General features: G+C 42.9%; 2 protein-coding genes across 2 annotated transcripts; one reads left to right on the top strand and one right to left on the bottom strand.

Annotated features, from left to right (window-relative positions):
• Positions 1-4,861: 4,861 nt before the first annotated feature.
• Positions 4,862-11,641, bottom strand: LOC139600619 (arylacetamide deacetylase-like 4). Its single transcript, XM_071448923.1, has 4 exons — positions 11,474-11,641; positions 7,326-7,542; positions 6,545-6,608; positions 4,862-5,813 (listed from the first exon to the last, which is right to left on the bottom strand). The coding sequence occupies exons 1-4, from the start codon at positions 11,639-11,641 to the stop codon at positions 5,042-5,044; spliced, it is 1,221 nt and encodes a 406-aa protein (XP_071305024.1). The 3' UTR covers positions 4,862-5,041.
• An 8,291-nt stretch (positions 11,642-19,932) lies between these two features.
• On the top strand, positions 19,933-50,785 carry DHRS3 (dehydrogenase/reductase 3). Its single transcript, XM_071448824.1, has 6 exons — positions 19,933-20,934; positions 44,102-44,245; positions 45,738-45,857; positions 47,320-47,558; positions 48,546-48,671; positions 49,942-50,785. Exons 1-6 carry the CDS (start codon positions 20,662-20,664, stop codon positions 50,024-50,026), a joined length of 987 nt encoding a protein of 328 aa, XP_071304925.1. The 5' UTR covers positions 19,933-20,661; the 3' UTR covers positions 50,027-50,785.
• Positions 50,786-53,853: the final 3,068 nt, after the last annotated feature.

Raw genomic sequence — 53,853 nt, 5'->3', positions numbered from 1 at the left:
CTTCCGAGCTGCCCAGATCCTTGCTTTGTTGTGCCTCCGTGCCTTACTTTTTCAGACTTGTCTTGAAATCAAGGCTCAGTGCTACAAAAATGTTTCATCACCTGTGAAGGCAGATTTTGGATTCTGCTGACATTGCATCTTTGAGTCCACTGGAGCCAGAGGCAGCTGCAGCCTGGTCTGAGAGCTGTTCTTGCCTCATCCTCCTCAATGGCTCTGCTCCTGCAGCAGCAGATTTTTGTTTGGGTTATTTTCTGCCTCTTGGCAGTGCTGCAGTCTCTGTCTTCCAGGAAGATACTATGTAAAGATGTCATTCCAGGTAGAAATATGATTCCAACTGCTGAAAACTAGACTATGAACTTCATGGTGTCAGGGCTAGTAGCACTGACTGGACATCAGCAGCCCACTCTTTTCTGTGGTGAGCTCTAGGATCTTCCTCTGGAGCTAACATATTTTTCCATACACAAATAATTAGTGATAAGATTTTACCTAAAGCAAAAAAATATCTGTAAAGCACAGGTCATGAGATGTCACCTTTGGAAACAGTGTTTTTAGCAGTCTGCTTAACCTGTGAAGGCAGCACATTCTTATTCTGAAAAATCACAGTGTGGGTAAAATAAATCTGTAAATTTTTTTCTTAAATACTAATAAAATAATATAAGGGATGAGCTGACCTTGAATTGTAGAATAAAATAAAACTAAAGACAGAGAACCCCAGAGCTTTAGCATACATAGTCCATGACCTGCAAAGGAAATGGTTCAGGCTTGAGAAATGACTTCAGAAACTGTTTAGAATGAGCAGGTTGGAGTTCATTTTTGAGTCTGGTGTTACACTTTCTGAGAAGCAGCTGATTCCATGTCCTGCTCTTTCTTCCAAACTGTTTCTTCATTTTATCCAACAACTCTTTGTGGATCTTCATTTCCCAATGTCCCTGTGCCTCTCCCTCCCTTGCTGAAGGTTATTCATGTGCTAAGTGTAAAATCAGATCCCTTTTTGTTTATCCTTCTGGATAATGGCATTTGATGTCCATGTTGATAAGGGATTTAGGTAAAAGGCACATTGCCTGGCAACTGGGACAGTCTTGAGAAATGGCAGTGCACAAAGGGTTCAGCTTTCTTGCAACTCAGGAAAGAGCATTGGGAAATATTGTTGCACAAAACACAACTGCAGCTCCCTTCTTCAGCATCTGATAGTGCAAGTCATTAATTGGCCAAATCTAAACTCTGCTGTCCCAGTGGATGAGGTGTGGTCTAAATACACCCACCAGATTTGGCCCTTCTGGGGCTCTAAGAATGCTCTTGACACCTGTGACAGGTCCTTTGTACTGCAGTTCTTACCACCTATGGTTCTTCTGTGATCTAAATCCTTTTGGTGCCAATTCACCCTCAGCTGGTAGGTCTTGGACTCATTTGGGCACATTGGCAAGGTCTGGACTTCACAGCACCCCCAGGGGCTCCACACAAAGACTTGATGTACTGTCTCAAAGAAGAAAGTTGTTCAGGCATATTGAAAGGCAAATGATGATGAATGTGGCAGCTCTCTTCAGATGCCTCAGGAGGAGAATGACAGGGTTGCAGGAGAGAGAAAGAAACAAACTAGCTGGTTTCTGAAATAATAATGTGCTTTTTCCCTTTGGGCATTCCTGGTACAGAGCAGTACTTAATGCTGTGTAAGCTTGGGCTCAGCAATTCACAAGCTTGAGGCCCAGGATGGAGTAAAACCATTCCCTACATAATCTTTCAGATAAATGCTCTCTTTAGCTTCTGATAATGTTTTGACCTTGTCTCTGCTCCTGTGAGATAAAGCAGGGGATACACCAGGGCAAGCCCTATTTTCTCCTACCAGGGACTTCCTTTCTTATTAATTTCCAGTGAAAAGGTTAATGTCCAGGCCTGAAATCTTGTCATTCCCTGTTCTTTTTCTGTGATATGGCTGCACATACAAGGGTGCACATACAAGATTGAGCCAGGTGTAGCAGATGTAAAATATTCCCTGCCTCTGTTGCCTGTAGCTGGCAACAGAACTCACTGGAATACTGGGAAACATTCCAGAGAAATGCTGTGCGACCCAAGAAGCTCCTTTTGGGTTCTGCAGAGCATGAGAACCCTCTGGTGCTGGAAGCCTGAACTTGAACAGGAGCTGGGCTTGCCAGTCCTCACTCTCTGGCTGCATAATTCCTCGAGGAATGACTTTGGTGTCCAAAATTCTGTAGGTGGCATTGTACTTGATTTTTTTTTTTTTTTTTAATTTTTACATGAAAATATCATGCTTTGGGGATGTCCTGGATAGCCAAGCAAATTGTATTCTATTTGCCATCTGGATGGCAGTTCTCTTTTGTTAGTTGGGCAGTTTTCCTTATCTCTTCCACAACCACTCCTCCCTCCAGGGAGACATCTGCTGATAACAGCTATTGAATGTCACTGCATGGCTGATAAGACATCTGCTGATAACAGCTATGGAATGTCCCTGCATGGCTGATAAGAACTACAGCATCCCATTGGCAGATGTGAGCCCAGAGGGAGGAGCCAAGCATTCCTACCTGGATATAATCTGGAGATTCTGGAACACCAGCCAAGCATTCCTACCTGGATATAATCTGGAGATTCTGGAACACCAGCCAAGCATTCCTACCTGGATATAATCTGGAGATTCTGGAACACCAGCACAGCTTCTGCACTGGATTCCCCAGAGGAACAGCAGCTGCCTCTTGCCCTGGATCTTCAGAGGCAGAGACTGCACCTTTCTCCAGGATCCCTGCTCCAGCAGAACCAGCCCTGGCACTGCAGGAGGGCTGAGCCACAATTCCAATGGTTCTGCTGCCAACAGCCTGACCCACAGGGTGTCAGGCTGGGTTCTGACTCTGGCAGTGTAGTTTTGGTTTACTGCATTGTTCATTTTATCCTTTTATTTTCTTCCCTATTCAGGAACTGTTATTTCCTGCTCCCATATTTTTTGCCTAAGAGCCCCTAATTTAAAATTTATAGCAATTCAGAGGGAGAGGGTTTACATTTTCCATTTCAGGGGAGGGTCTTGCCTTCCTCAGCAGACACCTGTCTTTCCAAACCATGACAGGGGACTATAAGAATGTCTTCAAAAATTCTATCTTAGCAATGCAAGACACATAGCTGATCTGTAATTAATTAAAATGAAGTACAGGAAGTTCCATGGAGACAGATCATGTGATTTCTTAAGGTTTAGAAAATCTGGGAGTCATGATGAAAGAAAGAATACATTACTTCAGCATCTGCTGTACCCATCTGCACTCAATGGTTATAGCCCATAATTAAAGAGAACTGTGTGATCAAGAGAACTAATAATGCTGCTGACATATTATAAAGCTAAATTTGTTATTATTTATAGTAAATTAAAGACCAGTGCATAAAGGACCATGGAAAAATCTCAGGAGTAGATCAGTATCAAGTTTGGACATTGACCTATAAATGAGGCATAATTCCAGAGACTGATAAAGGAGAGAAAAGTATTGAGTAGCTGAACTGGCAAGGAGTATAATGCTGCCCTGAACTGTGTGTAAAATAGCATGAGATCATCTGTGACCATCTCATAACTTACAAAATACAAGGTGAAACTGTACAGACCTCCTTAGTTCTGGCACTTGCCAACCTTCTCCAACTTCTCCAATATCATTAAACTTCTTGCAACACTTTTACAGCAGATACAAACTGTTGGCCCAGCTTCAGCTACTAATGTGCGAGCTGGTGACCCAACCTTTGTCTTTGTAACCAAAGAAGATCCTGAAGTCCTGAAAGAGTAGAACATTTGGAACTATCACATTATTTACCCTTGGAAGCTTGAAGAACAAATTGCCTGCAACTGAAAAAATGAAAGAAATAAACTCTCTGTTGTGTCAACAGAGCATGAAGAAATATAAATTCATTTTGCTGAGAGGGACTGGAGAATGAGAACCTTCGAGCAGTGACTTGTTGCTTCAGAGATGTGAACCAGCTCACCTGTCACCAGCATTCATTAACAGGGTGACAACATGGAACATTAAGCCCACAGTCTTCTTCCTACTCACAGCTTGCCTGGCAGGGAGTAGACATGTACTAACCTCTTTCCACAGTCATGTGTGCATGGATTTTATAAAGGCAAGGTGGTTGCACAACAATTCAACATTTTACAATTCCTAGGCATTGTATGCCCAGCTCTTTTGATATGCATTGGCAATTATTTTTGGCATCTGTGTTTAGCAAGGGTGGATCTCTCCTAATAAGCAATATAACAATTACAGCAAGATAACAATTGACCTCAGGTTTTTCTTTGGCTTTGGATATCCACAGAAATTATTTGGCAGGTTCCATGCTACTTACATCCTTTCTCCCCAAAAGCCAGGTAAGCTGAATACAATCAAATACTGCTCTGAAAGGAACTTGATAGAATATAATTTAGAGGATATTCAATTATTTTTGAGCAGTTCTCCCTCACTTCATTCTGTTGCAGGTACCTCCTGGTACCCATCTCATGCACCATGTGGACTGTACCAACCTGCCTGACCCCTTTTCCCTTTAAAATCAGGTTTGTAAGTACACCCAATTCCTTCCTTCAGATTTTAAACATAAATGCAAAGCTTTTGTTTGTCTGTACACACACTCAGATGGTGATTACTACTCATCCCTGAGGTAGGGAAGGAATCTCCACTCTCCAGAGGTATTGCCACGCTGATTTTGGGTGTGCATGCATGTGCACATAGCTAATTACTCACACACTGCATGGGTTTTTAACTTACACATTTAGAATGTTTTTTGTTGTGATGAGTTTTTATTCTTTGACATATGAAGAGAACAAAAATTCTTACAATGCAAGAAGAGAGCATCAAGGCAAGCTTACAAAAAACCTCTAAACATCACGTTCCTAAGTAATAGCAAGTAAAAATCAGAATTCAGCAGACCATGCTAATGTCATTAGTTCTTGCCTTGATTCTAATGGGCAAATAGCTAGTAAATACTTAATTGAATCATTTAATTGAATCATTTAATTGAATCACACCCTTTCTAAGTACCAGTACACTGTATGGAAGAAAATGATTTAATAGCCTTTTATAAAGTCTACAGCATGGTTCATTATAATACTTGATGATGGGAAAGAGAAAATACCATATCCAAAAAATCCCACTGCAGCATGAAAGCCTTTTTGCACGTGGTGCCAGGTCACATGTACATTGTTGTCCTCTAAGCGTTTCTTGTACAACAGCCCATCATCCCTGAGCACATCATGCTCACAGGTGACAATACAGGTGTCAGGGAGAGCACAAACAACAGCATCCTCTGCCAGCAGAGGGGACACCTGGGCTTCAAACAGCTCTTGCACTTCTTCATGGACTTGAGGTAAAAACAAAGCGGGGAGTGGTGGTTTATAGCCCAGTTTAAACTCATCTGGAATAAGATCTGGATTTATCCATTTCCTATATTTCAAATTTATGCTCTCAGGAACATGAGAGCCAGCCAGAATTGGTTCCTTCAGGGAGCAATCCTTATTCAGGTATTTGAGAATAAAATGGACCGTGCGCTCCCGGGACAGGAAGGCAACGGCAGCGTTTTTCTGGTGAGATGGCAGATTGAAGTTCAGTGCTTGGAGAAATGGATAGATCAGCACCTGGGCACGAATCTTGGGGATATCTGTCCTGTGCCCAAGCTCTTGGCAAACACTGGTAGCAAATGTGCCCCCTACACTGTCCCCACAAACAATGATCCGAGCAGGGTCCACCCCGTAGGTGTCTGCAGTCTTCAGGAAGTGCACGGTGGCACTGAGACATTCCAGAGTCTGGGCTGGATACCTGTACTCAGGTGCTAAATGGTACCTGAGAGGTAGAAAAAGCAGCTGGTGTTACACATGCTGAGTGTCTCATCTGAAATACACCCCAAGCAAAAACTCCCCCAAACCAATCTTAATTACAGCATTAATTATATCTAGATTAAAGTTTTTACATGCTGAAGCAAACCAGAACAACTTTTCCTCCCTTTCCTTCTCAAAACCAATTCATCCCAATTTAATAAAATCCCTTTATAGTAAACTTTTTCATAGAAAATTTTGTTGGAAATTAAGGTTTGTTTATACCATCATGTATTTACCACAATCAAAACATCTTTATAAGAAACAGTAGTCCATGCTGGTTTAAAAAAATACTGATTTTTAAACTCATTATTTACTCTTTAAAATAATCCCAGATGATTTGAAATAAAAATATTAAATATTAAAATATGTATTATATTTTAATATATTAAATATACATAAAAATACTAAAATTTGATATTTGGCTTATAATTTCTTATTATCAAACAAAGGTAATGATTTCTGTGATGATGGTGATATACAATGACCAAACCTGTAACTCTAACCCTGGCTCAGGTATTTCCATTCCCATTCCACGCCATGTGCTTGCTCCCACATAACAGCAGTGTGGGGAAGCCAGCACTAGAGCTCAGTTTCTTATCTTATATTCAAAGAAATGTAAGTTGAGGGGTGTGTGGGAGGCAGGGGGAAAACAGCAGAGTTCTCTAATGGGATTAGCACTGTTTGAATTTCACTTACCCAACAGACACAACCACTGAATCAGATTTTCTGGCTATGTACCGGCAAATTCTTTCATAACTTCCTGAAGCAGAAATGTTGTTGATGTAATTAACATCTTAGATAACTTCAGTCAATATTGTCTCTTATATTTTTATGACATATTACCACAATATCTTGTCAGCCCCTTGCTTATTTGTGAGTACCCAGATTTTCTTTAAGATAAAAATAATCTAGACTTTTGGTCATCAGGACTTGCTGTAGAATTCATACATTTAGACAGATCATTGATTTGTGTGGAAAATAAGGAATTATTATGATTTTTACTATTAGAAAATGGGCAGGTTTAAACTGAGAAAGGATAGACTTTGTTTCCATGTAAGGAACACATTTTTATTATGAGGGTGGGGAGGCCCTGGCACAGGTTGCCTGGAGAAGATGTGGCTGTCCCACCCCTGAAAGTGTCCAAGGCCAGGTTGGACAGGGCTTGGAGCAACCTGGGATAGTGAAAGATGTCCCTGCCCATGGCAGGAGGTGGAAAAAGATTATAGTGAAGGTCACTTCCACCCAAGTCATTTTATGATCCCAATGGTTCTATGATAAAGAGTGCTATATCCCATTAAAAATAATTTAAATATTAAATACGTGCAGATTAGAGAGTCTAAACAATTTAAAATAAGCACTAAGTGCTTTCTATCTCCAGTCTCTCAAACTAAGCTTCAGTCACTTCTTAGGGTCAGGAGTTTTTAAAAACAGGCAGTTAAAAAAGCTAAATAGTCACATTTCTCTTTCAGTTCCTTACTGATGCTTCCAAAAATGCCACATCCTCCATGGATGAAGACGACTCCTCTCCGTTTGCTGGCAGATGGTTCTCTTGGGAGGTAAATCCTCATGGGTACCCCATCAAAATGCAGATCTTTAATGAAGAGCTGGGAATCCTGCCATGCTGGGAGTCCCTCTGTGATCAGCCTGATAAGTGTGTGCTCCTTGATGATACCCAAGTGGTTTAAATTCTTTGCCTAGATAGATAAAACAGGAAAAATGAGACATTACTAAAGGGAATACAAGTCTTCCCACTTTGTAAAGGCCACAAGCTCCTTTTTCCTACACTGTCTTTGGCATAATTGGGTTGGTTATTTTCTAGTTTTTAGAATTCCCACAAATAACTGTCTTTGGGATTTTGGTTAAGAGGATGAAAATTTACATCTTCGTTATTGTGGGAGGAATGTTGTAATACTTGTTCCATTAAATGTATCATATAAATACCCTCTAGTTCCTGTGATCTGGATTTACCACAAGTAAGAACAGGCATTTGCTCAGGTGTGGAAGCTGGGAGGCCTGAGGCTCCTTTCCTAATGAGAGAATAAAGGAGGCATTTCTTGGGGATGGTTCCAATTCTGGGTGTGTTAAATCATCCTCTGGAGGTGTCTGTTCATCTCCATGATAAACTGTCCTTCAGGTGGCTCAGTTAAAATATTTAAGGTTAGGTGAGATGAAAATGTCCCTCTCATGACAGGATTATCATATTGGGGGAAAAACCACAGGCCAGTCTGTGAGCAAGACTGGCTGATTTAACAGTGTTGGGTCACCTCCCTCCATGGGGTCAGAGAGAAGAGAATTCCCTCCATGGGGTCAGAGAGAACAGAATTCCCTCCATGGGTTCAGTGAGAACAGAATTCCCTCCATGGGGTCAGAGAGAACAAGCTGCAAGAGCACCATTGTGTCTGGGATCATTATTACTGAGGGGCTGCTGGCCCAAGGGAGGAATTGATGAAAATGGTTCTAACCCTCATCTCCTCCATTAGTGAAACCACTGCCTCTTTCAAGATCTCACAGCTATTCATAAATGACCTTGCAGTCAGTTTTTATATCTAATCAGCAAAAAACCCAAACATTCTGAAGACAAGGAAGGTTTGTTAAATGGCCTTATCTAAGGCCAGTCAACTGCTGATAATTAAGAAAGTCTAAAGATCACACTGAAATTCTCCTTTGACCACATGTTGTAATGGATCTATTTCCTGCTAGAACAACATTCCCTTTCCTATTACATAGTGACTTAAATGCCCTTCTGGACTACTGCAATTCATTTTTCTGTAATAATGATAGTCATCACAACCCATTTGCAATTTGTATTGTTCTTTTCTAAGCCACAGAAGTGTCTGTATCAATTCCTTATAAACTGAAGACCAGCTCTGCTTGTGTAAATTGTATTTTTCAACCTGTGTATGACAGATGTTTTCTTCCTAATAATCTAAACCAGTCTGCAATAAACAAATTGGGTGTGGAGTAATAAAAGAAATCACCATGAGGCATGGAAGAGGGAGAACATCAGTTAAAAAGACCCAGAGATTGTCTGGAGTTTTTTCATAACACTCTACCACCAATGCCAGGAGTGCTTAGGGTAGCTGAAGAGACAAATGGCTGGCCACAGTTCTTGCCTTGCATTTGAAAAAGTATTTTAAAGTATCATGGAAAGGGGAAAGCTACTGTAAGACCCAGTGCAATGGTGGCAGAAACCATCTAATCTTCTCCAAACAGCAATTTTCAAAACTCTCATCACTCTTAAGTCAGTCCTTCTGTCAGAGTTATGGTTTTGGAATGTTTGAAGTTGGCAGAATTGCCATTTAATCTCATTTGAATTTTCTAACATCCTTGAGGTTTTTTAGAGCTTTCAGATGCCAGTAATATACATTATAAACTTGTTATCAGAGCATCCTACCTACATGTCCTCTTTCCTTGCCTTGTCTTAGGAGTTCCTGACATCACAGAGGGATCTCCAGATTCAGGGGAAACACTGTCATGAAGGAGAAGGGGGAATTTGGAATGTACTCCGTCAAGAAACTTCTTAATCAAGAATTAGGAACACTTCAGAACCTATAGGAATGCATTCAAAACCTAAAAGGTTTGACTATTTCTAGACAGATGTGATCAGTGTTAGCAGGTGAAATGTATTACATAAACCAGGTCCTAAAATGTTAATATGTGTATGAAAAAGAGCTCATCAGCTTTTCTTGTGAAACATGGCCTTTGAAAAACTATTTGCTGGAACACCTAAATTCTGACACAAACTGTTTTTTTATGAGGAAGATATATGGGGACCAGATTTGTACTTTAAGATAATTACAAAATCACATACCAAAAGCAGCAAAACCCACTCAATTTGAGCTTCCTGGACTTTAGGACTGCATCAGACAGTCTTTCTGTCAGTCACTCTGAAGTGTGCTTTTCCAACCACAGTAATTACCACCAAAGCTTCATATCACAGGGCAATATGCACAGTTTGAACAGAGATCTGTCTGAGGAGTTTAAAACAAAAGCCAGGAGGCTTCCTCTCATCTCTTCCACTTCACATAGTCATTGATCTCTTCATGGCAGGGGATGTAGACAGATGAGGCAGGAGCATCATTTATGTACCTTCTGGTTGAGGGTACCCCCTTATCTGGTGCTGCAGCTTTTCTAGGACATTGCAAGTAGGGTGGAAGAAGAGAGGAAAAGCCTGTCTTGTATTGTGGAAAAAGAGGATTTTACAGGAGCATACAGCACAGGCACAGCTCCATGGCACAGGAAGAGCAGCACTGATCAGGATGGGCAGGAGAAGTTAATTGCACACCTGTCATGCACAAAGCATTATGCACTTAAACAGAAACCTGTGAAGTCCTTTCTGTGTGGGCTGCTCCTCTGAGCAAAAACATAAACCAGGAATGCACCCAAAGTACCAGTAGATGCCTAAAGGCTTTTGAAAGAAAAATAGGTGAGTGGATTGATTCAATGCAAGTGATGAAATGCATCTTAAAACCTATTCAGAAAAAGGATGTTGAAGTTAGGGAATGTATTATCAGTGAAGAGAGCAAATGCACTTATAGTATAACAGACACTTAAAAGCTGTATAAGGAGTTAAAAATATCACCTGAAAGAATCTTTTCACCCACTAATTAGAGAATTTAATAACATTGTCCTGTTATAGTATTACTGTCATATTATTGTATTAAGTTTATATATAACATAACACAAAGAGCAGGATGAGATATGCAAGGACAGCAGCCTCTTCTTTCATGGCAGACAAGGCAGAAAGTACCACTGGAGAATCAGGGACAACCACTGGATTTGGTGGATGTTGCTGTGTAAGTTCAAGCAACCCACTTCAGTCTTTAATAGATTGTAATGGCCCAAATCACCTCTCAGGATGTGGGGCCAAGTTCCTGTGTTCTTTCTGTAAAACTGGGGATTAGAGAATTGAGGTGAGCTTCATACAAACATCAAAGAAACCACTCTGATTTTCCTGCAGGCTTTCTTTTGACATGTTATGTGCCGGACATGACAGGGCTTAGGCTGCTCCTACATTCTCCTGTTGCCTACTTTGAAAGCTTTTTGGGTGAAAGCTGTTTCTTTCTGTGATGGCAAAGCCCACAGCACAGTGAGTCTGGCTTGCAGGTACTTAGATAATGGCTGATAACAGGCCTAAACCTGCTTTGGCAGGAGGTTCAATTAGATGACTTCTGGAGGTGTCTTCCAACCTACCTGATTCTATGGTATTTAACTAGTATTCTGTAATTCAGTCACTGCAGAATGAGAACAAAAACAAGGGTAAGAAAATTACTGCAAATAGCTCAGAATGTAGGAAATTGCCTTACAGATATCAGAGTGCATTTACACATAGCAATTTGGGTTATTATTCTTCATGTAAATTATGAACAGCCCTCCTGTCATCCACAGGACCAGTCATTTCATTATGGAAATACACAATTGCAGCATAAGAATGGATATCTCAGTATTGAAAGAACTCACCTCATCCTGGCTGCTTTATATATGGTAACAGAAAGCAAATCAACCTTTGGCCTTTAAACCTGTGTTACTGTGTGCTTCCCATGACATGTAGTTGCAGTATTTAGATTCATACTCAGGTCTTTCCTTTTCTGAAAATCCCAGTGTCCCAGAGCATGATAAACTCACCAGAATTTCCATCAGAGTGTACACACAGAGGTAAAGGCGGAGCTTTGCTGGCTGGTCAATACCAGAAGGAATTTCCTCCTTGAAGAAATGATCAGTTGCAATTAAAACCAGCAATACAAAAGCAACTAAAATTCCTGCTATTAAAACCAGAATATAATAGGATTCCATTGTTCTTTGGTGGGAATAATTAGACACTGGTTGATATGATTCTGTCAGTATTTATATCCTCCAGACCGATTCCATAGGAAAGTCATTTGCATATCATTTGCATACCTAATTCCCCCTGCCCTGCTCCTTTAGGCAGGGCTGGCAGGGGCTGGAAGCCTGCAAACATCCGGCTGTGACAAGTGCACTTGGCATGATTCAAGCTCACACAGAGCACAGTCACTTCCAGGAAGAACCTTTCTTTTGTATAAATGGCTTTATTTTTTATCTGCTTTATGTGCCTGAAAAGCTCTCTGGGATGTTTTGCAAGTGCACCAGTGAGTGTCTCACAGCCTGTGGAAGAGTGGCCATGCTGGACTCCAGTCTCCATGGTCAGGAATTGTAGAAGTTCTGCTCTTGGAAGGTCTGAAGGATGATTCCAAGGCTTTTTGCTTAGTGCTGCTCTTTTCCCCTGCTCACTGGCTGAGGCAGAGAGCTGGCCAGAACAGTTAGAACAGGCATCCTGAACTCAGTCTCAAGGAATTTTGCTTTTGGAGATCCACATGGAGCTCTCAGTTATTTGCCAGCCTGAGTGTGCAGCAAGAGGCTCTGGGCTCACCAATGGTGCTGTGCTAGCACAGGGAAACTTCTCCTTGACTTGGAGAATTTTGGCCCTAACCCTCTGTGCTGATTCTTTCTAAAGGAAAGGTTTTGATCTCTTTACAACTCCATATTTTGCTGTGTTTTCCAAGATGACTCTGTGTTATCCCTGGTTGTAATTCAGGTGTGATCAGAGCATATGGTATCCAACCAAAGGAGGTGATGACAGTGCAGGAAGGAGTCACCAAGTGTAACTTTGTGTATTTCTGTCCACCATGTGTCTGGACAAAACTTGTTTGGGTAACATTAAAAAGCAAACAAGCATTAGCTCAGCTTGACATGAGCAATACAACCTGTGCTTATTCTCTGAACACTGAAATATTTCTTTATCCCCACTAATCTCCCCAACACTTCATTTAAAAACCCTTATAAAAGCTTGTAATCATGGCCATTGAGAGAAGCACTCCTTTTTATGAGCCACAGGATTCTGCATTTGGCTAACCAACCTGTAGTGGATTCCCTCAGAGACATCTTCACTGAAAAAGGTGGGTCCTTTCTAGGTTTTCTTGCACACTTTAAAAAAGCAGACAAAAAAAAATCCCATTTATACAAAATATGTGTTACAGCAAAGAGCAAAAAACTTCAATGTGAACTAGTCAGTGGGTTAAAAAAATTTAGCTGTGTGGAATGAGTAAACAAGTGAGTCATAAGAGATAAAATACAGGATGCTGAGTGACCAGACTGGATTCTTAAGATAAAAGGTCTAATCCTTAACTTCAGTGGAGGTCAGCTAGTATAGATGATTGAATTATGTAGTTTAAAATTAAGAAATATAGATAAATAGGTACATAGATAGATAGACAGATAGATAGATAGATAGACAGATAGATAGATAGATAGATAGATAGATAGATAGATAAGGTGTTAAGGATAAGAAGATCATGAAATCCATTTAAGTAATCCCATGGAATTCAGCTTAACTTGGCAGACCTGCACCTTGTCATCCCAGTCATCTTTCCAATTCTGCTGCAAATGAACTGACTGAGCTGGGGAATAAATGATCTCTTCCATTGCTGAGCCCCTCCCAGCCCCACTCCATCCAGACCTGTGGGGGTACACTAACTTGAGTGGTTTTTAAGAAACAAAAGAACATAAACTAAAGCAAAAATTAACGCTACTTTTATATTCTGTGAGGAATAGCTGGGTTGGGCTTTATTGATTTTAGTGTGATCTTATTTCCCCACATCAGTTCATACACCTGACCTATCCCAGCCTCCCAGTCAAAACTGTTTGCCTTTGACAGCACCATTCTCTTCCTAACATTCCTCTTCTTTTTGATATCCTTTGTAAAACTGTCCAGTTTGAAGAAACTTCAGACAGTCAGAGGCCCTGAATTATTTCACCTCACTGTGTATTAGTGAACCTCTCCCTCTGAAAAGAAGTTACAGCTGCATGTAAGGAATTCTTTTAAAAAGACATTGTTAGAAGGAATTCAGGGAATATTTTATCCCAAGATTTCCTTTCTAAGCTAGTTTACAAGTTTCCAGTGCAGACTTGTTACAGGCATTAGCTTGCTGTTCAGTTTGTGTCAAAATTGACATCATGTTGGTTTAGTAGGATTTCAGGACTCTTCTCTAATTTTAAGAGCCTTAAAGACATAATTCTTCTGTTTCCCCAGTTCCTTGTATGTCTAGGAGTTTTGTCAGGACTGAGGAGCTGGTCAGAAGGAATGGGTAAATATTCACTGGCCTAAAAGTCAGTAAAGGCACCAAAGAGAAGGTAAGGTGAGTCAATCAGGTTAACAAACATGATCTTACCTTTCCAAACAAACTCCCTTCCTGTTTACATGGGGTATTTTTGCATTGTTCTCTCTTGAAACAGCCTAAGATGTTGAGAGATCTGGCTTCAAATCACAGACAGGTGAGGAAAACCAAGCCAAGTTACAATAAATGACAAATTCTAACATGTATGAAAACAACTCAGCAGGTGGAACAAGCACCACATAGGTGAGACTGCATCCCTTTGAATTCTAGAGAGCCCCTAGAGCACTGTGTGAACTTCTGCTCATAAAGACAATTATTTTTACACTTGAATCTAGAAAGGGATGCTACCTAGAATTTAGAATTACTGGCGAGACATTTTTATATCTTTACTCATGACACTGCTTTGTTGTAAGACCCTGGGAAAGCCCTAAGACATCAAAATTCAGCTTTTTGTAAAAGGCTTGATGCAGTCTTTGCTGTCAGGCTGGATGTTAACCAGAAACCCAGTTCCTTTGAGCTTAGTCCATGGCAGAACTTAGAAGGCAATAGTATCAGACTCTTAATAGCATATAGAAGGACAGTGTGAAATCACAGAACCACTGGGACACATTTCAAATGGAAAATGTGAGCACGAGGGAAGAATGAAATCAAGAAGCACAAAAATTTAGCTCTTGATTTATCCAAATCTGACAGCAGTACTTCCTCTAACAAAAACCAGATCAGCTTGGCAAAAGGTTTTCCTTTTTTAAGGGAGGTTTAGGTTTTATTCTGTGATCATGATAGATTGTCTATGATTAAAAATCCTGCACTGATGTAAAAAAAAATGGAATTACTTGACTCCTTAGTCACACAGCCTTTCTATTGTGGAACTGCTGCTCTGTGCTCCCCGGTTTGTACTGCATATATCTGAGTGGGGCTTTTGAAGTTGAAAACACAGAATTTTTACCCCATTTGGCTTTCACATGTGCCTCAAGCAGAGTTTTAATTTCCAGCTCATTTTCCTTTCTAAAGTTCCTGCCATTTAGCAGCCTCATTTGTACAAACAGCCCTGCAAGGCTGTAGAAACTTGGCTGCAAAGGCTCTATGAACACAGTTCTGCCCATAAATACAGGTGTAACATGAACTGTGACATTCAGACACTGCCTGAGCCTCTTCACAGATCCAGGTCACATCATTCTGCAAAAATGGAGCTTTGTCATGTAAGTGATGTGTGTAGAGACTGTATCAACTTGTTTTGGAGGTAAATGTGCTTTTCACTGCTGGTTTTTCCTTCAAGCCACCACAAGTCAGAAAAAATTGGTTTCTATGACTCTTATTGAGAACATGAGTAAATGTACACTAAGTACACTCCAAAAGCTACACAAGTACAAACCCAGAAATCTAAACCAACAAATGGAAGCCAAAACTGGCTTGAGTTTCCACTGAAATACGTTACAGAGAATCACAGAATATCCCAAGTTGGAACACATCCATAAGGATCATCAAAGTTCAACTCCTGGCCCTGCACAGGACCACCCAAAGAATCCCATTGTAAGCCTGACCACCTTCTTGCTCTCGTAAATTGGAATAAACATAGTAAAAGTGCCATGAAAAGGGCTTAAAAAAGTTGTTGTGTTGGTTGTTTGTTCAGTTTATACTTTGTTGTGAGTGTCTGTGTAGGAAACAACTGCTGAAAATGCAAAATTAATTCTGAAGATGATGCAGTTTCACAGAACTAACAGGCCTGCCTATGGAATGTTTCAGGGCACTGGTTTAGGACTTCTGAGTGGAAACATGGATGGGATTCACTTTGGAACAACTTAGGGCTGATAATTAAAGGGAAAGCTGTGATGGGACAGATCCTTGTTACCCTCACCAAGGTGTGTGCTGAGTGTCTGTTTGTACCAGCAGTACTGAAAACACCTTGGACAATCAGCCCCACATGGAAATGCACTTTAGGGAGTCTCACTAACAGAGATGGACTTAGTGAATAAAAGTTCATGTTGCTTTTGTAAAGGTGACAGTTTGGAAAAAGACCTCTTGCCAAGAAAGAGTGCAGTGGTTGCTGTACAAAAATCAGAGGAAATTCCAGAATATTCCTATTTTTTTCCTTGTCAGAGTAGAACTGCAATTAAAAGGGACAATACCTCTAAAGTTGTAATGCTCTCACGTATAGTATGTGTAGTATTTAAAGCTATTTGACTTTTTGGTTGAATTATGAGAATTTTAAAATAACTTGCACATAGTTTTTATTTCCTACATGCAAGATGCACTAACTTCAGTTTTACTATAAATCTGCTTTTGCTTCTTGTTTTTGTAGGTTTCTACAATGTAGCATCTACTAGTTTTCATTGCTTCAAGATAAAACTAAAGTAGTGAAGAAGGAAAATAGTTCATACTTCAATGACATTTGAAGCACAGGTCAGGAAAATGTTATATATCTAGAACCATTTTCTAACTCCCAAGCCATATTTGGTAGCAACTTTATACATAGGTCAAAATCATAATAAATAAAAAAAATCTCTTCAAACACATATTTAGGTTATTATTCAAGCTGGAAATAGACATAAAATAGACATGAAATAAACACAAGATTATTCCATTCCCTCTGGCTTTAAAGGACCTGCAAATGTTTTACATTAATAATTAATTTTCAATCTAAACAAGTTAACTCTGCAATATTGAGTTTTCTATTTTAAATGTGTCTGTGGTGCTTTAAGCACTAAGAGACTGAACTCAGGAATCAAAAAAACCAAATATACTTCGCTGCAGTTCATATCCTTTCATTTTCAACACTGCTCCTTATTTCCGGAGCAGAAAGTTGTTATATTTGTTCCCAGTCCAGACACTGAGTCATGCCTGTCTCAGCCACACACTGGCTTCTCTGGGTAATTTCTCTCTCCCCTCCAGAGCTGTTGGACTGAGAGGAAAATTGTAATGCCAGGTGCCTCCCCGAGCTGCATTTCTGGAGGTATTACTGTAAAAACACACCAAGGTGCTCAGTGCTGCCAACAGGCCATGGAAATTCTCTGGCTGTTTCAGATGCAGCTGAGTTAGGAACACTCACTGATTCTGACAGAATGTACAGACAGTTTCCAGTTGGGATGCTTCATCTTCTCCTCAAAACCCCCTCCTGACACTCTGATTATGCAGTGACAGTCATATGGCTTATTTCATATGAGGTAACCTGCCAGTTAAAGGTAAAAAATTGTGCAAGTTTCTCTTCTCAATTTTCTTTTTTTTTTTCCTTCCCTTAAAACTTTTGTGGAACTTTTAACAGAGCTGAAATTCAAGGATTTAGGTATTTTTCATATTTTTAATCAAAAAATCTATGTGTGATAGAGCTGTTGAATGTGGGGGGCACCAGAAACTTGGCTGCCCTTCTTTTTGCCAACAAAAAACCCCTGAAAACACTGTTCCCACATGGCCACTTTGATTGCCTGCTTTCAAAAATACCCGTTTGATTCCAAAGAAGAAAAGTGAGTTCATTTTTAAAGGGATTCTGCATCCAAACTCACCCCTCTCTCTCACAGATGCTTAGATTCAAATGCCCATTGAGGTGGTGTTTTAGGAACTAGAGAAGTGAAGAAGCTTGGGAATGTTTTGGAGTGGAGTTTTCCCTTAATTCCAGTGTTTACCTCTAGATGGCTTCCCAGGATAGTTCATCTGGCTCCAGACCCGAGTGAACTTGTGCACTGGACTCATTTTGATGAACCCTAGTGATACCTGCAGATTAAACCCCAAATTTCTTTCCAGCCCAGCTGTGAAGACAACACTGTGAGGTTTGATATCCTTGAGATCTTCTGATATCCTTAAAGCTTTGCATTTCAGGTTAATTCTGAAATGAATGTGCAGTTACAGCCTTCTCAGAAAAGCTTCATGTGTACAACCAAAATCATAATTTACCTGTCTAATGCTTGACAGTGCAAACAGCCAGGGACCTGGGGACCTGCTGTAATACACTCTGCCCTTTTCCCTCTATTCAGAATTTGAAGTGCTATGGAGACCTTCCAGGTATGCCCTTATCACCAGACAAAAAAGTCTTGGAAGAAACCACCCTTTTTTAAAGGGTGAGTCTCCCACTGTCATTCAGAGCCTGCCTTTGTCATTGCTGAATCTCCAGTTTTCAGCAGTGCAAACATCTTCCAGCATGGAAAATCCATGAGGCATCACATTATCCAGAAAAATACTGGTCAGTGGTACTAGATATTGGTGATTATCAGCTTAGGCTGGGTTCAGCTGGTAATCTAGGGCTGCAAGGAGCTTTGCCCTGCACACACCAGCAGATCTTGGGCAAGCAGCAATCCCAGAGATGGTTCCCTTGAACTCAGCCTTCCTGGACCTGCTTTTCCCTGGGCTCAGGTCAGACCTGGGCACCTTTGTGGTGCATGAAGGTGAGGGAGGAGGCAGGGGCTGCCTCACCTGGTGCAGAGCACTTTGGTTCCTGCACAGAGCCCAGCCTGGCATGCATGAGAGCCCAGGGCAACATGGAGCAAGCCCAGCATGGCATGGAGCAAGCCCAGCATGGCATGAGCCCAGCACACCCACAGCAAGCCCAGTGTGCCCTCAGTTTGCCCCCCATGCCCGCAGCTGGCCCAGGGTGTAGTATTTAAAGCTATTTGACTTTGGCACCTGCAGGATGCCCAGCGTGCCTGCAGCAAAGCCAGGGTGGTCACAGCATGCCCAGGGTCCACAGGTAACCCAGGGTGCCCACAGCTGGCCCCAGGGTGGCCGCAGCATGCCCAGGGTGCCCACAGGTAACCCAGGGTGCCCACAGCTGGCCCCAGGGTGGCCGCAGCATGCCCAGGGTGCCCACAGGCGGCCCAGGGTGCCTGTAGCAAGCTCAGGGTGGCTCCAGCTGGCCCAGGGTGCCCACAAGTGGCCCAGGGTGCCCGCAGCTGGCCCTGCTGGCTGCAGCAATCCCAGGGTGCATGCAGCAGACCCTGCTGGTCCTCAGCTGGCCCATGGTGCCTGCAGCAATGCCAAGGTGCCCGCAGCTGACCCTGCTGGTCCTCAGCTGGCCCATGGTGCCTGCAGCAATGCCAAGGTGCCGGCAGCTGGCCCTGCTGGCCCACAGATGGCCCAGGGTGGCTGCAGGTGGCCCAGGGTGACCATAGAAAGCTCCGGGTAGCTGCAGCAAGCCCAGAGTGCCCACAGCTGACCCTGCTGCCCCGCAGCTCGCCCAGGGTACCCACAGGTGGCCCTGGCAGCCCACAGAAAGCTTAGGATGCCCGCAGCTGGCCCATAGTGCCCACAGGTGGCCCTGGCAGCCCGCAGCTGGCCCTGCCAGGTCACAGATTGCCCACAGTGCCCGCAGGTGGCCCTGCCGGCTCGCAGATTGCTCACAGTGCCCGCAGGTGGCCCTGCCGGGTCACAGATGGCCCATAGTACCCGCAGGTGGCCCTGGCGGGTCGCAGATAGCCCACAGTGCCCGCAGGTGGCCCACAGTGCCCGCAGGTGGCCCTGGCGGCTCGCAGATAGCCCACAGTGCCCGCAGGTGGCCCTGCCGGGTCACAGATGGCCCATAGTACCCGCAGGTGGCCCTGGCGGCTCGCAGATAGCCCACAGTGCCCGCAGGTGGCCCATAGTGCCCGCAGGTGGCCCATAGTGCCCGCAGGTGGCCCTGCCGGCTCACAAACAGCCCACAGTGCCCGCAGGTGGCCCTGCCGGCTCAAACATAGCCCACAGTGCCCGCAGGTGGCCCTGCCGGCTCGCAGATTGCCCACAGTGCCCGCAGGTGGCCCATAGTGCCCGCAGGTGGCCCTGCCGGCTCGCAGATTGCCCACAGTGCCCGCAGGTGGCCCTGCCGGCTCACAAACAGCCCACAGTGCCCGCAGGTGGCCCTGGCGGCCGCGCTGGCAGCGCCGGCCCAGCCGCAGCGAGCCGGTGGCGCGGCGGCGGCCGGCGGGGGAGGGCAGAGCAGCAGCCACTCCCAGGAACAGTAGTGAAATCGGCCCGACACTTTAACTGTCAATCAGGATTAATGGGGTATAAAACCTCCCCAGCGCCGCGGCCCTGAGCGGCAGAGACGGCAATAGGCAGAAATGAGTAAGAGCCAGAGCTGAAGTAGTGCACGGCGTAATTCCTGCTCTGTGATCCACGCTCCAAGTGAAAAAACCGGGAGAGGGGGCAGAGAGAGGCAGTGACCGGCTCAGCCTTTGCAACCGGCTCAGGACAGAACGTCTATAGATATTTATAGATACTAAAACAAAAACAACAACCTCACCCTGAATTGAGGCTTTCTTAAAAAGAAGGTCCTGGCAATTCTATCTTATTTAAGCAATTTCCTGAGTCTAAGAATAGAAATGAGCTGCCTGGAAGGCACTGCAGGCTGAAATTTGGAGACATAGGCTGCTTTATTTTTCTAAATATAAAAACCTTTCCTTTGGATACTGGATTTTTATGTGGGTTTTTGCAGCGGAGGGATGTATGGTTACTTTTAATTCTACTTTTTTTTTTTTTTCCCTCTCTTTTAATTAAAAAAAAGAGCTTTCCAGTGAAAAAGCAAGGAAGCTGATTTACCTGCGTGTGACAATCCCAGAGGACACCGATCAAGAAACAGGGGAGTGACTTGGTCTTCTGCACTACTTTACTCCTACCCCCATCTTTTTTAGGGGGAGGGAAGGATTTTTCCAGTTCAAGAACCTCTTGCCCCCAAGTTTTGGAAGGGGGGTTGAAGAATTGTCACCCATCTGGGGGTGCATGAAGGCAATCGCTTTTTTTTCTCTGTCACCTTGGTTCTGTGGAGGTTTGGAAGAGAACTTTGCGTGGCAGAAGAGGATGATGTGGAAGTGGCTGGGCGCCCTGCTGCTGTTCCCGGTGCAGATGGTGTATCTGGTGGTGAAAGCCGCCGTGTGCCTGCTGCTGCCGCCCAAGCTGCGAGACCTGTCCCGGGAGAACGTGCTGGTCACCGGCGGGGGCCGCGGCATCGGCCGGCACCTGGCCCGGGAGTTCGCCCGGAGAGGAGCCAGGAAGGTGAGCGGGGAGGGGATGGGATGGGATGGGATGGGGAGCGCCCACCTGCTGCTCTGCCAGCGAGCCCTGCTGCCCCACCTCCGGGTGGGATCGCTGGGATCGCCCGGGAAAGGTGAGAGCAGCTCTGTGAGTTATTACATCGGTTTCATTTCAGAAGTTGCCCACTCCTCCTTCACCGCGTCCTGCCTTTCCCCATCCCATCCGTGAAAACGCGGTTCTGAGAAAATCCCCCTGTGCTGACAAAGGAGGGGGTTTTGCCTCAGCCCAGGTTTGCTGTGGCAGGGGAAGGGGAGCTGAGCAATTCCATGCATGGAGCCCGCGCTCACTTCCATTGCTGCTTCCTGGTACTGCTGGGCATGGGGATCATGCACAGTGAGCCCCCCTCTGTCAGGATCACATCACCCCAAAGGAGAGAGGCATGGGGATCATGCACAGTGAGCCCCCCTCTATCAGGATCATATCACCCCAAATGAGAGGGGCATGGGGATCATGTACAGTGAGCCCTCCTCTATCAGGATCATATCACCCCAAAGGAGAGGGGCATGGGGATCATGTACAGTGAGCCCTCCTCTATCAGGATCATATCACCCCAAAGGAGAGGGGCATGGGGATCATGTACAGTGAGCCCTCCTCTATCAGGATCATATCACCCCAAAGGAGAGGGGCATGGGGATCATGCACAGTGAGCCCCCCTCTATTAGGATCATATCACCCCATAGGAGAGGGGCAGGTGGCTCTGGGACACTGGGGAGAAGTGTTCCCTTTCACCCTGCTGGGTTTCCATTCGTGAAATTAATTCCTTGTGCTTCCTGAAGTCCCTTGTGTTTCATTTTTGGACAGTCCAGAGCTGTTCAGGGGGAAAATGAATGAGAAGCCAGCAAGAAGAGCAAAGCTTGAGTGGAAGCTGTGGGATTATTTCCTTTAGGAGAGAGGCTGAGAGTGGCTGGTCTGCACAGCAGCCCAGAAGTGCCAGTGTAGCTGGTGGGTCCATTCTCTTGCTCAGGAACTGGTGGTTTACCTTGAAATGTCGTGGTTTTGTAAATACAGGTATGTTCCTGTGTGTGAATCAGTCAGGGATATAGAAACACACATCCCTGAAATGAGTCTTAGGATGGAAAGTTTGATCTCCCCTTTTATTGGTAATTAAGGGGAGGACTGGTGAAATTAGACAGCTGCATAAATACTTCTCTGTGTGAGAGGATGAATGAGAATAAATAGAGAAGAAAGAAGAGGAAAAATACAGAATGAGAGGCTATTTAAAGAAAAACATTTGGATTTAGTTCAGGCTAGGGTTTTATCACTTCCTTACACATGCATTACAGTTTTCTCTGTGTGGTACAGAGCTATTCTGGCATGTAACTCTGAGGTGTAAAATATGTCAGCATTGAACTTTGATGTTTGTCTGTGTTTGTGTTTAAACATCATGTTGAGATTTACACATTCTGGGAGTCAGAGCAAACAAGTTGATTGACCTTTGGACCCAAGAAATTTGCTGAAGGTGTATTTATATTATCTGTTGGAATACCAGGCTTCATTATTTATTTATTTAGAGTGGCTGGTTGCTATGCTGAGCGCTGGCATTAAAATGCTACCATTTCTACAGCACATTTAAGAGCTGTTTTGCTGCAGTTGAGCTGGGAGCTGAACAATGGCCCTGAGGAGCCAGGGGACAGTGGCCAAAAGGAGCCAGGGCTGTTTGAGAGAGAGCTGAGGACAGAATTACTGTAAACAGACACAGGCTGTATTCTATCTGTATGTCCTGTCAGCAAGATCCCTACATATTGTACAAGGAAAGAATACAGAATACATGAGAATAATTATTGGGAACCTTTGTACTTGTCTTACATCATGTTCTAAAATGCTCTGTGTTGCTGATTATTGGTTAGAACTTTGGGGTGTTTTGCCTTTTGGGATGTTTCCATGTGCGTCATCAAGGTGTTTAAGTCTTTGCATTGATTCAATTTGAATTAGTTTTTCTCTTCAGTTGGATCATGGTGTGCAGTCAGTCATATATGGCCCTCAGCAAGTTCTGGTCCCCCTGGTAGTGGCACTGCCTGCCAGCCTGTGGTGACAACACCAAAGTTGGCTTCATCTCCTTAGTAGTTTTAATGCTAATTTTACCTACAAGTGGTACTTTCCATTCCCTTTGCTATGAGATTTCATTTCTTTCCTGCTTCTGTGCTCAACCCTAAATTTGTGGATTTTGTGCAGTCACCATGTACCATGCACAACCTTCTGCTTGGCACTCCTCTTCAATTTTACACTTTGCATTTGACAACGAAAAAGAAATGAAAAAGCCTTGGAGTGTCTAGCAAGTCATCTTTTGATAAGGCTTGTGAAAACTGACTGCTTCTCTCTTTTTACACTGTTAACTGCCTTACACTAATATGCAAAACTTGAATTATCGATCATAATTACTAACTTAGAACAGATTCTGATTATCAGCTGGCGTAGTCACCACATTCCAAGTTCAGAAAACGACTTCCAGCACGGGCATGGAGTTCTGGGGCCCAGCCCAGCGTGCCATGGAGGTGGCTGGCAGCAGTGCCAGGGCTCAGGTCCTGGTGGAGGGTGTGCAGTGTGTCCTGACCAAGCGCTCCCGGCGCCTGCGCACACAGACATAGTGGCGGGCTTTTGGAGGTAGGCGGCGATATATAACCATATTTTTGAGATTAGAATCTTCAGAAAGATAAGTTGGTTGGGACTGTGAGGCTATGAAACTTCCCTGGTAATTAGACTGGATGGGATTTCATCTTACACTCAGTTTCAGAGGCTCACAAGTGAGATGTATCAGAGCCGTTTTCGAGCAAGGTGGGAAATGTTGTGTTTCACAAGATTATGAATTGTCACATCTGCAACTCCTCTACTGTAAAATTTGGTCTTGCATTTAAAGCTGTGAAGAGGACAAGAAATAAATCCCAGAAGGGTTTATGCAAATGGAAATACAATGTCTTGATTGATGAGCATGGAGACTAAAATTCTCAATCTAATGGAATGGAAGTCTCTTGGGCATGATCTTGTAAATCCATCCTGATTCCCATTCTTTACCCCCATTGCTCTGCCATTGTGCCTCAAATGTGACTTTAGATGAATGTCTAGGAGACATTTCCTTCTCAATGATGTTTCTTTTCTCAAAGTTGTTCGTTGGCCTCTCCAAGAAATTGCCAATAAAGGCACAAAGCAGTGCCAGTTCTATTTGCAGTTTAAGAAGTGTATGTTCTGGTTTTTTTTTCAATTAAGCCTGCCAGCAATTTTTAGGCAATGGGAGACTTTAATCATCAGATAATTCCTGTTCAAGTGTATCCTGAGAGGTCAAAGGATCCATACTCCGTTTGTAATTTCAAGTAGTTGTCAAGAACTACTTGGTCCTGGGAGGCGCTGTGTATTGAAATGCTTCCTGGAGCACTTCTGGAAAAAGCCAAGAGCATGTAAATGAGCTGTGTGCAGGGATGAAGTGCTTACAGATGATCCAGGACATGTTAGTGTTATGATGAGGGATGAACAGCACTGACTTTTCTCCGGAAATGTTCAAGTGTTGTAATCCAACTTCCCAGAGATGTGTCCAGATTCGTAAGTGCTGCCTGAGAAGCTACTTTGCTGTGGCTGAATTACTGGAGAAATCAACTTTCTGCTTTCAGTCCCTTCTTGCCCGCTTGCAAAATTCAAAATCCTCACTGTTGTTTGCTTTAATTCTTGAGAATTTAACTGTACCTTAAAAGTGTTTGGTCAATGAAGTATCCACCTCTGCCTCAGTCTCACACACTGGTAGCTCTGTCAAGGCTCATAGCTGTTGATACTCTGGTGAGCCAAAATGGCAGAGAATGTCTGTGTTAATGAAATGGGAGAAGGAGAGACTTTTATGAGTTTATGATTTAATGCCTATGAAATAAAAATCCACTTCCAAAGCCTAATGGTGTTTTGCAAAGACTGTACTGTATAATCCAGTTAATATTGGAAAGACTGGCCCCTTTGAACAGTATTTCTTGTGTTGGAGAACAGCCCTCTGCAGATGTGAGCAGTCAGGGGGTGTAGGGGCTGAATGGGTTCATTCACTGCTCAGCAGAGTGGGAAACTGTGCCTGGTTTCCTCAAAGCCATTTGCTTTTCCTACAGAAGTTTCATTATAGTGCCTTGCCAGGAATTTGTCAGCCTTGGTTTTGATAGTCTCTAGTGAAGAAGTTTTGATTCCTATGTCTTTTGTACGTCTTGATCTTTGTTAGGTTTTCTTTTAGAAAACTTTGATCTCTAAAAATTTTCCTTGTCATTTTAATTTACTTTGTTCACAGATTATCTAATTTGAGATGTGATTGAATGGGAAAGGGATGCTCAGTTCTTAGGCATTCTGCATTTTTAAATGTCAACAAAACCTAATAAAAGTAACTGAAAAAGATGTTAATAATAGGACTGAAACAGATTCCCCAGCTTTAGTATGTAATTTAGTATTCTTGTTTATCTGACAGTGACTTTGGAAGAGTTTCTTGGGCCTTTCCAGAAACACCCAACAGCCCTGAAATCTCAACTGTTCTCTCCGTTGGTATTTTCACAGCATTTTTCAAAGTCAGACCTCAGTGTCTGCATTTTGGAAGATTTCTTGTTGGGTTGTGCTGTCCTCTTTCAGTTCAGTGTCAGTTGGGATGGGAAGAAGTTGAGGGAGGAAGCAGCACCAAGAAAAGGATGGATGGATGGATGGATGGATGGATGGATGGATGGATGAGAGCTGTGCAAACCCCTGCTGCTGCTGGAACCTAGAGTTTCCCTCAGTGTTTCACTTTCTCCAACAGAACTGAAAACCTCAGAGGAATTACAAGTGCTTGAAAGCCTTGCATAATTGGAGGGGTTTAGCTGAGTAAGGTTTGAAGCTCTTTTGTGTTTAGGCTGAGAGTATTGGTGAGAGGTTATGTAAAAAAAAATGTTATCAGGTCTCAGAATTTAGCCTTATATTCTCAGTAATGGAAAAATTGGCAAGTTTTGAGATGAGTTTATCAATGGCATGCTCCTCCCACACAAATTTCATCTGTAGCTCTATGAACATTTCACTTTGGTGTTTATGAATCACATTGACTTATTAGTTTACAGATTTCACAGAATACTCTGAGTTGGAAGAGACCCCACAAGGATTAAGAGTCCAACTCTTAAGTGAATGGCTCATATATTATTGTCCTGATTTGTATGAATTAGCATCTGCCTTCTAAAAGCTTCTTTATAACACATACCAATGCTGTGTGATCGAGAATTAACTGCACTGTGACTAGAGCTGGATATTAAATGAATGCCAATCTCCTGAAGTGAGGGCAAAAGCCACTGCTGCTGTTTCAGAGCTGTGACTTTTTTTGAGGTGCAGGACAAAAAATATGAGTGTCTCCCATGGATTCAGTAAGAGTTCTGGTTCCAAAATGTCTTAAAAGATCACTCTCAAACATTGATCTCTGGTTGCACTTTCAGAGCCTGTAGAAGAGTCTTGCTAAACTGCATGGGAGAGTATCCCTTGCCTAGCATCAAATGCCTGGTGCACTGGAATGGGAATGTGCCCCAGACTTCATCCAAACCTGGAACCCTTCCTTTTGTCATGTCCAAAGGTTTATAATTCCTGACCACGTGCTGGGGGAGTGGGGAGGGCATGAGAACCCTGCAGGAACCCTGTTCCAAGCCTGGAGCCCTTCCTTTTGTCATGTCCAAAGGTTTATAATTCCTGACTGTGTGCTGGGGGAGTGGGGAGGGCATGAGAACCCTGCAGGAACCCTGTTCCAAGCCTGGAGCCCTTCCTTTTGTCATGTCCAAAGGTTTATAATTCCTGACCACGTGCTGGGGGAGTGGGGAGGGCATGAGAACCCTGCAGGAACCCTGTTCCAAGCCTGGAACCCTTTCTTTTGTCATGTCCAAAGGTTTATAATTCCTGTGTTGGGGAGTGGAGAAGGGATGAGATCTCTGCAGGAACCCTGTTCCAAGCCTGGAACCCTTTATTTTGTCATGTCCAAAGGTTTATAATTCCTGACTGTGTGCTGGGGGAGTGGGGAGGGCATGAGAACCCTGCAGGAACCCTTTTCCAAGCCTGGAACCCTTTATTTTGTCATGTCCAAAGGTTTATAATTCCTGACTGTGTGCTGGGGGAGTGGGGAAGGGGTGGGAAGGCATGGGAGATCCCTGCAGGAACTCTGTACATTACAAAAGAAAGGGTTCCAGGTTTGGAACAAAGGAGATCCCTGCAGGAGCCCTAGGAAGCCCTTCTGCTTCTGTCAGCTTTAAAATCCCATGTGCTGGGCCAGTTGTCAAGGAGACACTTTTGTTCTGCAAGTAATAACTGATTTCTGACACATTCATTCCTTCTCAGCTCAGAACATGACTAGACCTGATCTGGCCACCCCAGAGAATATTAGTCCTGATAGAAGGAAAAGAGCTGGTTTAAAATGACACACTTTCAGAGCTGAGAGGACCTGATTTTCCTCAGACACTGATTAATCACAGGTACTTGTTTTTAACAGGCATCATGACTTAACATGATGAAATTAGAAAGCCTTTAAAATTAGGTTTATAAAAGAAATGGACACAGTTCTGATGTACATTACCCAGTGCAATATGCCAGTGTGGTGCACTACATTTAAGGTGGCCTGGTTTTAAAAGACTCAGTGTAAAATTTATATAAATATATTTAGATTTCAGTGCTAAGAAACTGTTGCCAGGTGAGCATCTGTCCCCATTGTGAATGCTTTTCCTGCCCTGTGGTGGTACCACAGTGAGATACAGCCCATGTGCCTAATGGATTTCTGTGCAGTCGTTTCAAAAATGCAAAAAAGGAAGTGACCATTTGGAAAAGGCAATCTGACATTGTATGAAAAGGATAATGGAACCTAAAAGGAAGATGCACTAATGTAATCTAAAAGGAAATTTTCTATGCTGTAGATATTTTAGTGTAATGAGAATATTTACCTGTAGTGCAAATATGAGGTTGTAAGTGATTAATCTCTCCTGTTGTGTGTGTGGTTGGAAAGAAACCACCATAGGAATGCAGCAGCTTCAGGGATATGTTAAATGATGGTTACTTTAATCCTCCTTAAATTTAAGCACTTAATCTTACAGTGAGCTAGGAGAGCATGTCACAACTTATCAGCAACCAGAAGTACATGAGAAGAGCTGGGGAGTGAATGTTTTTCCATGCCATGTGAAATAATACATTAATTTGAAACTTTTGGTAAAGCATGACAGCATAGATCTGATTGGGTGGCTTTATGGGCTCCAGAAAGGCTTTATTTCTCCAAAGATTACATCCTGATGGCAGCTTTATTTAATGGCTTCCTGTTGGCAGCTGCCTACTTTGTTGATTGGATTTGAGGATGGGCAGAAGAGCCCTTGTTTGGAGTGCCAGGCTGCCATGGCATGGAGCCTGTGCTGGGGGCTGCTGCCAAGGCCAGCACTTGGAATAACATGCTGAATAAGTGTCTCTGCCTGGCAGGCACCACCAGAATTTATCAGCTCTCAGATCTTTGGTGTCTGTGAAGCAGCTTGGGCTGGAGCTGTTTTAAGTTATAATTTGGAACATACCTGTCTTTTGTTGCTGGGTGTGTTGTAAGGAGAATAAATAATGTTAGCAAGAAGTGGTACTTGCAGAGTTGCAGTCTTGTCATCTCTCATCAAGATGCAGTGATGTAATGAGAAAACACTGTCCCAATTGAGACCATGCTGAGTTGGCACACCAAGATCCAGCACTTTTTAACATGCTGAAGGTCTGGCACCAAGGCAGTTAAATGAGGCTTCCCACTAAATACAAGGACTGTGCCAATGCTGTAAAAAAAAACTTAAAGTTTTAAAGATGAGGTTTTATATTAATGTCATTGCAGTGCCTCAAAAACTGACTTCACACCAAAGACTGTTCAGCATAAAGATGCTAAATGTGCTCTGTAAGAACAACAGCAAAAGATGATGCTGACCTCAGGGTTGGCGGGGATAAAATAAATAAATGTGACAGTGGAGATAAAAACCAAAAGGTGACAATGAGTACCAACACAGAACTCTGTGCTGATGAAAGCCAGAGACTGCAGCACCACTTGTTGAGCCAGTTTAAAGTTTTGGAAGAGGCATCACAGCAATGGAAGTTTTAAGGTGGGGTTTGAAAAGTAACAGTAAAGAGTTCTGAAGAATTTTTCGAGTGGTGCAGGAAGTGTGGTAGAAACCAGATTGTTTTAAAAATTAATGCTGGGAGGTAAAGGCTACAGTAGACCTAATGCTAACCAAGGTGAAGGGAATATGGGTAAAGTGAATACCTGGAAAGTGAAAACAGAGGCTCAGCTGGAGGAGGAGGCAGTGAAATTCAAAGTGAACTGACCTGGTCAGAGCAGTAGATGAGGTTGATCTTGAGCAGGGCGTTGGACAGAGGACATGCAGAGCCTCAGCCATGGTCTGATTCCATCATTCCCAGTCTCATTTGTACCACAGGAAGGAAAAAGGCAGATTTTCTGAACTTCAGGGCTGACAGCAAGGTTTTGGGCCATGATGTTTCAGACCACTTACCTGAAGTGATTCATCCCTATTTTATTTGTGTCTTTCATCACCTACAGTGACCTGTAAAAGTGTTGCTGAGTATTCATGTTGCATTTATGTCATGGCTCTGGCACAGGCTAGAAAAAGTCTCAGACTTGTAGAACTGTTTCCATCTGAAGCACTGTAGGTAGTTTTTACTGCATTATAAAAGAATCAAACATGCTGTTGAGCTAATGTCTGATTTAATTAGCCAGGCACAGCAATTTGCTTTAAGAGTGACCATAATCCATGTATACAGTCCTAAACATTTGACCAAAACATTTTAAAGGAATCAAAGATTTTATTATTCTTAAGGCTGCTGTGGCAACCTGCTTTATTAGAGTGATACTATGCAGTGCATAGTAAAATTACAAAGGAGGAAGTCAGAAAACTCTAAATACACTCTGAATTCCATTTCTTAAAGAGATCAGCAACATTCAAAGTTGGCACATCAAGAACTATTTGGTTTTACATCAAACTGCCAGAGCAAGGCAGGAACTTGGCCTGACAGTAACCTGAGAGGAACCAAAGTATAAAGGCAAAAAAAAAAAAAAAAAAAAAAAAAAATCTGATGAATTAGGACAAATAGATGATAATGATGAAGTTCACAGAAGAAGCCACTTAATTCATTCTGCAAGAGTGATGGGGAGAAGAAAAAAAGCAACAGTTCTCTTGATTGCCTGCCCATAAAATTGGACAAGGGTCTAGAAATTTGGTATCTTTCCCTCTGAGCAGTTTGAAAATGTCAGCTAATGATTATTGAGTATTTAAGTATTGAGTATGAGGATTTGTTTTAAAATCCTATAACAAATAAGTGTTCACTTTCACTTTGATTCCTGTCCCAAAGTGAAGACACAAATCTAACAATTCAAGGTTTTCTGCAGGAAAGGGAGACTGAAAAGAAAAACTCCTCAAGACAGAGAACAACAGCCTCAGAGCCGAGAATAAGCCCTGGCCTTTTTAAAGCCATGCTTATCAGGAATATAAAGCAGGAATTATTAAAGATTCTTTTAGCTGGGCCCAGACTCTGTTCTTCAAAGCATCCTGTCAACATCCTGAAGAGCTGAACAAGTCAGGCCCAGGCACTGCCAGATCCATGGGCTGATAACGCTGACGCCAGGAGAAAAGGGTCAAATACATGTTGTTTGACCTTTATCCCAGTGGGGAGTCAATTGATTCTAATTAATAGACTTGGGAATAGATGGCTACCTTGGCAGAGTTTGTAATTAATTTAAATTGTTCATCCCATTAGTTTAGCCATAAACTATGCATAATTACAATGGGATTTTGTGGACAGCTGCCCTTATGTTGCCACCTTCTTAATTACAATTTACTGACTGCAGTGCTGCAGAGCTTATTTGTTTTGGTTAACATAGGGATTTCTGTTGTCTTACACTGCCTGAGCAAATGTGTCACTGCTCCATTGATGGCAATAAAATCATGTTTGAAAGCACAAATGCAGCTCTGCTGAATCAGTTGTGCTTTAGGTGTGTGCCTGTGAGGTAAACCTGGCTCTCAGTGTGTAACCAGGGACAGACAGTTGTACCTCTGAGTACACTTAACCAACATAAAATTATACATATTTTGAGGTTATATATATAATTTTTATATATATATACTTATATAAATGATGCCTGGAAAGACTATGGCTGTGTTTATTCTGTAGTATGCCACAGTTTTAGCTACAGATTAGAAAGAGTCTGTATAAAGGTGGGGGAGCAGTTGGTGTGACTTGGCTAATAATATATTTCTTCCCTTATGTCAGTGAAAGAGCCATTTAAAATAGGTAAAAATTGAGTTTTCACCCAGTCATCTTCCCTTCTCTTGAGCAGTACAGATGTATCCATGGGTACTCTGTCATTTTTCTCAGTGAAAGAGCCAATTAAAATCAGTGCAGATGGAGTTTTCACTCAGTCATCTTCCCCTCTCTTGAGCAGTACAGTTGTACCCATGAGTATTTTTTGTTATTTTGGTAGATCCTCTCTCCCAGTAAGTCCTGGACTAGAAGCCTGCTGTCTGAACTCCTGTGAGTAGCAGAAAGTAATTTTTCAGGCACTGAAGATCTTACTTCAGTGTTTCTTAGAATCTTCACTGAGGAGCAAATGTCTCCTTTATGGCCAGGCCTACATTTAGAAGACAGAAGTCACCACTTAAAAAAACATGATCTTTTATGTGCTTATAATTGGGGTTTGTTTTATTTGCCCTTTGAATCACCAGGTACACCCTGGTGTAAAAAAAAGATTTTTCTTTGTGTCTGAAGAGCTGACAAACTTGCACCATTTTACCTGAAAGCAGAAATTCTTAGGTAATCTTTTTACTGGACCTCAAGAAAAATCTCAAATATACCAAACCTAAATTGTGGGGAGACAAGCACTGAGCAGTTTGTCTTTCCACGCTCTTCAACAGAACAGATCAGCAGGAACAGTGGGCAGTCAGATATTTTCTGCACGAACATTAAATTAGTGTTTGTCTTCGATCTGTCACTTCAGTCTCCTTGCTGGCAGTAAACACAGACAGCTTGTCTCTGATCAGCACTTCCCTGGGCAGAGCTTGCAGGAGAGGCAATGGAAAATCCTGACATCCCCTTTCAGCAGCTTGGCTTGATGTTGACTACAACCTCAAATCCCCTGTACCCAACTCCTAAAAAAACCTTCCCAGTGAGGACAAAGCCTTAAGGAGACGAGGTCATGCTCCAAGTGGGATATTAAAGGCACCCAGCTGGTGCAAGTGCTTCTTTCCCAAATGCTAACAGTTCAGGGCTGGCTCTGGCCACAGGGAGCTGTCAGGAATTATGTCAGAATATTTGCAAGGCCCCTGGGAAATGCAGGAGTCCTGCCTGGCTGAACTGAGCCGTTTGATTTTGGGTTTGGGATGTGCTGGTTGTGCAATGCTGTGGCTTTCTGCTGCTTGGATTGGAACCCAGGCCCCTCAGAGACCACTGTGTTTATGTTTGATGTGCTTGTGGAAGTAGGTTTGTCTCTTCAAAAGCAAAGTCTCAGCCATCAAAAGGGGTCCCAGGGTTTATTTCCCTGGATGATGATGATGTGCAACTGTGGCAGATTGTTCTGTGACACCTTTTCTGATGGAAGGGGAGGGGAGTGTGTGTGTGCACATGTGTGGGAAAGGGATCTGGCACTTTGTGTGTCCTTCAGAGCCAGAGTTCAGCACTGGGTCAGCCAGCTCCTCCTGACATCACTGCACTTGTTTACAGCTCTCACTGAGCTCTCCTGATGCCTTTGACCGCTGACACTGCCCCATCTCAGCCCAGCATTTGTGCAAAACCAGACATTCACAAGAGCATCTTGCATTTATAAAGGGATTTCAGTTTCTCTTCCTCACTGACTTGAAAGGGACAATAAGAGATAGAAAATTCTTAACCACTGAAAGTAAATTATGTTTATAAAATAAATGATGTAAAATGATATATATTATATATGTAATTCTATATATATTATATAAAATTATAAACGACACATTTTCAGGTTATTGTTGAAATTGTAAATGCACTAAATAATCAGAATGCTGGTTATAGACTGAAAAAAGATCCATCTCAGAGGGAGTTGATATATTTGATATATTTGGGATGAAGTTAGAATGGTTTCTTTAGCCACTGGAATCAGTAAAAACAGTTAAAACACTTTTGGTTTGCATTTAAGTCCCAGATTTAGGCCAAGTAGTGTTATTTGTTTCAGATTTCCAGGTTTCTAAGTGCAGTTCCAGCACTGACAATCCATCACTGCTGCACCTGGGGATTGCTGTCCTTCAGGCCATTACTTTGGTTGGGTTTGTCACTTATATCTCAGTGGAAGCAAAAAGTGAATGTGAGTCAACCAAAAATAGGCCTGTGTTTTTTAGGGCTAAATTTCACACACTTTCTTGGAGCAGTTTCCAGATCCCCAATGCTCTCAAGCTGCTGGCAGGGAGGGAACCCTTCAGGCAAAGAGCTGGGCTTGTGACTGCCTTTGAACACACTGAGAATTATTGTGCCTCAATATTCTATTTCTGCCCCTCCGTTAAATCTCAGTTGCTGCCCAGGTTACTTTATACAGTTTATTTTATTGGAAAGTCAGGTTTGTCTCGTTCTGTGATAACTTCATTGATTTTTATATTCACATTGAAGTGAATTAACTTCATTTTGCATTGCAGTGGCCTGAGAAGCATGCAGTCACATCCAAAAGATGGGAACTTCCAGGCAGCTCTAAGTTAGGAATATGCTAAAGCTGGACTTGTGACTGCCTGACCAGCACCTCTTGTTTAAATAACATTTGGCAAATTGGTTATTTAAATAACCATTGTGGCAGAATCTGAATTTGAATTGCTTTGATCATTTCTAGCTAAAAGTAATGAACATGCATATAACTTTTGTTTTTACATTCAGATATCATTTTATTTAACAGAGCTGTGCTGTTTTTCACATTTTTTGAAGGCAAGGTAGCTGCTATATCTTAACAGTGTATTGAAAAAAATTGCATAATCAGTGAAAGATCCTTTTTAAGCCAGAGCTGTACCCCTGGGTGGGGGTTGTGCTCTGGGAGCTTCCAGTCCTCTGATTCCCATCCTCCTTCTTTAACTTAATAGACTGAGAGAGTTAAATATGTCCTGAAAACTGCCATTTGTACAACTCATGAATAGATTTTAGAGATTCTGCTCTGTTGCATAGCAACAGCCACCATTAAAAAATAACATTTTGAAAAGCACATGAAAAGATAGGCAACCAGTTAAGCATTTCAATATTGAAGCTTTCTTCTAAGCAGTGTCCTTTATTTCTTCAACTAAAATTCTTGTAAGAAAGGCACCTTTTGACAGCTTTTATGTGGTTTGAAAATGGTAGCAGTTCTCTTTTTCTAGAGGCAGAGAAAGGCTTGTAGGGGAGCCTGTCTGGAGCAGTTGCTGGTGTTTATACACAAATTTAAGGCAGGCTATTTTAACTCCAATACTTCTCCAGTAACCTCACGGGAGAAGTTATTTTTTCAGTGAAGAGCTGCATCCTATTATGCACATGGATGATCTGGAGCATATTTGAGCCCTTTCTGGAGGGCAGTTTATAATGACAGCATTGGGAACATTATTCACCCTTAGGTTTCTTATGGCTATTTTTGTTGCAAACCTTTTCCCAGCTTAACAAATTTAAACCCTTGCCTAGTTTTTCTTTTCAGTGATGTTTTGAGTATAGCATCAAATTGATAAATCTATATTTTTTTAGTTTTATAGAGCTTGTAGAGAATTTTTTTTTATGTTCCCCAAAATAAGTGAAGTGCTGGTGAATTGCTCATCATGATTTAGCTTGGAGCAAAACTGAAGGTGTTCTGAATTAAAGCTGACAATCCTTTAAACTGGTAATGCAGCATAACTAATGCTTTTATAAGCCATGCAGGGTCTAGCCTAGGAGTCAGTGCTGTCCCTGGGGACTGGAAGTTAAAACCACTCAGCATTTCAAGGTTAGGCTGCTCTGCTCCAGAATCCACCTCAGAAATAGAAAGGCAAACTCTACAAAAGAATCCACTTTGACTGGCACCCAGTTTGGTCTCTTTAATTCTTCTTTTACATACATTTATATTGTCAGGTTTTTCCATTTTGATAGTTAAGAAACAGCAGAATTTTCAGTTAATTGTTGGATGAAGAGGCAATTTCTGGGCAATTTTGCCCAGTCAAGTGAAATAACACTGTATTGGAGTCACTTTTTAATTCCACATGTCCTTTTCTCCTAACATTACCTTGTAATCTAACTTTTGGATTTTTTTTAGCTTTCCAAGAACAGTTACTGTTCAGTGTAGACATAGCTTTGCATTGTAGTAAATGTCTAACATGAATATTTAACCTGCCACAGGTTCTTTACCCAGATAGTTATATGCAGTAAGTAAAAATAATAATGCAGCATTTTGGAAGAAAAATGAGCACACAGCTAAACTTCAGTGATGCTGAAATATCCTGTCAGACCATCGTAGTAATTTCTTTTCCCCCTTTGAAATGTTATTTACTGACTTTCTATCCCTTCATCTTGTCTGCTGTGCTTGCAGGACAAAAGGCCTTTCTGCACCTGCATATTTCCCCTCCCCACAATTTCCTGACATTTTTATAGGAATCTGGATTACAGGGATGCCATGCCAAGCAGACGGAGGCGGCAGCAGCACACTGGTTATTTTTGCAGGGTGGAGCATTATATTTCTATTGGTGGGTGTCTCCAGAGCCTTACCTCAAACACAGAACTTTCCTAACCCCTCTCCCCACCCCCAGATCCTCCACTTCTTCCTGCTCTGCAGCCAGAGAATCTTCTGCAGGATATTTCTTTGTGATTTGTCTGTGATATTTCTTTGTGATAAAAACAGGAGCGGGCTCCGGGTACTGAAGCAATTTCAGCATTTATTATAATAAAAAGAAAGGCCTCAAGCAAGGGGTACTGAAGTGATTTCAGGATTTATTATAATAAAAAGAAAGGCCTAAAGCAAGGGGTACTGAAGTGATTTGAGGATTTATTCTAATAAAAGAAAGGCCTAAAGCAAGGGGGCCCGGGCCGGGCAGGAGCGGGCCTGGGGCTCCTTCAGCAGCGATGGCCCCGATGTCCCAGGGGAACGGCTCAGCTTCCCTGGGTCAGGAGCCCCTTTTTATCCTGGTTTTTGTCCCTTGGATTGGTTTCTGTTTGGATCCTTCATTTGCATGAAGGTTTTAGGCCTTGTTTGGCCATTGCAGTTCTCTCCAGGCTGGCTCATGGTGCACTTTGCTGAGGTGTGTTATCACAGAATCACAGAATGGTGGGGTTGGAAGAGACCTCTAAAATCATCGAGCCCAACCTATGCCCTAACACCTCAACCAGGCTATAGCACCAAGTGCCATGTCCAGTCTTTTTTTAAACACATCCAGAGATGTGATTCTGCCACCTCCCTGGGAAGGATGGCGCTGCTTTGCCATCTTTTGCAACAGAGGGCAAAGCAGTGAGGATGGCCCTGGGAAGAGCATTCTAGTACTTTATTATTGTTTCAGTGAAAAATTTCTTCCTAATATCCAACCTATCCCTTCCCTGAGATAGCTTGAGTCTGTGTGCTCTATGCTATGCTGAGTACAGTATTTCTTATAGCTACCCTTTTAACCCCTTTTTACAATATAACAACCAAACTAACAGTACATGCTTAACGATCTATCAACTATTTTACAACAGTTTCTAACCTATTTTTAACACTTGTGTGCTTTGGATCCCTGCAGCAGCAGCCTGTTCTCACACGTGGGGTGGCAAACCACTCACCATTACAAGTCTGTCCTTTCTTTACCCCACAGATGCTTGCAGGGACCTTCCAGGGTGACAGCTTGTGGCCACTTGGTGCATTTTGTTGGAGCGTTGCACTCGGTTTGACCCTGTCCCAGCGTTAATGGAATTGTAAAGGCTGACTCCTGCCTGACCTCTCCTTGCAAACAACCCTCACCCTTGCCCTTCCTCCTCTGCTCCGAGCAGAGCTGCGAAGAGCTGCTCCCAAGGCAGTCTGGAGCGCTGCAGACTAAAGCAATTGGGGGGAAAAAAAACCCTGGAAAAAAAGAAAAAAAAAAATCAGCATGGGGCCACCTGTCCTTACATAGTCCTGACTGTGAGAACAGTGGGCATTTGTTCCCTTCTTCACAGGGAGCTGCTCTTAAATGCCTGTGTGCACACAGAAAATCACACATTTTCTTTCCAAGGAAGGCCCCTGTTGAACAGCAGGCAGGTGTTGACATACTCCTCTGTGATTTTTTTTTTTTTTAGGTGCTGTTTGGTTTCTTTAAGAGGGAAAAAGGGGTACATCTGGAATTGACTGTTGTTTAGGTGAATAATGTTAATCCCATTGAGTGCTAAGTCAACATATAAACTAATAAAAGTTCTGACTCCAGACTAAAATGATTGGAATTCACTCCTTTAGTCGCCTTCTGAAGTCTCTTTAGCCCTAACTGTTAATCTCATTACTATATGTTACTCCTGGACTTAAACCAGTTTATTATAAAGTCTGTGGTTTGTGTTTACCAGGGTGGCAGAATTAAATTTAAATTCAATTCTTAGAGGCTTTACAACTGCTAAATAGTAATCTTGAAAAGCTTGCATGTAAAATAGATACAGAGGCTTACTCTCTCGATTCTCCACGTTAACATGCAACTTTTCTCATACCTGTCCTTTGCAGCTTTGATATTCACTGTGGGAACCGAGAGAAATTCTCCACTGGCCTGTTTTGTTTGCTTACCTTTACAGAAGTGTCACTTAGGGGCTGGGTTAAGTATTTTGACCTACTTCAGGCATCACAAGGTTCTTTTTTTTTTTTTTTTCCTTTCTAAAGCAAAGATTGGCTTTTCACACTGCAGAGCCACACCTTTCCCTCTTCCAGTAAATAATCAGCCTTCAGCTGCCTCTCCCATGGAGAACTCCTGAAAGAACTTGTCTGCCTTTGCCTGGGGCCAGGAGAGGGGAAGGGGTGGAGGAGAAAACTCTTCTGCCATTGACAGGCAAAAGACCTGGAGCTTTTGAGGCTGTGGGATTTAGCTTCCCTTTCTCACGATATGCAAAACTCTGCCAGGATTATGGGACACACTGGAATGCATTTTTTTTTCCGAAGACAGACTGTGAGTTAGTAGTACCAGGCAGTTGTGAATATAGGGGGATAAGGCTGGCATACTTCAGTGGATTATCTACACTTTGTACTTCCTAAAAGTATGCAGGAACTCTTGAGTGTTGGGCGCAGAAAGGCTTTCTGTGTTTGAACAAAGGTCTGTGCAATTACAGATACCAGCTCACACAGAGCAACTTTTGTTCCCCTGCACTGGGAAGGAGGTTGAAAGGGGGAATGAAATGTGTTGACCTATCAACTACTTCCTATCTCTGCTGATCTGGGGCTGGGAGTTGTGGTTGATTTGTGGAGGCAGCAATAACGAGATCAGGCAGGAAGGGCATTTGTGTCTCTCTGCAACACTTTAATCTTTCAGTGTCTTCTGATTGTATCAGAGAATTGCTTCATGAATCGTAAAATGGAGAAACTTTGAGAATGGAAGTTATATCTGCTAATCACAGCCCACCTTGTGCTGTAATAGACCAGGAGTGAAGAGTTCTTTCCTCAAATACAACCCAACAGTGGCAGTTGTGGTAGGACACCTTTCCAGTGCTGCTCCAGCTCACTGGAGGCAGAAATACTAGCACAGCGGGTTTGCTGAAGATACAGTGCCAAAATAATTGATGATGTAAAAGGGCAGCATTCCTTTGCTGCCGTTCTTGAATTGTGCTAGCAGTAAAATCAGACTGAACAACTCAACTAGCCTTGTGAATGATGTAAAGTTAGCTCTGACCTCGTGTCCTGCACTAGTAATATCCTTCAGTCTCTGGAGGCATTGATCACATGTTTATGTTGTGGTTGATAGCAGCTTCAGTCTAGACCAGTTTATATAAATTAGTGGCTTTATCTGATTTTGTGGTGGTCAGAAGCATAACTCTTCTTGTGCTATGGTGAAAGTCAGGCTTTGGACTGGGGCTTTTGGCACAGAGCCAGTGCCGGTCTCTGTTAGACAGCCTTGCTTAGTCCAACAGCAGCAAAACCCTTCCCTCTGACTCCCCTCTGACCTCAGGACAGGCCTCATTAGCAGATTAAATCCAGAGTTAAAGGATCCAGAGTTAATCCTCTGGGAGCAGAGGATGCAGTGCCTGCCCCTCCCGCTGAAAGGATTTTCCTAAGGTCAGATAAGGAGTTCTGTGACTCTAGATCGACAGATAAGGTTTGTTTTGCAAAAACCCATCAATAAATCCTGGGAAAATCTTCACCAAGTGTGATGTCACAGCCCTTGCCTACTTTGAAGTTCATCAAGGGGAGGAGAGCACGTGGAGTTCCTCCATCATCATAAATCTCTTCTTCCCTGTGTCCAGTGGTGGGATCCCGCCTGCAGTGCCAGGGATGGCTTTCCCATCCCGCCTGGAGTGCCAGGGATGGCTTTCCCATCCCACCTGCAGTGCCAGGGATGGCTTTCCCCTCCCACCTGGAGTCTCAGGGATGGCTTTCCCATCCCACCTGGACTGTCAGGGATGGCTTTCCCATCCCACCTGCAGTGCCAGGGATGGCTTTCCCATCCCGCCTGGAGTCTCAGGGATGGCTTTCCCATCCCACCTGCAGTGCCAGGGATGGCTTTCTCATCCCACCTGGTGTCTCAGGGATGGCTTTCCCATCGCACCTGGAGTGTCAGGGATGGCTTTCCCATCCCACCTGGAGTGCCAGGGATGGCTTTCCCATCCCACCTGCAGTGCCAGGGATGGCTTTCCCATCCCGCCTGGAGTGCCAGGGATGGCTTTCCCATCCCACCTGCAGTGCCAGGGATGGCTTTCCCCTCCCACCTGGTGTCTCAGGGATGGCTTTCCCATCCCACCTGGACTGTCAGGGATGGCTTTCCCATCCCGCCTGGAGTCTCAGGGATGGCTTTCCCATCCCACCTGGAGTGCCAGGGATGGCTTTCCCATCCCACCTGCCTCCCTGGCTGCTGCCAGCCTGGGGTCACACCGAGGTAAGCACAGGCAGGAAGCCTTGGAGCTGGATTTTATCCACCTCCCTGGGCACCTGTCCTCACCAATTTTCTGGTCAGTAACTCTGTGAGAGGAGAGTGTGTCTGGTGCCACAGGAACAGGCAGGCAGGGGAGGATGGTGAGAGATGGAGAGGGGAAAGAAATAAGGGCTGGATTCTTTCCAGGATGGAAAACTGTCTGTCCAAGAATTTGTCCAAAATGCAAATTAAATATTCCTCTGTCCACCACTAAGTTCTGGTGAATGGGTGGCTGTGCAGCATCCTGACAGGCTGGAAAATCATGAACCTTATTCCTCTCCTTATTCCTTCTCATTTTCCTCTGTCCAGACAGGAACTTCTGTGTCTGTTGGAGTCATTCTCAGCTTCCATTTGGGACACACTTATTGCCAATTTAGACTTGCACTTAGAAAGAAAAGAGGAGACAGACCAGACTCTGAGCCCCATGTCTACATTTGAAAAATTGTGCTTCCTAATAAAATGGACCATTTCTGAAACCACAGCTCTGGGCTCCTCACGAGTGCAGAGCCCTGGAATCCCAGCTGGGGCAGGGTGAAATGAAGTGGTGCCTTTCTTGATGTTCACTGATGTTTACTCTCTTGATGTTTACTGAAAAATATTCCTTATCCCAAGGGTTGCATCCCAAGGGAAGTGAAGAGCCAGTGTTTGGGTAACTGGAGCTCGTGGGGAGCAGCAAACAGCCCCAGGCCCACAGTGGCTCAGCAGGGAGCAGAAGGGTTTGTTCAGGAGCATTGGATGATCATTGCTAATGGCACATTTTGTAGAAGAGGGTGAATGCAGGAGCACAGAGAACTGATGAGTTTGTAGCAAATCTCAGGAGGCAGTAGGGAGAGTAAGGACCCAGAAAACATCAGAAACATCAGAAAACTGCTGTATTGCCTGTGCAGAAAGACTACAAACCAAGCCCTTCCTGAAGATGTTCAGCAGCAACAGAAGCCTCAACTGTGAGACAAATGCAGCAACTCCAGACTTGTCTCGCTGTAAGATCTGATGTCCTGGGAGGCTGGGGGGAAGCCTGTGCCAATTCAGTCTGGCCAGATGTAAGAGAGAAATTTAAAGTCTCATATGATCTCATAGGAGCAGTCAAGCTTGAATTTGGACCAAAAGCACATTGTATTGAGTTCTGAGCTTTATCCATCTGTAAAAAGTAGCAGAAATGACGGCAGGAGCCCTCACTTCCCACTGGGTCATCAGGGACCTCTCACAAAAGAATGGTCTTTTATTTACTGCCTTTCTCTTACACAGGCTGAAGCCTTCACCTGAGTGTGGACAGTATCAAAGACACGACAACTTCTCATGGAAAGACGTCAGTGTTGAAATTAATGTTGTCAGCAGGATAAGCAGCAAATTCTGTCTTCCCCAGATGGCCCAGATTTTAAGAGGGTCACCTTGCAAGACTTGCCTGAAAGATATTAAAGGTCTCAATGAAACTGTTGGGGCAGAAAAAAATAGTATATCCAAGAGTTGCATCACAGACAGATGTTCCTTTGACAGGTCATCCTTTGCTTAACTATTCTTCCATGTATATTTCCTGACATTCAATGCACCAGTGGTAGCTCCTGGGAATAGGAGGCTCGATGGATGTTTGAGACAGATTGAAGTGAAGAGTGAGGGATCTACTTTTTATTCAGCAATAGCAGTGTGAAGCACTGGAATATCAGATATGTGAGCACAGTTTCCTGCCTTACACTCTCCTTGTCTGACACCTTATTTCTGTTTCTCTCCTCTTCCTGTCCTACCTTCCATCACTCTTCAGCAAAGTCACTTCATTTTTTTAGTGTGTACATTGACTAATCCAACCCTGCCAAGAGGGTGAAGTTCACCCGGATGCAAAACTCTGTGGGCATCAAACTCCATGTTTGCAGTTGACATTTTGTGGTGGTTTTTTTCCTCCCTTTCCACAGAGGTTTTTCCTCCCCTTTCTGGAGAGGTTTTCCCTCTCCCTTTCCATGTGGGTTGTGAAAGGGAGAGCAAGTGTGCATGTGCTCGCAGCTGAGCCGTATTTTGTAAATACTTCCTGAGAGCTTGTGAAATTTCTCACATGTTCTTGATTTCCCTTCAAGTCTGCAGTGTACACATGAAAAATATTCCTTGGTCTAGCCCTGGGATCAGAAGTGAGTAAATAGCCATCAGTTTTACAAGCTTTGAGGAGATGCCAAGCCCTGATGGCCAAGGGTGATAGGCTGAGACTTTAGAAGCCAGGCCAGTGCACAAGCTGCAATTTCAGCCATATGCTTTCTTATAGTTTCTAAGTGTGATCACAGCTTTTTCCTTGAAAATTACTTCCCCTGAGATAAGATTTCCCATGAAATGGCTCTGGCATATTTATACACACTCTGAAGTTTCTGGTTAACCAGATTTGTTAGTGCTCTGGAGAATTTGAGGATATAAATCTTATCAGTCTGGGCGTGTTTGTGTTCACAGATGTGCCAATGACATGGAAATGGGATTAATTGTAAATGTAACTTGTTTAGGAAGTGGTTGAGGATTTGGATACTTCAGCATTTTAGCCTTGCTGGGGCACACTAAAGAGCTCTTTGACCCTGCCAGAGATTAGTTTTAGTACCAGTTATGAGATAAGCTTAGCTAGTCCTTAAAAAATAAGCATGTTAAAGCTCCCTGCCAGAGATTTGTTGTGGGGTAAGAATACTGCACACATAATTTTTTTATGTTTATCTTGCTGTTATTAAGTTAATTGCAGGGATTGAGCTATAAGCAGTGATGCAATCAAGACCTTTTTCTTTCTGTTCTTTCAACTTCTAGAAAACTCAAAGACTCTTTAATCTTTGAAGTGCAAGTGTGCTTATTTTTAACCATTAAAAAAATCAATATACTGGTCAGACTCAGTACACAGTAGTGTGAGAAGGAACTGTAATTCTGGATCACACGTGCTTGGAAATAGCACCACAATTTTGCATTTTCAATGTAAGCAACCATTTCTTCTCTCTCTTTTGGATCTTGCTCCTAGAGTCACAGAACAGTCAGCTGATTGCAGTAACATGCTCCATTCAGTAATTTATTTTTTGCAGAACAACAGTGACTCACCATTTATAACATGATAAGTACTGAGAAGGCTTAGTTGAAGAGCAAAAACCAGAGATCAATTCATTCATAGATGTCTTAAGCAACAGAGATGAAATTATATTCCTGCCAGTAACCTTGAAAGAAATAGCAAATAAGGTTGTGTAATCAGAAAAAATCTTGTGGTTACATCTGCTTAGCTGCACATTAATGTTTGAAGGAGAGTGGTGGAAGCTCCATTTCAAAGTTGATGTTTTTGCCTCTCTAGAAAGAATTGTACTGGACAAAGCCCCATGATGAGAGTTAATGAACCTGGTGACTTTTCAAGTTATTTCTATTTCTGACTTCGCTGATGGTGTAGAAATCCAGATAGGGTTGGCTGATTATGTCTCATTGTAAATCAGATCCATGCTCCATTATTTGAATGTTTGTGCTATAAATATTCCAGATTTTCTTTGTGCAAGAAGCAGTGTTTAATTTTTATTGTGTTAAAAGGCAGTGGCAAGTGAAATCCTGTATATAGGAGCTGCAAAATAAATTCATGCTTGAAATTTCTCACTTTAGAAGTCCACTGTAGGATACACACTTGTTTGAAATGCACCTGAGACACCAGCCTGCAACCAGCATTGCAAGTAATTACTAGGCTGAAAAAAATACATTTTATTACAGAGCAGATTTTATCTCCATACATAAAACAAGAAGTAGACAACACACCAGATATTCAGGAAGGTCTGTGCTTTTAGGATAAATTTGTCATTTTGTACATGTGTACAGCAAAAACAGGGAGAGATTTGAAATGACATGATGCAGAAAAATTTCCAAATGTTCCATATATTGGTCACATTGGGCTTCAGATCTGAGTTTTTGTTTCAGCTTGTGTTGCTTGTAAAGAATCTGTAAACAGAGGATCAGCAGTGGAGCACAGGTCCCACTTGATACTCCCCATGTAACAGAAAATCATTGCTTTTCTTAAATGAAGCAAAACAACAGCCCTGGCAGTGAACACACATCAAAGATTTCCATCAACCCGCTGAAGTCAGAAGCATGTTTTAATTATTTTAGATACGAAACAGAAGCAGTTGGACTCTAACAAAAATTTCTTGCTACAGATCATCCTGTGGGGTCGGACTGAGAAATGCCTGAAGGAGACCACGGAGGAGATCAGGATGATGGGGACAGAGTGCCACTACTTCATCTGTGATGTGGGCAACCGTGAGGAGGTCTACCAGCAAGCCAAGGCTGTCAGGGAAAAGGTCTGGGAGAAATCTGCTTGGGATGGTGTCACCTTGATTTTTTAAGATTTTCTAAGTTTTCTGATGTTTACATTCTTGTAAGGAACTTTCTAACACGCTTTATGTAAATAACTTATTGTTTTGCATTCTTTTATAGAGGAGGAGAAATTTGATGGACTGTTGGTTTGTCCAGTGTCATTGGAGAGGTGGCACTGTCATCCTCCAATCCACTGTCACTTTTAGAAATCTATAAATGTTGGAGTCAGAAATTAAAAGCTCTCTTTTTACCTTAAAAGAGCAGCGTGTAATAATAAGATAACACAATAACATTGTGTTATTTCATGTCCTGTAGTGACAGGAGGGGGCTGAAGGAGCTGGGGGCCTCACCCTGAAGGAGAGGAGACTCAGGAGGATTATATATATAATATATATTTTATATATATAATATATATTTTATATATATATATATATATATATATATATATATATAATATATTTTATATATATATATAAAAATATTATGTATCTTATATATATTATATGATATATATATATATCACATTATATTATATATATGTACTATAGAATATAATCCACAGATTATAAAAGTCTGCCCCTTAGCATAGTTCACCCTGGAGGTTTCATGAGTCATTTCACACATTTCAGTGTTAAATAATTAAATAACAGCCCCCTCTATATCCACAGGGATGTAAATGGATCAAACTCAGCTACCCCATTTACTCTCAGCAGCACTTTACTCACAGGGGGAAAAACAACAGAGCATTAAATGAGGAGAGAGCACCAGGAGAGTAAATGAAGGGCAGCATGAAAGACACAGGGTGCTAAGTTGTCAGCTGCATTTATAAACTTCCATAATTAGCCTGCACTTTCATCCTTGCCTCCTGCAAATCAAAGTACTTTGACTTTAAATAGTGCCAAGCACTTCTGGCTCTGCATGGAGGGTGCAGCCAGGGAGGTCGAGCTCTGTGCTCAGGGAACAAGGGACAGGATGAGAGGAATTGGCCTCAAGTTGCACCAAGGGAGGTTTTAGATTGGGTATTAGTGAAAACATTTTTATGGAAAAGGTTGTAAAGCATCAGAATAGGCTGCCCAGGGCACTAGTGGAGGCACCATCCCTGGAAGTGTTCAAAAATCATGTGAGTGTGACACCTGGGGACGTGGGTTAGTGCTGAACACATTGGTGGACCTGGGTTAATGGTTGGACTTGATGATCTCAAAGGTCTTTTCCAGTCTCAACAATTCTGTGATTCAGTATTTGATGAGAAAAAAAAATATATGGGGAAAAAAGAAGGGTGAGCATTGATAAGATTGTACAAAGTCCAGCTACCTATATGAGGTGATACAAAGGATTACAAGGCCCATACTCAAGAATGTCAAAAACTGTGAAAATAACCATGTATTTGGGCAATAATGGCTGTTCAGCTCTAATGGAAATGGCTGATTTGTGAGGAGAGATACCTTTTGTTACAAGCTTTTTTTTTTTTTTTTTCAGGTGGGTGACATCACCATCCTGGTGAACAATGCTGCTGTGGTTCATGGGAAGAGCCTGATGGACAGCGACGACGATGCACTGCTGAAATCCCAGCACATAAACACCCTGGGACAGTTCTGGGTGAGAGAAGCTCTTGTGTCCCATGTAGCCAGAGTTGGTGTCTCAGTTTGGAAAGATAGGAGTCTGCTAAGGAAGGCAGGAGCCTCCCATGAAATGGAAAATGTAAACCCTCCCCACCCTTCTGACTTGCTATACATTTTAAATTAAGGGGCTTTCAGGCATAAAATAGGAGAGCAGGAATAACAGTTCTTTAATAGGTAAGAAAATAAAAGGATAAAATAAACAATGCAGTGAAACAAAACAACACTGCCAGAGTCAGAACCCAGCCTGACACCCTGTGGGTCAGGCTGTTGGCACAGTCCCATTGGAATTGTGGCTCAGCCCTCCTGCAGTGCCAGGGCTGGTTCTGCTGGAGCAGGGATCCTGGAGAAAGGTGCAGTCTCTGCCTCTGAAGATCCAGGGCAAGAGGCAGCTGCTGCTCCTCTGGGCAATCCAGTGCAGAAGCTGTGCTGGTGTTCCAGAACCTCCAGATTATATCCAGGTAGGAATGCTTGGCTGGTGTTCCAGAATCTCCAGATTATATCCAGCTAGGAATGCTTGGCTGGTGTTCCAGAATCTCCAGATTATATCCAGGTAGGAATGCTTGGCTCCTCCCTCTGGGCTCACATCTGCCAATGGGATGCTGTAGTTCTTATCAGCCATGCAGTGACATTCAATAGCTGTTATCAGCAGGTGTCTCCCTGGAGGGAGTTGTTGTGGAAGAGATAAGGAAACTGCTCATTTGACAAAAGACAACTGCCATCCAAATGATAATAGAATACATCTTGCCTTGCAGTCTGGAACAGCTGGGAAGGAGAGTGACAGATTACAGCCAGTAGATCTTTAAGGGATGCTTGGTAAAACCAGTCTGCCTTGAAAACAAGAGAGAAAAAACAATGTGAGGGGGAAAGGCCAGAGGAAAGAGATCAAAAATAAACATAATTCTTTCAGTAGTATTCAGTATTTGATGCTCTTTATTCCCATTCTGTGATTTCCAGTAAAACATTTGATGTCTTTGTCAAAGCCTGAGATCACAGAGGAGTTTCCTGTATGGTGATGAGAAAGGAACATCAGAGGAGTATGGGACTGTGGGACTACAGGGAAGGGAGCTGTGAAACTTCAGTCCATTTTGAATCAGACAATAGAAACGAAAAAGAGCTTCTTGTGATTTCATCACTTAGTTGAAGACTTTATCGTGTAAAAGTTCTTAAGCATAGAAGGCGCTCTGTTCGTGGCCTTTATCTGGGGGTACTGCTTATATATGTGCTAGGAAAGACTTTTGTTGTGTTTCTACACAAACTTTGCCCACTTAGAATATCAAAAAATGACAGAACAACGAGGTTCTCTGCCACTCCTTTCCTTACATAATGAACAGGAACACTTGGGCTTGTTGTGTCTGTGTCACCTTATTTTTTTCAGTCAGTGCTGGTTTTGTTGTATCACTGCTAAGTGATTCTTTTCTTTTAACTCTCTTATTCTTCAGACCACCAAAGCATTCCTGCCAAGGATGCTGGAGCTCCAGAATGGGCACATTGTTTGCCTGAACTCTGTCCTGGCCTTGTCAGCCATCCCTGGTGCCATTGACTATTGCACCTCCAAAGCCTCATCCTTTGCTTTCATGGAGAGCCTGACCCTGGGGCTGCTGGACTGTCCTGGAGTGAATGCCACCACAGTCCTGCCCTTCCACACCAGCACAGAGATGTTCCAGGGCATGAGAATCAGGTCAGTCCAGGAGAACTAGAAGAAAGCATCTCATTTTAAATGAATCATCAGAATACACTCCTAATTAATGCTTCATTTAGTTAAGAGAATTTGATGTCTCATTTGGCTGCCTGGGAACAGAGGGTCACTTTAGGCCACCTGGGAGCCATCAGACTGGTTCCCTCAGTGTGCTGGGATATTCCTGCACCACCCTGGCTGCTGCTGAGAGAACTGGAAGCTGCTTTTCCCTGCATTTTCAAGCCACACCAGAGAGGGAGGGGAAGCCATCTGCAATGGTCATGCAGAAGGACCAGTCTACAAATTACTTGAGAATTAACAGTACAAGTTCCTTCTTTATTCACTGGAATACTTAATCCTTTCCCAGTGAAGGGAATGACAGCCACTTACAGAAGTGAGACTATCAGTACCTCCTTTTTACCCCTGTCCAAGAGAACAAGTAGTGGCTGTCCAAATTAATCTTTTACAATGGGTAAAATAACCTTTAATACAGATTGTGCTCTCTTAGTCAAGAAAATCTGCAGTGTCAAGCTATTGCAGGAGCTGGGAAAAGCCTTATGTTTGGTGTTAAAAGCAATGGAGAAAAACATTTGTCTTTCACCTGTCAAGGATTTGAATCAAGCAAAGAGGAACAGAGAGTAAAAGGAAAAACACCATCACTGAAAAGGCAGCATTTGGTATTGGTTTGCATTCAAATGAAGAAAAACCCTGAATCAGGGCTCTGATTACTCTCTGCCACTTCTCCCTGAGGGCACCAACATGTACATTCTTAACTGTTTAGCTAACCCAGTAGTACTAGTTGGAACTGGGCTTTCTGCTTTTGGGCTTTTTTGGCTGGAACTGGAATTTTCTGCCTCTTAGAGACACAGCCTGTCCTGGGCATGTTTGAAGGCCAGGTCCCAGCAGTAACTTAGAGTAGCAGGACGTGGACAGTGGCACCTTAAGGAAGGAGCTTGGTTCACCTGTAATTATTTTATTTTCTCTGTTCAGGTTCCCAAGTCTTTTTCCTCCTCTCAAGCCAGAGACAGTGGCCAGGAGGACGGTAGAAGCTGTTCAGATGAACCAAGCCTTCCTGCTCCTCCCATGGACAATGCATGTCCTTGTTATCCTAAAAAGGTGAGTATTTCCTTTGCCCAGCAGTGCCACACAGGGAAGGTTGGCTCTGTGTCTGTTCCCTGAGGCAAAGCTCAGGCTGGCTGGAACTGTGCTCCCTTCTCTGTCATGGAAGCAAAAGGGAGACACTTTGAAATTCCCTTTGGAGGTGTTTTCTCTTTGTATAACCCCTTAGGAAGCCAGTTTCGTTCCCAAAATTTGGATTCCTGAGGTGTAAACAGGATTTTTGTCCAGGGAATTTCGTAATAATTAACTCACACAGGTAGTTGATTGGGATTTATTAAGGCACTTGTTGGACTCCAGGCTTTTTGTTGTGCAGGATTTCTGAACCATAAGGCCTGGACATCCCACCTGCATTTAGAGAGCATTGCCTGTGTTACATCAGTGAAACTATTAAATCAATATTTTTGTGTGTGATCAGGACTGAAATTTTAAGGTTCCTAAGGGAAAAAAAAATCATAACTTCATATCCTGGCACAACCACAGAGAAAGGACATTCACCTTTGTGTTTCCATGACAGTTTGCACTAAAACCTTTGGAAAAGCTGCTGCAGTCAGGAACTGAAACAAGGCAATAAGAGTTCTGTGGAAAATAATTTCAGTATTGCATTTCAAACCAGAAAAAATAATTCACAGTAAATGCTTTGCTCTGAATGTAAAATTTGGAGTAAAAGTTCCCAGAAATTCTGTCAAGAAGAAAAGGGGCTGTTCCATTTTATTGTAAGAATTAATAGGTTATTTTCATTACAGTAGCTGTCAGGAAATCAGATCTCTATCCATACCTTAGGATGAGGAGGCCACATGCCTTGCACAACCAGGTGGCAGATTAACCAGAGAATTCAGGTTAAATCTGTATATATCAGAGTTATATTTTTTATATATATATATATATATATATATATATATATATATATATATATATATATATAATATTTAGATATATTTAGATATATAGTATATACTATATATATTTAGATAATATAGTATATATATATTATATTTAGAAGGAATAAAACATAATGGTATCTTCCAAGTTACAGCTTTTACAGACTTTTTTGGATAAATATCTGTAGAGAAGGAGTGACTGGATGGAACTTTCTCCCTGTAAGCCTCCTCACAGCAGGAAGCTGATGCCAGTTTTCTCTGTGTCTCTCACTAGCTGGTTTTTGAACATTTGTGTATTTATGTCTGTAATTGCACATTTACATATCTCTCATTAGAACAGATTGAAGGGTTGGTCTCATCTGCTCGTTTTCTCTCTGCTTCCACACCAGCATTCTCCCCCAGGCAGCACTTGAAGAAATCCACAAGTTTTCTGGGAGCTACACCTGCATGAACACTTTTAAAGGCCGAACATAGGCTGGCACCAGGACTGCTCTGCAGTGAACCCAGCACAAGCATGAAAATCCTCCAGGACTGGGAATCAGCAGCTCTTGGCTTTCAGCCTGTTCATGTGACTTGTGCTGCTCTGAGGCAACACATTTCTTGCAGGTCATATCCATAGTAACATGACCTTTGCACAGGATTGAGTGAGTGGACTATGGACCCTTGGAAAGGAAAAACAGAAAGTGTGAAATGTTTCTATGATGTTTAATTCTTTAGAGTTCAATTGTTAAATCTACTCATAGTTTTAAGATGTGATTTTTGTTTCTTAATTGTCTGTGGGCTGTCTCAGTGGAGAGGCAGCACATCCCATCCCAAACACACTCTGTGCCCTCTCTCCAGAGGAGCTGCCACTGGTTTCATTTCAGCTTTTTGAATGGGGAACTTCAGAATTACTTGGAAGAACTAAAAGATACGGACATTTCATGGACGCTTCCTTCTCTTTCTTCACTTCCCATCCCGTGATGAAGCTGTTCCAGCACACACTGGGGAAGGAGCAAACCATGAAGCAATGTTTTCTTTGCTAAAGGCCACCCAGCACTTCTCTTTCTGGGCCCAAAAAAGCTGTTGTACTTCCCCTCTGGAGGCTGGGCAGGAAGGCTCAGGCAGCAGAGCTGAGGGTTTAAATAGTGGAAGATTTTTTCTGTCACTGAACTCATTTGTGAAATTGTTGTTCTGATTTTTTTTTTTTGTTCATTTCTGATAAAATATAAATATATTTTTAGTGTTAATTCCGGATTGCCACACATGTAGGTAGCAGCACATTGGGGATGAACTAAATCTAGAAACTAAAACTAGAGCCTGCTTGTACAAACATACATTCACTGACATAATCCATGCAGGGGAAAATCCATTGTATCAGTGTGCACAGTGAGGTGGAATAATGCTCTAAGAGACAGTGCTGCTGTGCTCATGAGATGTGAAGTTTGGGAGCACATTTAGCAAAGACCTGATTAAATGCATTTTGAATTCATCTGGGAATAAACCCATTGTGCTTTAGGAACATTGAGTCAGGCACTGATCGGCCAAAAGTGATAAATATGCTTGGACTGAGGTGCCAGAAGCAGCTAGACTTTATTTATTTTTGTAGTGAAATATTGTCTTTGACAGCCTAGGAAGGGCAACACTGCATTCCTGTGCAAAATGCAGTGAGCAGCACATTGGAGCACTGCTAACAGAGAAATTAATATAATTGCAATACAGGAAGTAGCAAGTCCAACTGGAGACACCTGAATGAAGTGCCTCAAGGATGGATGTGTGATTAAAGGAGAGAATTTAGGGCTCCTGACTCGAATTTCAAGCTTTTCTGTAGATGTCCTGTATGGCTTGGGGCAAAATGCATCATCTGAAGGAGCACCCTGACCTGCAAAGCAGATATTTCTGGTGTTTCCCTACCTCAGAATTGCAAATGTGACTACCTAAATGCCTGTCAAAAGCTCAGCAAATTCAAATGCAACACGTTACAGAAAGTCAAAGCAGTATTTGTTCATAGACCAGGAGCTTCTGTACAAAATTGAGATGATAAAAATCCCATATTCCACAATACATCATCTAAAAGACTTCTGAGGTACAGCAGAAAAGCTGTGAGCTGTGTTTAAAACACTCCTTTGGTTCTGCCATGTAGAATGGAGACCTGCAACTGAGATGCAAAGGTGTGAGTGTTAAAATCAGGTCTGAGCTTGCTGCAGACCCTTGGATTTCTCCTTTCTGGAGCTCTCCCAGAGGAAGGTGCTGCCAGAGGTGTTGAGGTCCCTGTGCCTGAGTCAGTGCAGAGCTGTAACCTGGAGCACTGTGGCACCTCTGGATATCTGATATTCCTGGATATCTGAGGCTCTCTGGAGAGGATGAAAAGAAACTTTAATCTCTGTGATTTTGAGACCCACCCTAACAGATGCTTCCAGCTTTATTTTTTGTCCATTTCTTTGAGAAGCCCATCTCACTGAAAAGTCAAGTGCCATGAGAGGAGAACCCTTCAGGGTTCCTTCCAGATCCTTCCAGGATCTGCCTGGAATACTGAAGGTACCAGGTTTATCAGGAGAGGTTTGGGAGGGGAAGATGTGGTGGTACCAACTTCCCCTTGTGCTCTCTGATCCTGTCCAGTTTCTCATTGATCCCAGCTGGCCGTGCCAGCCTTGTAGCTGCAAGTGCAATCAACTGTGCTCAAAGAGCAGCCTCCCCTTGAAATTAAACCTTTGTGCTGAGAATTCTGTTCATTGATAACTTCCTAATGCAAAAATAGGTAAAAACACACTGGAATCCAAATCCTGTCAATAGATCTGCTCTTTCCCTGCAGCACACAAAAGTTGTTGCCTATCTAGGTTTGCCTTACACGCTGTTGATTTCTTTCTGATGTTTGCTGCTGATTTCTTTCTTTCTGATGAATATAAACAAGTCAGGAGGAGCTGAGGCTCATCCTCTCTGCTCTCTCACACACACAGAGCTCCCTCTGCCTTCCCTGGGGTCCCAGAGCAGACAGCAGGTCAAATAGCAGTCACAGTGGGGGAGAGGCTTGCAGCAAACAGAAAATAATGAGGAAAACATTAACTTTGCTTTTCAGATAGCAGGGAGGAGTTGGGTCAGAGAGATCCTTCCCTGGTGAGTGCTGCAGACAGGACGGGCTCCATCGAGCTGCAAACGTGGATGGAGACTCTGAAGAGTTTTTTTTTAATAGAAAGGCTCCTCTGGAATGCCTGCTGGGGTCTGCTGGGAGCTTCCCACATAGGGGTAGGGTTGGGTAATCCTGAAGTGCTGCAAATGTGGACAAGCTTTGTTGAAGCCTAAGGCCTTCTCCGAGGAATTTCCGCCCTTTGATTTACTTTAATTTTGATTTTCCCCGCTCTCTCTGCTGCCTCCTGCTCTCCACTGCACAATCATTTTTTGCCTTCTGTTTTCCTGTGTCATCACTGCACTTTTTTGTGCCACCATCTTGAAGCCAGATGTCATCCCAGAGTCTGGAGTAAATGGAGATTGGGGTATTCATTTCTTATCCTGCTGGAGGAATCCAGGTGAAGCTGCAGGAGCAGGTCACGGGAACTTCATAGGAAATGAGTTTTACTTGCTGCAAACTCTGAAGAAGTAAAAGAGTCCTCAGTATGGCTCTTATACAGGAGATTGCTGCTGGTTTAAAATTTGAATGGTAAGAGAAACATGAGCTGGGCTGGGACATGTTCCCTTCACAAAAAAAAAAAAAAAGGCCAAATTTAAATGGGAGGATTTTTCGGCTCAAGGTGGCTTCAAGGGCTGCTGTTTATATTAAGTGATTTTCAGAATTAGCAAGGCAGGGAGAGGAGTCCTTTGCATAGGAATCTGATCCTTTGTGATGAATATTTCCTTTTGTGGTTTTTTTATGAGAAAAAAGTGCACCCTCATGCACCCTTGGTGAACTTTAAAAAGGTTGTTCAGCCATGTCCCTGCCCATGGCATGTTTTTAGCAGCATGACAAAAAGGAGTGGGCCCTGAAAGTGGGAGCTGAACCCTCCCCACTCACCCATTGTTCCAGTGAGGTTAAAAAGCAATAAAGTCTGTCCCTCAAGTTCTTCTAGAACTGCACAGAAAGTGCCTGGGCAAGTGATTCTGATGTTTGCAAAGAGAAACTTGTTGTACTTTTATGTAATGTGTTAATTAGTGTGGGTGGGTATGATCAGATCTAGTCTTGCAAGCCTTTCCGACAACTCCCTGAACACTCCCACCTTCAGATATTAACAGATAGCACTTGCCAAAGCTCCTAAAAACCCAGCACCAGACTTAATGCAGGCAGAGCAGAAGTGGGTGCATGGATTTCCAAGAGAGCACATCTGCTTGTA

The sequence above is a fragment of the Agelaius tricolor genome, unplaced genomic scaffold (genome assembly GCF_023055355.1).
Source record: "Agelaius tricolor isolate 1412-34295 unplaced genomic scaffold, bAgeTri1.0.p SCAF_28, whole genome shotgun sequence".
NCBI classification, from domain to species: Eukaryota; Metazoa; Chordata; class Aves; order Passeriformes; family Icteridae; genus Agelaius; species Agelaius tricolor.
Note: the sequence above shows the minus strand (reverse complement) of the source record. Positions and strands in the feature narration are given on the sequence as shown.

Excerpts from the sequence above, each read along its gene's own strand:
- LOC139600619 (XM_071448923.1), bottom strand. The coding sequence starts at position 11,641 with ATGGAATCCTATTATATTCTGGTTTTAATAGCAGGAATTTTAGTTGCT. Across the intron at positions 7,543-11,473 it reads ACACTCTGATGGAAATTCTG|GCAAAGAATTTAAACCACTT; the intron begins GTGAGTTTATCA and ends TTATCTATCTAG. Across the intron at positions 6,609-7,325 it reads TGGCATTTTTGGAAGCATCA|GAAGTTATGAAAGAATTTGC; the intron begins GTAAGGAACTGA and ends TTTCTGCTTCAG.
- DHRS3 (XM_071448824.1), top strand. The coding sequence starts at position 20,662 with ATGAAGGCAATCGCTTTTTTTTCTCTGTCACCTTGGTTCTGTGGAGGT. Across the intron at positions 20,935-44,101 it reads CCCGGAGAGGAGCCAGGAAG|ATCATCCTGTGGGGTCGGAC; the intron begins GTGAGCGGGGAG and ends TTCTTGCTACAG. Across the intron at positions 47,559-48,545 it reads TTCCAGGGCATGAGAATCAG|GTTCCCAAGTCTTTTTCCTC; the intron begins GTCAGTCCAGGA and ends TTCTCTGTTCAG.